The sequence below is a fragment of the Miscanthus floridulus genome, chromosome 12 (assembly GCF_019320115.1).
Source record: "Miscanthus floridulus cultivar M001 chromosome 12, ASM1932011v1, whole genome shotgun sequence".
Taxonomy (NCBI): domain Eukaryota; kingdom Viridiplantae; phylum Streptophyta; class Magnoliopsida; order Poales; family Poaceae; genus Miscanthus; species Miscanthus floridulus.
In genome coordinates, this window is record NC_089591.1 from 1,422,946 (window position 1) to 1,493,494 (window position 70,549).

The 70,549-nt window shown below is 42.4% G+C and overlaps 4 protein-coding genes, 1 long non-coding RNA gene and 1 pseudogene across 16 annotated transcripts; 3 read left to right on the forward strand and 3 right to left on the reverse strand.

The window, feature by feature from the left end:
- The first annotated feature begins 3,818 nt into the window (after positions 1-3,818).
- On the forward strand, positions 3,819-4,248 carry LOC136496829 (uncharacterized). The gene is made up of 3 exons (XR_010769138.1): positions 3,819-3,899; positions 3,982-4,074; positions 4,156-4,248. It is a non-coding gene; the product is annotated as an uncharacterized lncRNA (long non-coding RNA).
- A 4,193-nt stretch (positions 4,249-8,441) lies between these two features.
- Positions 8,442-14,477, forward strand: LOC136497161 (phosphoglycerate mutase-like protein 1; annotated as a pseudogene).
- A 2,569-nt stretch (positions 14,478-17,046) lies between these two features.
- LOC136497160 (phosphoglycerate mutase-like protein 1) lies at positions 17,047-18,047 on the forward strand. The gene is made up of 4 exons (XM_066492953.1): positions 17,047-17,130; positions 17,329-17,448; positions 17,584-17,628; positions 17,739-18,047. Exons 1-4 carry the CDS (start codon positions 17,114-17,116, stop codon positions 17,839-17,841), a joined length of 285 nt encoding a protein of 94 aa, XP_066349050.1. The 5' UTR covers positions 17,047-17,113; the 3' UTR covers positions 17,842-18,047.
- A 7,724-nt stretch (positions 18,048-25,771) lies between these two features.
- Positions 25,772-30,073, reverse strand: LOC136496387 (mitochondrial ATP-independent inner membrane protease subunit 2-like). The gene is made up of 5 exons (XM_066492047.1): positions 29,711-30,073; positions 29,035-29,210; positions 26,454-26,637; positions 26,139-26,245; positions 25,772-26,042 (listed from the first exon to the last, which is right to left on the reverse strand). Exons 1-5 carry the CDS (start codon positions 29,780-29,782, stop codon positions 25,961-25,963), a joined length of 621 nt encoding a protein of 206 aa, XP_066348144.1. The 5' UTR covers positions 29,783-30,073; the 3' UTR covers positions 25,772-25,960.
- Positions 30,074-30,561: 488 nt separating this feature from the next.
- LOC136496941 (uncharacterized) lies at positions 30,562-35,134 on the reverse strand. 4 transcript variants are annotated; one of them, XM_066492721.1, is made up of 5 exons: positions 34,819-35,134; positions 34,158-34,315; positions 32,103-33,871; positions 31,040-31,608; positions 30,562-30,942 (listed from the first exon to the last, which is right to left on the reverse strand). In XM_066492721.1, exons 3-4 carry the CDS (start codon positions 33,867-33,869, stop codon positions 31,231-31,233), a joined length of 2,145 nt encoding a protein of 714 aa, XP_066348818.1. In that variant the 5' UTR covers positions 33,870-33,871; positions 34,158-34,315; positions 34,819-35,134; the 3' UTR covers positions 30,562-30,942; positions 31,040-31,230. The 4 variants fall into 4 exon arrangements, with proteins under 4 accessions (XP_066348818.1, XP_066348817.1, XP_066348819.1 ...); XM_066492720.1 differs by having other exon boundaries at positions 31,035-31,608; XM_066492722.1 differs by lacking the exon at positions 30,562-30,942 and adding an exon at positions 31,939-31,987 and having other exon boundaries at positions 31,469-31,608.
- A 2,201-nt stretch (positions 35,135-37,335) lies between these two features.
- On the reverse strand, positions 37,336-49,849 carry LOC136496448 (fatty acid amide hydrolase-like). Of its 9 annotated transcripts, none has more exons than XM_066492122.1 (14): positions 49,259-49,849; positions 48,828-48,908; positions 48,598-48,745; positions 47,996-48,108; positions 47,842-47,917; positions 47,472-47,543; positions 47,240-47,291; positions 46,452-46,538; positions 46,277-46,357; positions 46,122-46,205; positions 45,624-45,727; positions 45,049-45,117; positions 38,715-38,892; positions 37,373-38,054 (listed from the first exon to the last, which is right to left on the reverse strand). In XM_066492122.1, the coding sequence occupies exons 3-14, from the start codon at positions 48,642-48,644 to the stop codon at positions 37,995-37,997; spliced, it is 1,023 nt and encodes a 340-aa protein (XP_066348219.1). In that variant the 5' UTR covers positions 48,645-48,745; positions 48,828-48,908; positions 49,259-49,849; the 3' UTR covers positions 37,373-37,994. The 9 variants fall into 9 exon arrangements, 8 of the variants coding, with proteins under 8 accessions (XP_066348218.1, XP_066348219.1, XP_066348220.1 ...); XM_066492123.1 differs by having other exon boundaries at positions 49,072-49,849; XM_066492118.1 differs by having other exon boundaries at positions 37,374-38,054; positions 48,828-49,849.
- Between the last annotated feature and the right edge of the window lie 20,700 nt (positions 49,850-70,549).

The following is a 70,549-nucleotide window of genomic DNA, read 5'->3' on the forward strand; positions in this document are numbered from 1 at the left end:
CGATACTACTACCACTCTACTGCTACACTTACTCTACTCTACTACTTTCTACTTACTACTACTACTTGCTACTTCTAGCTACTAACTGTTGGCTGCTGTTGCTTTTTTTCCCAAATCTCCCATGACTCGCCTAGGACTTGCTGTCCTGTCTTTTGCCATCAGCTGCTGCTCTATGTTTGCTAACCAGCTGTTGGTTTTTTTGCCAAATCTTCCCTCTCCTCTCCTTTGTTTGCCGATGATGAAATTGTCCAAGACCATACATTATATGGAATATGAGCTGATGATCAAGAACTTGTGAGGAACTTGGCATCATTAGCAGCCGCCCCTACATTACCTTCTCTCTTCTCTATTATGATGCCTTGATGCTCCAAGTTCAAGATCAGATGATGATTGACATGTTTCTGAGGCCTCTACTACTGCTACTACTTATTTTTTATATATTGTTGTTTGATAGGACTACTTTGGTTTATAGACCTTTTTGATTTCTTATATCTTCTCGCGTATCTAAAGCACACTTTCTTGCATCTATTAGAACAAATCGCGAAATAATGTCGTGGACACCAGACAGTGCAACCCGATGCCCCGAGCATGATGAGCAGCCAACCTATGAGGAGCAAGCACTAGAGGACCAGCTTACTCAGGAGCAGTTCGATAATGAGTTAGAAAAGGATCTAGAAGTGATGCTTACTCAGGAGCAGTGTGACGAGGAGGAAGGGGGAGCAAAAGGAAGAGCGGGAGAGGCTGCTGAAGGCGAAGAAGAAGAGAATGATGTTGATGATGACTCAGAAGAGGGATATATAAGTCCCGAGGATCCTTTCCCATGTGAAGCCAGAAGGAGGCCAACGGAGGAAGATTTGGACAAGGATTTTGACCCGAACGAGGAGGTAGGGAAAAAGCCTTAGCTTGTAAATTTTGCTAAAGCTTTGTCTGTGTTACCTCTGCTAACACTTTGACCTATCGTATATATAGGTCCCTCCTGAAACTCAGAAAAGACGACGTCGACGTCTGCGACATCTCGCTGGACAAGACAGAGTAGAGGAAAGGAGAGCAGAGGCAACAGCCACAGAGACGGATAACGATGCCTCTGCTCCGCAACCTCAAGAGACAACCACGACTATCAAGCCTAAGAGGAAACGAGGGGATAGAAATGGAAATCTATATCCAGATAAGGCATGCTATGTGATAACGGAGGTCGGGCCAGCAGGAGAGATCCTTGAGCCGAAGGAATTAAGAGGACAATTCTGTAATGCCATCGGGGCCCTAGTAAGAGATAAATTGAACCCAGTAATCCTTAACTGGAAAGAGGTACCAGAGAACAAAAAGAATGAACTATGGGATAGGCAGCTGAAGCTCAATTTTAGATTTCCGGAGGGTATGCACGAACTAGTAAAAATGCTTTTAGGATGATGGGAGAGTCATTCCGACATTGGAGATCGGAGCTCAACACGAAGTATATTCAAAAGGGGTTAACTCCCTTCAACGAGTTCGGCAAAATAACTCCTAGTCAATGGGGGGAGCTCGTGGCTCAGAAGACTTCACCGGAGGCATTGGAGTTTAGTGCCCGTAACACCGAGCTAGCGAAGAGGAACAAACACCACCATCATCTAGGCCCCGGTGGCTACTATGCCAAGGAAGAGCAGTTTAGGAAGATGGACAAAGAGGCCATAGCTACTGGGAATATCGATGTGATGAATTTGAAGGTACGCTCAAGGAATTGGATATATGCGAGGAGTACAAAATCATCCGGCATTAATCTTAAGTTTGATAAGTCAGAGACCCAAGAGGCAGTATCAAGGATACTGAAATATGCTGAAGACAAGGAGAAGGGCTCATTCAATCCTTCCAGAGAGAGGGACGAGCTTAGCCTTGGCTTGGGAAACAAGGAGCACACAGGCCGCACCAGGGGGCTAGGGAAAAGGACGACCTGAAAGCAAGGATTCGAAGAGGACAGGCACATGTACAAGAAACATGGCAGAGACCAGGAGACTAGTCTTGAGCTCCAAGTGAAGGCTCTAGTTGCGAAGGCGCTGGAGGAGCAAGGATTGTCTATGGAGCCACGAATATTAGTGACGTCGCTGGGAGAACTGGCATTAGTTGACAGCCCTCCGAAAGTTCCTAGCAGTCAAGGTTCCACTGCAGCTACAACCCCCGTTGATCGCATACGGGAACCAACTAGTTGCACCTTGGTGTTTCTCAGCGACCGACAGAACACTGTGATGGAGGTGGCAACGGGTGTGGCACATCCTCCCGGTGGCTTACACCACAATAATAAGATACCGCTGGACTACACTAGGGGCGAGGTGCATACCGTGAAGCCCGAGTTCATGTAGTGGAGGATAGACTACGCAACTCCCGAGGGGCTGGAGTTACTCGAAGACGTTATTGGGCAGTTCATCCTCTGGCGCAAATGGGATATTATATTGACTGCTTCTTCGCCGCCTCCCCCTCTCCCAAATTTGGAGCGAGTTGTTGAGGTCGGGGAGATATTTTCACCGTCTCGTGACCACCACATTCCTGAGATGCCACATTCTTCCCCGCCTCCTAGCGAGCATGTGCCTGATGAGATGCCACAACCTTCTCCGGCTCATACCGAGCAAGTGCATGATGAGATGCCAGTCTTCTCAACAAGCACAGCCGATACATGAACAACGAGTGCCTCCTGAAGAAGGTGATGCACAAGAAGATGAGGATGGGCCTGAATGGGAACTTCAAAAGAAGCATCCAATCACCATAAGATCAGTTTATGTTCCGATGAAAGATGTCTCATCGGTGTCCAAGTGGTATTCCCATGACTAGTTCAAGCCTGAGAACCAAGTTAAAAAGGTCCCATCACAGGGTTCTGAGGACGCCGTCACTAGCAAACTCCACCAAATTACAAAGCAGTATCCAAATGTTGATGCCATCAAATGGTCAAAGGATTGCCCAAAAACATATGAAAGAGGCAAGCCCTTCCTACCAAACCGGGACATCCAGCGCCTACCACTTGGAATGAGAAGGTTTCATGATTGGTACTTGCGTGTTCTCCCAACGAGCATAGATCTCATACAAGCATGCTTTCCCACCGGCACATTTGGAAGCCCAGCCGGGAAAATTGTCTTTGACTTCAATGACATGCACACATGCTTTCACCTGGGAGAAATGGAGATGAATCTAATTCGCATGTGGTGCCTGTAAGTCCTTGTCCTTTCGATATGATATGAATGTAATCTTTGAATTTTGTTGTAACTAACCCACGCCGTGATTTGTAGAATGCAAATGCACATTATCAAACAAATGTCAAGTGTAAAAGCCGGGTATCTAGACCCTCAAGCTATAGCCCAAACAAATTTTAATTACCCTAAACAGTGGACACTGGATGCTAAAGAGCTAGCTGATGTAAAGGCTCTTCGGGAGAAAGAGCGCATCCGTACGGCGAAACTAAGGGAAGAGTCCCTTAAGGTTGCGGCATATATTGCTCTGGCTTTCAAAACTCTCCAATAACACTCTACTATATGGCTACCATACAACTTCGAGTAAGTTCAACTCTATACTTAAAGCTTTGTTCGATATATTTTATTCGATGCAAAAGAGCTTATCTAGTTCTATGATTAAATCTATGCAGCAACCACTGGATTTGTATAGCCATCGATGTCGGGAGGAGCATGGCATGGGTCTTTGATTCAATAGATAGGGACCCAATGACATACAAAGACTTCATATCGATTCTCAAGACGTATATATATCGACAATCCTCATTAGCTTATATGTTTGTATACATACTTGTAACGTTCACTTTTGGATACTAACAAGTTGTATTTGCTAAAATAATTCGAACAGGGCATTTAGGTTCTATGTCACTAATCATCATGAAAGGCATGATCCAGCAAGGAAGGAAAAGTTGGCTATAAAAACACTGTGCGGTAAGTGTAACTTACTTCTTCAGTACTCCGTTACATGGCTGTCAAAAGCATTACTTAACATTTTCATATGAAAAACACACAGTGCCCCAAGCAGAAGCCTGGGAGTGTACATTGTGGATACTATATATGTTCTATCACGAGTAACACCAGTGCCTACAGGAGACACCCCTTAAGGGTAAGTTTGAACCTCTTCACCCGTAGTATAAAAACTCCGTATATGGTATAAAATACTAAACCAAAACTTGTTCTCTTGTAGTGGAGAGAAGAGAAAGGAATGAAAAGAGACCCATACAAGGATGACCAACTCTTAGAGCTCATCGGCGACCTTTCCAACTTCATATTGGACCAGATTGTACACGTCAAAGGCTCCTACCATGACCGAGAGTCTGACTTAGGTAGAAATCCTCAGTACCAACACCTTAGTGAGACTGAAAGGCTAGCTCTAGGATGTTGATAACAATGTGTATGTAATTTATATATTTAATGATGGATTGTATATATTCTTGTGAATTGGACTTGTAATTGTAGTTTATATAATACTATTGTGCTTGTAGTCGCGGTCGGAACGTTGGTCGCGGGGCGTTCGGCAACGCGAACGCGGTTCGGAACGTTGGTCGCAGGGCGTTCGGCAATGCGAACGCGGTTTGGAACGTTGGTCGCCGGGCGTTCGGCAACGTGAACGCTGGATGGAATACGCGGAAACAAACAGTGTTCTGGTCGAATTTGAATTGTAAATTTAAATTTTTTTTTTGCAGAAAAACGTACCGTAGGGGCGGTTCTAGATTGAACCGCCCCTACAAACAGGTATTATAGAGGCGGCTGTAGTACCAGCCGCCCCTACAAATGCATGATTTGTAGATACGGTTCGGTAGGGGCGGCTGGCCAAATCGCCCCTACAAAGGGTTACGAACCGCCCCTAAAAATCAATTCTGTAGTAGTGCCACCCCAGCCGCGTGGTTTTTCTTGGCCATGGCCGGCCACCCATGCCCACGCAGCGTCCATGCACCGGCAAAGTCTTCTGGCGGCAGCGAAGACCCGACCGACGAGGCTGCTGCTTTTGTGGATCAAAAACAAAAAGGGTAGATGATGTTGCAGTTATGAATATGGCAAATGAGAAATATACAAAGGCTTTTGGAGTTCTCATGTTTTTTAGGAAATTTTATTTTAGAGAATGGCTAAATCATAGATATTTTAGAATCTACTTTTGGCTAATCTTTTCTAATTGATCTTAGCAGTGTAGCAATATTTTCAGCATCTATATATACCTTTATTTTTAAAGAAAAAGATCAATTACAAAGTTTCCATTGAGATCTACAACTTTCATACATAAATTGTCTTCATATAAGTTTATATTAAGAAATTATAAATTTTCAAAGACGTTTCATAGTGGATTTACATGTCTCCAGTCGGTTGGACAACATTTAGAAAGGCCGTTCAACCACCAATAAACAAAATAACATAAAGGCTAGAATTGTGGATCCCATCTTGTCACCAATTACTATGTGGTTTCTAAAATGTCATCCAATGCATTGACTTTGGGGTTAGCCATCATGTCTATTCATAATCATATCTTCACTTGGCAGAAATGTCTATATTGAAGATAGCAATGGCTAATCCAGGATTGAAAACCTATGGGGTCAAAGCTTATTTATTTTAGAATAATTAGCACCATCAACATATATAATTGCAAAATTTATAAGAGATAGAAACCTACTTTAGCAAAAAGATGTGGGGCTAGGTGGACCCACAACTGAAGGCTAGATCCGCCACTGGAAGAGAGCCTATGGAGAGTTGGGAAAATGATTGTTTTCTCCGACCTCCTCTATATATGAAGCCCACATGACAAAGGCAAGGAAATGATTCTGCCAAATTCACTAAACTAAAACCCTAGTTAACCATTCCTCTCTTGTTTTGGGCCTAAACCCAACATGGACTATTTGTGGTACAATATGCTTTGAAGAATGCCCGTGGACTTCTCCAAAAGTAATGTAATGTGCCTAAGCTATGTTTAAAGGCTGTACAATGGTATGGAGACATCAGACATACATTATTTTTTGAATTAATTAAATAAGAGGCTAGTGTATAAAATTAATTAATATAGAAATCAATCAAAACCTTAAATTGAGGGAGTATTTCAGAGCTACGGTGGATCAGTTTAAAGAGGTATGGCGACGGTTATCCACTGGATCTTTTATTGCTTGCGTTTTATTTCCTCAAGAAGCTTAGGTTGTGTCTGCTAGCTTTGGTTTGGGCCCAGCCAAGTTAGGTCCTAGGTAGCTCGAATCTAGCTATATGAAGCTATTTATTTTGAGTGTTTCGCCGGGTCAGCCCATCTTTCAGAGTGTATGTTTTTCCTTACGAAAAACTCGTTTTGACCCTCCCAAACTCCTTTTAAAGTTCTAATTTACCATCCTTAACTGAAAAAACAGATTTCTGACCTTCTTCTATTTTTGAAACCGTTCAAGATTGCCCCCTAGATGGGCTCGATAGTTGTCGGCCACGAGAGATGTAAATCAAATTATACTAGTGACTAGTGAGTCAAATAGACTTTCTACAAAAAAAACTTAATATTGAAATACTTTTTCCTGTAAAAAGTTATGGAATTAAAAATCTAAAGTCTTATTTAATCTTATAACATCAATAGAAAATTTGTTTGGCTCCAAAAAAAAAGTAAAAGCGACTTCAATTTTTTTTCTAAAAATCATGATCTATCCTATGCATAGTTATTAGAACCGAACCGAACAAACCGGTGAGGTCTTCGGTTTGCTGGTTCACTGGTCCAACCATTAAGAACCGGTTGAACCGTCAGTTCGATTGTTTCGGACCGGATGAATTGAACCGCCCACAAATACTTTGAACCGGTGCAATTTAATAATATGCAACAAATAATTAGCAACATATATTTGGTCAATGCACAAATAAGAGCATAAAAATCACAATTATATAACCAACTATAGAGTTGTTTTAAAAGAGATGTAGAAAATATGCATGAAACAAGAATATACGGAACACTTACAAATTGGTGCAAAAAGGACTTGAATAGTCATTTAAATATTCATCTTTATAATACAATCTTAGATGCTGAAATAGATTGCACTATTGTAAGGAGCTCGTTAAAATAACTAAGATGGATATATTATTTGTCTAGTTTAAAGCTCATATGTATAAGCTTTTAAAATTTTAAATTTAAAAGAAAGCGCTGACGTCAGCTGCTATATGTTGGAGGTGCCATCTTCTTGTTTATCCAGATCAACATTCATCTTGTTTCGATTAGACGCCAGAATCCCCAGGGCTATCTTCAGCATGGTGTTAACCCCTTCGTCGAGAGCCTCCTGTCCATCTCTGCAAAAAGACCTGTTCAAAATTTCATTAAAGCCCCAGCATGGCAGACAATTTCCACCGGTTTCTTGATCAGCTTTTTATCAAAACAAGCCTTGTTTCTTGCTTTCCACATAGCCCAGCATATAGCAGCCACACCCCACACATGAACTTCCCTTTGTTGAGGGAGCCATTTATTCAGGCACAACCAACATTGATCAATATTAACAGGGATGTCATTGGCTCCAAAACATTGGGCAACACAGGCCAAAACAACTCTGGCCACCGGACATGTGAAGAAAAGGTGGTCAATTGATTCATGACAATTACAAAAAATAACAATGGGGATCACCAATCCAGTTCCTCTTTATCATGTTATCCTTAGTTAATATCGCATTGTTTTCGATCAGCCATATTAAAAAATTTAATCTTAGCAGGGATCTTCCCTTTCCAAATATGTTTAAAGTGTTGTCCAGAATCTTCATTAGTTAGAGCATTATATACTGACTTGATAGTAAATATGCCATTCTTGCCAAATTTCCAGCCAATTCTGTCAAGAACTTTAGATAATTGGAATTCCTCGACTTTGGCCCAAATCATATTCCATATGTACTGTAAATCAGCAAGTAACCATCTCCTAAAAGTGATTCTAACAACTCCATTTTTAATCTCAGCCACACTAACATCCTTTTGTTCACATAGAGCATATAGAACAGGAATTAGGAATGCATAAAGGGCTATCAGAAAGCCAACTATCTTCCCAAAATAACCATTCTTAATTATGATATTTCTACCCTGCATATAAATGGATTTAACTTTAAGCAAATCATGCCAACTGGGTGAGTCACCCAGCTTTGTGAGAGACACTGTGAATGCTTGATTTAGAAAGCTTTAACTAGCTTCTGCCAAAGGTCATCTTCATGTTCTAGCTTCCACCACCATTTGCGCAATAAACTGATGTTCACTTTTGTTAGGTCTTTAATACCCACCCCACCTTTCATTTTACTTTTGCACAACTTTCCAACTGAGCAAATGGTATTTTCTTTTAGTCCCACCCCTTGCACAATAAAATGAGAGTATATGAATACATGTGTCGCCTGTATACACATGCTCATATATTATTATTATTATTATTAGGGCATTTTATTTTATTTTATTTTGACAGTCCCATTTCTGATTCTGTGGACAGGGCACGTGGTCCGCGCTCGTGGAGTAACCAAGTAAGTTAAGTGATAATAAAAAATAATCCTACGATGAGATGATCTACGGCAGCCGTGTCATCCACCTCCTCTGCTCTACCACCACCACCGCCGCCACCGCCGTCCTAGGCCCAGCAGCAGCAGGAGCTCCCCCGTCTTCCTCCTCCTCGGTCAGGGTCCGGGCTGCCGCGCCAAATCCCGTCTCGCTCCTCCGCTTCGCTGCGCATCCTCAGGTACCGCCCGCCCGCCTCCCTCCGATCCCCCTCTTCCTCTCCTCTTCGAATCAACTATATATACCAGTAGTAGGGGAGGAGACATGTGCCCGCCTTTTCCATTTTCATATATAGCGAAAACAATCCGGCCGCTAAATCACTGGATCCAGTTCGTTTCCTCCTTGGGATGGAACGGATCCCACCCTGGATCCCGTTAGTTTAGGTAGCATTGCGATCTGCAGATGGCATCAGTCGCTCCCGTTCCCGCCGTTCCCTTTCTCGCCTTTCTCCGGCCGGGACCCCATCTGCAACGGGCAACGACATCCACATCTTCTCACCCTCCTCCACAGGTTTAGCAGTGATGTCACTGATGATGTTGATGATAGGATTTGTCGTCCTCTCATTCGCCCCTTGGGATCTACTAGTAGTACACATCCCTTTCTCTTCTCTCCATTTATTAATCTTCCATATCCTACTTGGGGGTTATCTACCACTAATCCACCACTCTTCTCTGCCTCACACTCCTCCCATGTCCAACCCATGTGCAGGAATGGAACTCGGCGCCAGCACTGCCCTGTACCCTCTGCACCGCTGCAAAACCATTTACCTGGTACTTCCTACTTTCTCATCCATACTGCTGAATTGCAGAACAGGGAAGGGAGGGGATACAACAACAGGGAAAAAAATGTTGGGTATGTATGTATGACTGCTCTTTCAAATGTGCAGGTCAGGCATGCCCACAATGTCGCAGGCGAAAAGGACTTCGGCGCCTACATGTCACATGACCTGTTCGATGCTCAGCTCACTCCTTTGGGTTGAAACCAAGTAAGATTCTGCTCTTTCTTCTCTTCTCCATGAATGAAATTACTAGTTCTCAAGTGCTTGAATAGTAACTGCTCATAGGGTCTTAGTTTCTACTAACAAAAGATGTTTCACAAATGGAGTTGTGCTTCTACTAACAAATTTTACTTGGGCCTAAACCTAACAAGGTTGGTCCAAATTGCATGTGTTTACTCCAATAATAAATGCTGTCTAAGCAGTAATAAATTTAGAATTAACCATAGAGATTCTTCTGTATGTTATCCTTTTCAAATCAGCACATTTGTGACAATTATAGATTAACCATGGAAATGATTCAAGTGCAAAATATAAAAGTACCATCATATCTCGATGCTTTACTGATTTGTTTTCCCAATTTAGTTACAAACAATATGGTACTTTGTCAACTACTGTCACCTCACTTCATATACGATATACCACTGTCATCAATAATCATGTCTCTTCTTTTACAAACCTGCATTTGGATAGAAGGCTTCATAATAGTCCTAAGAAAGGTGTGGGTGGGGGGTTCAATTTTAATGAATAAGGAAGAGGAATAGAATCTCATTCGTGTGTTCATGCTAACAGAAGAGCGGATCCAATACACATACATAAGGCATTGATTCTTCTTAACAGCGATGGCTATCCATTTAAATCTTCAGGTAGCACCACCAGATCTTCAACAAGGTGGAAATTCTCGTATAGTATAATAGTAGTACGTGGCAGTAGATCCTACAACATTAAGGTTTTCAACGGCAACTTCGATTGCGCGCTCCATCTCTACTTTGAGAAAACTCAGATTCGCAATAGCAGAAAAGAAAAAGGAAGGGCTGGTCCGATTAGACGATCGCTTTAGAAAAATGCAGCTGTGGAAGTTACACATTGCCATACGAATATTAAATATGTATATTTATGTTTAAAGTTTTCCATCATGCTTGGCTGTCTTCTCTATTAATTTCCTTGGCCAAAGCATGGAGAGATTACCTCCTGTATGCCATGAACTATATGCTGGCACCTGGCACCAACATAAGGAATTTCTAATGCTTGTGCTGTTGGCACCAAGTTTTGATGGAATTTATTTCCTCTTCCCCAGTCTCCAATAATAACATCTTTTTTACACTCCCATGAGCAAGGTCTTGTGCGTTGATAAATTGAGATGCTTCTAGTGAACCTTTTGTAGCTGATGGTGTTTCATGATTCTTCAAGACAATTTTGATGTTAAATTCCAAGTCTCATGTCTAATTCTGTACGTTAGCTGAGGAGCCATCACGCAATTGTTTCCATATGACATTTTCAAGTTTCATGAATTATTGACTTACCTCCAATTTGTAGGTCGATGGTCTGCGGGAGCACGTGAAGAAAAGTGGGCTTGCAGAGAAGATTGAATTGGTTATTTCTTCCCCTTTACTGAGGTATAGTCTGGTCTTAATATATTTCTGTGCACTTACTGTTATGGATCCTCTGGTAGTCTTCCTAGTATTTGAGAAATAGTTCTCTTTAGTTTTGGCATTGCTAACTTTTGGGAACACATTTTCTCAACTTCTAAGATAACTTGTAGCTCTGCTTACAATTGACTAGGTTTTTCGTGCTAAGATATTTTCCTTTTTCTTGAACTGAACATGGTATTTGGATGGTCTTTAGATCTGTCCATATCCAGTGGGCCATAGACCCTAGGGCCTAGCCTCTTTGACTTGTATGTCCATGGTTTCCGCAGTGAAATAAACAGTTGTACAATAAGCTACACACAATTGGCATTAGTAATGCATACAAATACATGATTTTAACTAGAAGTGCCAATTTATACTTGGCTCTTTTCGGATAGAGTCAAAACTGTGCTGTGCCGCATCAGGACTGATGTCTAAGTAAACTTCTGTGATGTGGACTTGCATTCTTGTGTACAAGGTTGGATTTTGTATAATGAGTAAACATAGCATTTGGGATTTCATTTTTTGATTTATGAACTAAAACTATGAAAACAATTTCAGTAGTTTGATTATTATATTTGCATATGGAATGTCTACACATTAAGCAACATTTCTGTATTACCCTGCTGCATGGTTTGCATGCTCGACTACTACAGATAAAATTATGAAATAACTGTTCATGAAAATAGTTTGACAACTTCGATTAGTAATGTGCATATGGAATGTCTACAAATAATGAAATAAAACATGTCTGTATAATCCTGCTGCTTGGTTTGCATGTCTCATGTATCTAAGATCTTTTTACTATATTCTAGTACAGTTAAATGGCATATTTTTTCCTTTCATGTGAATACTTATTCAATCTGCTATCAGTTATATATTTTCAGTAATCAGACCTCCAATTGGGGGCATAGATACTGTGAGGTTATTTTGCAGTTGTATGAACTACTGAATGACCTTCATCGTATTTCACTTGAATCTGACAGGACTATGCAAACTGCAGTTGGGGTCTTTGGTGGTGAAAAGTATACTGATGGTGTAAATGCACCTCCACTAATGGTTGAAAATGCTGGACACAGTGGACGTCCGGCAGTTTCAAGTTTGAACTGCCCCCCATTTATTGCAGTTGAAACCTGCAGAGAGCACTTGGTACATGCTTTGCTTTGTTAAGAACACATGTGAACCTATGACCTGGTTATGATGTTGTTGTAGACCTGTGGTTAGCACTTCATCTACATTGGTTTCTGACAACATAAATGATTTGATTTGTTTCTGTTAGTTCTTCATTTTAGTAATGTATTTATGATTTTTTTCGATATACTATTTTACTATTTCATGTTTTGTTTGTTTTCTGTTAAATCAGGGTGTCCATCCCTGTGACAAGAGGAGCATAACAGAATACCGGCCTCTCTTTCCGGCCATTGATTTTTCGTTGGCAAGTCTCTCCTATTGTCCATTCATGAGCCATTTCTTGGGCATTGCATTTCTTCTGTTGTCTCCAACTTCCAATAGTGTATCATTCAGATATGCATTTGCTTTATTTACAGATAGAGAATGATGAAGATGTTCTTTGGGAACCAGATGTGAGAGAAGCAAATGAGGCTGTCGCATTGAGGGGTATGAAGTTCATGGACTGGTAAATTTCTTTTCTAAGATCAATTAAGCTTTTTAATATATGACCATGAAACAACCTGTCTGATGTTACTCGTGTTTTGCATGTAACATCAAAGAAACAATTTGTTTACGCTTTTCTATGAATATACACTTGTATTTTGCATGTAATAAGTCACTTGTGGTATTATTTGTAGCATTGTTATAGCTTGACCTTGAACCTTGACTTTTCATTCTGTGTGTAGCGTAGGTGTCTGCTGTTTCGGTTGCCTCACTGGCTGAGCCCTGTGTGCTCAGTTTGGTGAGCAATAGTTAGTTTTTGCGTCTCAAACTTATCAGATGGCATGAAACCTCTGTCATTTCGTTGCTTATGAGTAATGAAATTCAGTTCGTCCGTGATGGAAAAAAAATCAAAGAAACAATTTGTAAACTCTAGTGGCATTCAGTGATGGCATGCTTAGCATTCTGGTTACGAACATCTTGGTTAGGAATAAGTCAAATCATTTTCTTTTCATGGAAAGATTTTTTTTGTTCATCTTCGCTTTCAAGTTACGGCCTGGCATCATCATATAAGTTTATGCCTATCTCATAAATTAGACAATGTTTACACTAGTTAAGACTGATGTGAGTGATGCGAGTGTTGAATTTCTTGGAGTGGATATAGTGCTGCTTGAGGCTGCTTCCACTATGCTTTATACTAATTATTTTGTGCTAGTTTCCATGTACCGATGAACTCTCACAGAGTTGAATACTAATGCAGGAAACAGCGGAACCTATTGCATGTAGGCCGGGGCAAAGGCAGTTTAGCTTGGTCCATGAGTGGACTAGTTACTCCATCATTATAGCTGGATTCATTTTCCCATTATTTGAACATACTTTCAGGTTGTGGACAAGAGAAGAGAGAGAGATAGCTATTGTCAGTCACAGTGGTTTCTTGTTTCACACCTTAAGCATGTACAGCAAGGAGTGCCATCCAACCATATGAGACGAAGTTAGCAAGCAGTAAGTGTCTTGACATTGACTTCTTTTTTCCTTGGTAGCTGTTAACTAACCCACTATCACACATTCACACCAGTGGCAATGTTCAAAGCGACAAAGATATAGTACTACACCTCATATTAGTATATCCACAGGTTCTTATTGGTCGTTACATTCTAATATGTTCAATAGGTTAACTTTTTTAGTTCCCTGTTTTTTTCTCTGTGCCTCACTGTAGTGATCCTTGCGCTACAACTTTAAATATTTAGCCATGTTTAGATGTAGTAGAAGGATGTGTGGCTAACTTCCAGTTGGTGTTCTGCAGCTTTGCAAACTGCGAGCTACGGTCGATGGTGTTGGTTGACAGGTCAGTTTTGCCACCTCATTTGTGGATATGGCGTGCGCTGCTTTTCTTTTGTGATTATTTTGCAAATATATATGTAATTTGGCCTTCTTTTGTTATCCTAATAATAATACTTTCCACGATGCAGCATGCTTGGGTCATATTCCCCAAGACTGAACTACCCTATCAAGATTCCAGCCGGACTAGATCTGCCTAGTGATATTGCAGATAAGAAGCACCTTGAGGAAGCTCAGAAGAACTGAGGCGACCTTGATATGACTTGATTATCAAGCCATTCTGACCTTTACGAGGCTTGCTTTGAAGAGGACAAGCTAAAAGGGCATCTACAGATATGGCTTACACATACCATTTTGTTAATCGAGATGAATTACGCAGCAATGTATTAGCATGTCAGCTCTGTTGTCTCAGCCTATATTGAGATTCAGGGTATTGGACAAGGATCATCTATTTATGGTAATAATAACTGGATCACCTACATTCACCAGGTGATACATGGCAAAATTCTCTTGTCTAGTCTAGGATCATCTATTTATCCTAGTTGTCTAGTCTAGGATAAAACCTACGGGTTGCTCTACTCTTGACCACGCTATTCTGGTTTCTGATGGATGGTGATAAAACCGATTGATGTATGGTTTTGGTTTGTGCAGATTAAATTTGATGGATGGGTTCGTTGTATTATGGCTTGCTAGTTTTTACTAATTTGCCGTTGTTATACATTAGTATTGAAACGCAGCGACGATGGAGGTGAGCCAGCTGGACTTACATTAGTATTATGGATTTGTGAGTGTATATAAGAAGATAATATCACTATAAGAAGTTCATACCAGGATGTCATAAATTCTTATTTGAAGTGTTGAACAATTAAAAAATATGTGAAAAATGATACTACAAATTACAGCTTAGATGGGCCGTTTTTGTCTGGGACATACTAGCCTGTACTGTACATGTGACATTTTTTTTATTAAAAAAGGGGAGGGTCGCGGTATTGGGAGAAGTGACGATGACTCGGGATGGAGATGCATGCATGGATGTGTTAATCTAAATGATGATTACTGGCAGAAGCAAACAAGATTGTTTGGCGTGTTGTGTGGGTCACTGCGGCTGGGGCGCTGGGCTGGCCAAATATAATCCGTATAGACTATAGACTGATTACTGCCGCCGCAGTGAGCATAATTAGGCATCATTGTCCGCAGTGCAACAAGCATTTAAAAATTTGTGTAACAAAAAATAAGGAATTTTTTAGAGGATAGAAATACATCTTCGTTCTCTTCCTTCACAAATCCATCCCTTGTCAGCGACCATGCATACTGAGTGCTTCTTATCGGAATTCTGCTTATTATTATTATTATTAATTCCCTCGCTGCTCCTCCTTCCGACTCCAAGGAGTCGTACGTCCTGCCCAGAATGCTCTGCTCCGGCTAAAGGACAATCTTTATTTCCTTCCCTTCCTTAGAAGCTGCCGTAAAAATACAACCCAAATGACCTGCAAGTACAAAAGTTTGCTACAGTACGCTCCTTGTTCAGTGCAAAACCTGTGCCTCAAACCTGCACAAATAATGCCTCTTGTATGTATGTCACCAACAAAGTGCCAAGATGTCAGTCTATACTCATTTACTTAGGCCGGTGCAGGCCATTTTTGCTGTAAATGCATGATTCGTGAGGACCCATTTTGCGTTGCTGCCATTCACACTTGCTAAATGTGCTAGTCCTTCCCCTGGCCTGGCACCATCAAGATGGAACGACATTGTCCATCTTTGGATCAATCAATCAATGTTACCTTCTGTGGTTGTAAACCAATTTTAGTTCCTATTTAATTTAATTGTAGTATAAGTATTCAAATCAAACAATTCATGTGTTGTAGTAATTCTATACATTGGTTCATTTTCTAGGCCTGCAGGTAATTAATTTTGACCAAAATGTCAGCCAGATGTATTTCTATGATTTTTTTTTCCACTTCCATGTTTCGTTGGTAAGATTTACTTATTAAATAATGAACTTATAGGGATTTTTTTTGGGAACAAATAATGAACTTATAGGTTGACCACCTGCGAGAGCATGTGAAAAAATGTGGACTTGCAGAAAAGATTGAGCTGGTTATTTCCTCTCCTTTATTGAGATACAGTTTTGCATGACCTTTTTTATTTGTTGTCCTGCGTCCTCTTGTAATAATAACCTTTCTAATGTTTCAGAAATCATTATAAAAAAATGTTCAAAAATGGTGTTCTTCAGTGTTAGAGTTGTTTTTATTCCTTCTTACAAAAAGGGGAACATATTAGCTACTAGGATAAATTGTACCTCTGCTTAGAAAAGCAGATTAGATCGATTGAAACCAAATTTCATTCTCCTTGAACCACTTCTCCGCTGTGTATGTCAGTTTTTCCTTAGTGAGTTTGGTAATTTCACCATATCATTGTACATGTTCAGCTTAAGGTACTATGTCCTGCAGGTTTTCCGAAGTGCAGGCTCTTATTGTTGTTAAGTCAAAACTTTGCATTTCTAATTCTGGTTCTACAAGTTGGAGTAAAATTATGAGATTTACAAGTGCATTCTTGCGTGTGCTTGTGCCCTCTCTAGCCCAACATGAATTCACTCCTGGTTGAGGCATAGTACATACTTTGATTGAGGGTGCATTGCAGCTGTACGATCAAAATAACTAAAGGGACCTCACTATAATTTCATTATGTTCTAAAGGACTATTCAGACTGCAGTGGGAGTTTTTGGTGGTGAAAGCTATAGTAACGGTGTGAGTGTGCCTCCACTGATGGTGGAGAATGCTGCAGACAGTGGACGCCCGGCAGTTTCAAGTCTGAATTGCCCCCCATTCCTTGCTGTTGAGGTCTGCAGGGAGCGCTTGGTACGTACCTACTTCCTTTTTTTTTCTGAAGAACACACTCCTACAACATGTCAACATGAACATACTTGTTACATGCATGTATCTTGCTGAACGAGGTTATGATAATCCAGTGCCTCAGTTGCATTGTTTTTTGTTGTTAACAGAGTGCTGTAGTTCCAAGTTCTTTTTGTTTGATCATCATCACCGTTAAGTGCAGGGTGTCCATCCTTGCGACAAGAGGAGGAGCATAACAGAGTACCGTACTCTCTTCCCTGCCATTGATTTTTCGCTGGCAAGTATCTCTTCTTATTCGCTGTGGTGTTTCAAGTTTCTAGTGGTTCACTGCTATAAGATATATATGTATGTACTCCCTTTGTTTTACAGATAGAGAGCGATGAAGATGTTCTTTGGGTACCTGATGTCAGAGAGACCTTTGAGTCGCTCGCAGAAAGGGGTATGAAGTTCATTGACTGGTAATTTGTTTTTCCCTCCAGTATCAGTTCAGTTCATTTCTTTTCTGTGAATACATATCTCACCATGCAACATTATGAGCGCCTAGTGTTGCCTATGTCATTTCGAAACAGCTTCTCATTAATTTGGTATTATGAATAATCACACAATCAACATCTTGTTCAAGGATCTGGAACTGAAGACATGCAAATTACTTGCAGGTTATGGACAAGAGAAGAGAGGGAGATAGCCATCGTCACCCATAGCGGTCTATTATGCCATACCTTACGTATGTACAGCAAGGAGTGTCATCCAACCGTAAGACAAGAAGTGAGCAAGTAGTAAGTGTCTTTGATATTTTTCTCATTATTTTGCCTGCAGCTGCAGGTTTTTTTTTTCATTTAATGAATTACCCACATCAGGGGCATATATATACTATGTGTTTTGCTGACTTTGCTTGGTTGTTTTATATGCAGCTTTGCAAACTGCGAGCTCTGGTACTTGGTACTGGTTGACAGGAGGTCAGTACTGCACTGCACGCACCCTTGTGTTTTGCTTCCAACTTAGTATATGAGAACACATTGTAAGAGTACTCACAATGATTTGATTCGATCTTGCTTGTATGATGCAGTATGCTTGGTTCAGATCGCCCCAGTTACAACTACCCTGGCAAAATCCCATCCGGACTTGATCTGCCCAGTGATGACGTCGCTGCTGACAAGAAGCAGCCTTGAATTGAGGAAGCTCAAGACAGAACCTGAGCCTGCCTGAGGCTTGTTTGGTGTTCACCACTGATTCCTTGGTTCTTTTTGTCATCCCATTCTGAAACTTCCAGAGCTGCATTCGGTCGAAGCTAAATATCTACAGATGGACGACTTATCATGTACAGAGAGTACGATCATTGTTTCATCTATTATTCTATTTCCTCTGAACTCTCCGTTTGGGGCTATGAGGGTTTTGATACTCTTTTTGTTTATTAGAGAGGATCAGCACTGAAATTAAATGCTAATATGTGCACTGTACCTGTACGCCTTCAATTCACACTAGCTAGCGTCGTGATTCGTGAACACCAGGCCCTTGCATTGCACCGTGAGTATAGATATATAGAGAAAGCCCGCAGCCCGCTAGCCTAGCACGAAGCCTGCCTTTTTTTTGGTCCGGCCCAAGCACTACACATCTCAATGGTGGGCTTGGGGCGCTCTCCAGGGGTCCAGGCACGTCAAGCGACACGCCGACACGGCATGGTCCATTTTTCCCTGCGAATCCGGCAATTAAAGGCCCGCTATCTCAAGCAACTATATATAGCATATATATTGGCCACTCCCGACCCTAATCTCCAACTCACAATCTTTAGAGTTGCTCGTTTGATTTCTCTCGACTCCTATCCCATAGCCACTCCTCAGTCCTCACTCGTCACTGTCTCCCCGTTCTCAGGCCGCCTCCCCACTTTCGCACCTCGGCACCTCTTGATATCCCAAGGGACTTACTAGTGTCCGGAGGTCTGGAGCAGATGAGTGCGTCTGGACGCCCCGTGCATGCTACTGTCCCAGCCCGTCCGTCCGCGCCTGCCGCTGCGCCATATCGCTGCCTCACCCCGCTCCTGTCCACCTCGCCCTGCCTCGCACACGCACCCTCGCTGCGCCCGCCGCTCCTTCCCCCTGACCCCTCCTCTCTCAGTGTGGGAGGGACTAGGGAGCCTGGATGAGGATGAGCACGCCCCGTTCGCAGGATCTTAGGCGCATCATGCGCCCCATCTACTGGTCCTCGACTCTCCGCGCCCCTTCCCCCAGCGCCTAGGCCGTGCCCCCATGACTCTCTAAACATACCTCTGAACACATGAAACACTTGAATGCAATATAAGTCTAAAACAGATGAAACATTTGAAACACACACTTGCAACATATGTGTAAAACATATGCAACATCCAGATAAACACACTTGCAACATAAAAATACTTACTACAACATAAAAATAAAATAGTTGAACAATTTGAAACATACTCTTACAACATGTGTGTGAAACATATGCAACATCCAGACCAAAATGCTTGCAATATACGTCTAAAACAGATGAAACACTTTGAACAAACGCTTGCAACATGCCTATGAAACACTTGCAGCATATGCAACATTCTGATCTACTTTTGCAACATCCATATGAAACACTTGCAACACACCTCTGAAACATTTGAAACACTACATACATTTGTAACATGCGCTTTCAGTGCAACATCTCCTTGCTATTTGGGAATGGAAGTTCACCGGTGCAGAGCTCGCCGGTGGCACGGAGCTCGCTGCTCTGGTGGAGAAGGCCATGGCAGGTCCCGTGGAGAAGGCTGCGATGAGTCCGTGCACCGGAGAAGTTCGCGGCGGGCGGGAGGCATAGTGGAGAGGGAGGAAGACGGGCTGTCGTGCTTTGGCGCGGAGGAGATGCCGGCCGACGGAGCAGAGGCACGATGGAGAGGGAGGCATGGTGGAGAGCACCGTTGCAAAGAGCTGGCATGACGCTGCGGTGAGGTGAGTTTTTTCTTCTCTTTAGAACGAGTTGGATGAGCAGATAAGATACGATTGTTGGACTGCATCGCGGCCAATCATACATATCGTTCGGATGGACGAACACCTATACCCAGCTTACCCGTGTTCCAAACGTCACCGCCTCAGCCCTTGCCTGATGCCCGAATCACGCTAGCCCTCATAGCGGCTTGACCACTTGTCTTCCACCCCACGGCACCATAGCTCCACGACCCCCGCCCTACCAATGTCGTCGTCCCGTCCTTGCCTCACTGGACGCCCCCTACTTAGCTCCTTTCTATCCCGTTAGCCACTTGCTCGGGCTCTGAGAGCTAGTCTGGCCTATACCTGGCCATGCAGCCCGAGGCCCGGCAACCCGGCCCGAAGCCCGGCCTTTTGGCCTGACACGAGCATGGCCCGGCCCGCAGGCCACCGGGCTCAGGCTGGCTCAGCACGCAACGCCAGGCCGTGCCTGGGCTGGCAGTTGAGCCCGCAGGCTAGCACGGCCCGACATGGGGTTTTGGAGGAGGCCCGGCAGCGGCCCGAGAGGGAGGCGGCCTAGCTCGCCAACGGCTCCCCCCACGCCGCCACCCTAGACCCCACCTATAAAAGGCGGCCGATGCGGCGCCCCCCTCCTGGCCTCCCCTCAGTCCCGCACTCCCGCTCGTAACCTAACCCTAATCCTCAATTCCCTATTCGCCCATTCGCATCCCACCACCACCAGCCACCGCGCCGCTCTCAAACGCAGTGACCAGTGACGCCTCACCGTCTCCGACGCCGACTCCGGTGACCATGATCCGCCTCCCGCCGGCGTCCTCCCCTCCGTCCCTGCCTCTCTCTTCTCCCTCTCCCTATCTCCCCTCTAGATCTCGTTGATTATGTGAGTTGGTTGTCTCTGTTTGTCCCTCCGCCGCCGTCCACCGTCGTTGCTGACTGAGTGTCGTCTTCTCTAGACTTTGGGTGCTCGTCGTCTTCTCCGGCACCGGGCTCCGGCTGCGCAGGTGAAACCCTAACCCTAACCCCTAACCATGTTCTAATTTCTTCTTTTTCTTTCAATGTATGCTTCTGATTTCTTCTTCTTCCATTGTTTCGCAGGTCGGTAGCCGATGCATCGTCTTCTAGCTGTGGCTTAGAGCGAGCAAGGCGGCCACCCGCACCGTCGAGGAACGAGGCCAGAGAGGCGGCCATGGCTGACGAGGATGGCCTCCTGCCAGTTGGCCTAGCCCCAGAGGGTGAGAACGACGACGACACTCGAGCCGACGCTGCTGCGTTGTTCGGTATTGATCTTGGGGACGACTCTGCTGCTCCGATCATTGTGGACGCGGACGGTGGCGAAGGGGCGACGGCAACTGCGAACTCCAACGGCTTTGCTCCTTCGGTTGCTGGTATAGGTAACACTAGTAATCGCAAATCGCCTGTGTGGGTTGATTTTGAGGAGATCTATGAGGTTATTAATGGTTCTAGAATTTGCACCAAGGCTGTTTGTAAGATGTGCAAATCTACCTTGTCTGCTAGATCTGCTGCTGGCACTGGTCACTTAAAAAGGCACCAAAAATCATGTAGGATTAAAACTGATCAACGTGCTAGGGTTCAATCTAGGCTTTCATACAATCCTGATGGTTCTGTTTATAACTGGGATTATAAACCTGAAGTTGCTAGATCTGAATTATGTCGTTTGATTGCTAAGCTTGATCTGCCTTTAGGAATTGGTGAGACTGATGCTTGGGAAGAATACATTGTTAGAGCTCATAATCCTAGGTTTGTTAAGGTCTCTAGATAGACCACCACTAGAGATCTTAGCAAACTTTTTAATGAACGACGTAATATAATTAAGAATTGTGTGTTGTCTGGTGCTTCTTCTGTTGGTCTGACATCAGACATTTGGTCTGGTAATGTAAAGAAAGACTATATCAGTGTTGTTGCTCATTATGTGACTACTGACTAGGAGTTGCAGAAAAAGGTAATTGGTCTCCGCTTGATTGAGGTAAAACATACTGGTGAGAATATTGCAGAAAAAGTTGCTTGTGTGATTGAAGAATTTGGTTTGCTTGACAAGGTGTTCTCTGTTACTCTTGACAATGCTTCTTCCAATGCTAAGGCTATGGAAACATTGACACATATGTTTGCTGGTTATCTGGGTTCTAAACCTGCACCTACACCTTCAGATCCTAATAAGGTTAAGTATCATCTTGTGCATCAACGTTGTGCTTGCCATATTATTAATCTGATAGTAAAATCTGGCTTAAAAAGGTTCAAACCTTACACTGTGGATTTTAGAACTGCTATTAACTTTTTGAATTCATCTAATCAAAGGATTGCTTTGTTCAAGAACTTTTGCATTGCTAAGGGTGTTAGACCTAGAAAGTTTGGTTTGGATATGGATGTTAGATGGAATGCTACATATCTTATGCTTAAACACCTGCTTCCATATAAGGATGTTTTTTCTGTGTTCATTAATTCCAACTATGGCTCAACGTTATTAACTGCAAGTCACTGGTATATTGCTGATAAAATACTTGAATTCCTGGAAATTTTTTATGACTCCACAGTCACTCTTTCTGGTGTTTACTATCCAACTAGTCCACTTATTCTGCACCATCTGCTAGATATTATAACTCATTTGCATGAAAGTTCAAAGGATCGGAATCTATTTTCTATTATCTATCCTATGAAGCTTAAATACCTAAAATACTGGAAGGACATACCTCTGCTGTATTCATTTGCATTCATTCTTGATCTTAGAGGTAAAATGAGAGGTTTATTTAATGTTCTTACCATAATGCAACAAAAAAACTGGTTTTGACTACAGTTCTTATTATGGTATTGTGAAAACTGAAATTTTCAAGTTGTTTAACAAGTATGAAGAAAAGTTTGGTGCAGCTAGGTCTCAAAGGAGGGCTGCACATCCTGCAAGCATCACAGGTAAGAGGAAGCAGGCATGGGGAAGAATTTTTGGAGGCCTTGGAGCATCTGGTGTTGTTGGACCTTCCCCTGCCTCTGCTCCCAGTCCTTCTTTATCTACTTCTACTGCTGCTTGTGAGCTATCTGCTTATCTGGATAGTGACAATGTCACTGCATATGAGGATGACTTTGATCTACTTCTCTGGTGGCGTGACCATAAGCTAACATATCCAGTGCTTTTTATCATGGCCAGAGACATTATGTCAGTTCCTGTTTCAATAGTGTCTTCAGAATCTTGTTTCAGCTTGACAGGAAGAATACTTGAGGAGCGGCGCCGTTGACTATTGCCTGAACATGTGGAGATGCTTGCTTGCATAAAAGATTGGGAGCTGGGTGAAAGAAGACTGCAGCATGATGTTGACAACCAAGAACTGGTAGACTCCCTCAAGCATCTCTATCTTGATGAAGATGCATCTACTTCTAGGGCTCCTTCTGCTAGCACATCTGTATCTGTGGCTTCTGCATCTGGTGGTTCTTGAGTTGAGAGTTGAGATTGAGACAGTGAGAGTGTGAGACTTGAGAGGTGAGCTGAGAGCCTAAGACTTGATTATGATCTGTATCTGTGATGTATCATGTAAACCTTTGAACATGTTTAAGACTTATAACCAGAGCTGTGCTACACTCTTTTTCCCTTTCTGGGGTTTCTCACAAGGGTGAGTTTTACCCAGAAAGGTTTTTAATGAGGCAGCATTGCACATAGCTCAGTTATCCTTTTAATTTCCTCTTGTTCTCTGTGTGTATGGTTTTGGTTTTGGTTTGAAGCTCTTCTGGGAAAAAATACTTCAAATTTGAATACTTCTTGTTGAGATGAATTTTTTGATATGTTTTGAACCCTACAGGCCTCGGGCTGGCACGGCCTGGTGATTTGGCCGTGCCTAGCAGGCCGGCACGGCACGGATTTAGGCCCACAGGCCCGTGCTTGGGCTGATGGCAAGGCACGAGGCCCGCAGCGACACGGCACGGCGTGCCGTGCTGGCCCGACATCCTCCGGGCCGTGCCTGGCCCGTGCCCGGGCCGTGCCTGGCCCGTGCCCGGGCCGTGCCGAGCCGGGCCGGCCCGATGGCAAGTATAGTCTGGCCTGTGGAATGTCTTGTGTTTATTGGGCCAACCTGGTATGAAAAAGAGTACAACGTGTCATATCTAGGCCAAAGGCCAGGACCATGGGCCTAATCGGCATAGTGTGCCATGCCTGGCCTGGTGTCTATGGGCCATGTTTTCTTTGGACCCGTACCGTGTCGGACCGGGCAGCCCATTTGGCCATCTATAACTGTTGAGTTGTGCGTGCCCAGTCCAAACCGGCTGGCGGCAGCCCAAGCTTCTGGCCTTCCTCTAACCCATAGACAATTGCTATAAAAAAAACCCATAGACAAAGTCCACATCAGCAGGCTTTCGCAAAATTGTACATGTACTTTTACCGTTCACCCCCTTGTGTAACAGTTTTTGTAACAAGCTCCTGGCTAATCAAGTATTATTAATAGTCTTTCGATTATCTTTTCCCTTAGCTTATTCTAAAAAAATATTTCTGTAGAAATCCAATCGAAACTCTGAAAAAAATATTTCTGTAAAAGTTATTCCTGAATGGTCTTTGGAATTTTCTGAATAGTTGCTTTCTTCTTTATTGCAAAACCGTAGAAATCCAATCAAAACTTCGGAGTAAAGTGTGGCTTAACAAAATACGTTCCAATATTTAGCACCCTATATGTAGGATCCACCAGAAAAAATACCTCTATCCCAAAATAATGCAACTATATTTTGACTAAGTTTTATAGAAAATTTCATTATTCGTGCCATGGCCATGATAGGCCGGAGTAAGAATTTAGCCCAATGCCTAGATCTATATCTAATTGGGCCAGAAATTCACATATACTTTAAGAAGTATTTTGGGTCATGCCTAGAGTCATGGCCTATGCCCATATCCACCCCTGCTCCTGGTTAAGAAAATATATTTCAGAATTAATACAATAATACTTATTTTTTATCATAGATATTTGTAATTCTTTACAAATGTACAACAACAACAACAACAACAACAAAGCCTTTAAGTCCCAAACAAGTTGGGTAGGCTAGAGTTGAAACCCAACAGAAGCAATCAAGGTTCAGGCACGTGAATAGCTGTCTTCCAAGCACTCCTATCTAAGGCTAATTCTTTACAAATGTAATTAAAACTAAAATATTTTCTTTTTGCGATTACATAGTACAACATAGACACTCGTAACGCACGCACACTCACCCCTATAAACACATGCACCCAAACCCTACCCCTATTAGCATCTTCAAAGATGGCCAATAAATTCTCGAGGTTGACGAAGGCACCATAGACGTCTAAGCTGTCGACAATAACGTCGTCTACCACCAAAAACACAATGCCATTAAATTGTAGAAAATCGCTCCTTTGGGGAGGCTCTTGTAACCACTAGGCTACAGGTCCTTTCGCAAAACTAAAATAATTTGGCTTAGTATAGAATTATTTTTTTTTTTTTTTGGGATGGAGAGTAAACACAAGTTACATTGTCTTCTACGAAGACAGAAGGGTTCATGCTGTGTCCTCCGGGTGCGTCATCTAGCGCAACAATGCTTAAACTTAAAACATGCTAATCTTTATCAGGATTTCCTTTTGCCAACTTTTCACTTGGTAGTTTTACAAATTGTGCTCGGACGACCAATGGTGCTGTTTGATAGCAGGTCCGTACTTCTCTATGCCGCCTTGTCCCTGTAAATTTTTTGATCGAGAAATGACAGCCGCTCTGCCGTTACATTAAAGTAGAGAGCTTGTGTCTACAAATGGCGTGCTCTGGATTTCTTTAAAGTTGTTTTTGCAGATAATTGTCTATGTTTTATGATGTTAGCAGTCCTTTCCATTCTGCATTCTAACGGGTCAAGGGAGAAAGTAAGAATTCATGCTGTCATGTATGTAGCAGCATACAATTTACAGCCATTTTTATCCTATGTCCAATTCAAATCAATCGTCACAACGAACTTCAGCACAATAAATTGATGGTATTAGCGTTCTCATTCCTTTCAGGCCTAAACAATCTTGCCACTTTATAAAGTAGATATGCTATAAGACGCAACAGCTTACCCGTGGGCCGTGGCTCCATGAACACACGCAGATACAAAATACACGGCAACTTAATAAATAATAAGACACCCTAAACACAGCCATTACAATCACACAATGGATAGCACTGGATACTGACACAACTGTGAGTGATCACGATCCAGCAGCCTCTGGATTATTTGTCAAGACCATTATTGACTGCTCCACAGGCAAACAGTGAAAAAACCATTCCAACGCAGTTCTACTTGAAGCAACAGATCATAAATAACAAAAATCCATTGTGACGGTGAGTTACAGCCGCATGTCGAAAACATCAAGTATCTACTACGCCTTATTATTCTTTGCCATCTCTTCCACATCAAGCTCCACTGCGAGTACTGGGCCATCCTGTTTCATGGCCATGCCGCTGTTGCACAGACAGTAGGAACAAACATTTAGCTTATGCGCGTTGTAGGTCTCAAATGAGATGAGATGCACAGATGGATATAGCACAGGAACAAACCTGTTCTCGACTGGACCGTGATCAACAGCCGTTCTTAAAGAGTATATCACTCTGCCAAGGATGTCAGTCATTGGGACAGGTCCAAACAAGCGGCTATCTCTAGCTTCCTGTCACCAAACCAATCATGAAAATCTTTATTAACAAAAAGGCCTTTGTTGAAATGCAATATACTTATTCACCAAAAGTACACATGCATCTACAATGAGTACGTGACAATATCTCCGTTTTACACAACAAAATCATGTACGACACCAACTAGCATAATTACACATGCTACTGCTACAAGCATTATTATTAGCTCAATAACATACATACCTTTGGCTTAAGGGCTAGGTTGTCTGCCACAACCCAGCATTGGTCCTTGTCAAGAACAAACGGCTCATCCTTCTCATCATTAGAGACCATCTCATAGCCTTCCAGGGCAGCCAGTCGTCGAATAATTAAATCATCAGATTTCCCTGGGTCTTTTAACAAGACAACGTCCCCAACAAACACTTGTCTGTGAAGATAATTTGATACATAACAGACTATTAAAAACATCTCAAGCAATAAATGATGCCAAATGGTCTTTGGCTATCAGCTGAAGTGGCTTTACAAACCAGCCAACCAGGTTTCCTTCATGTTGACATTTTATGAGTTTTTACAAAAATGCAAAAATAATAGCTATTCCATGAGATCCAACAGTTGATCTAAAAGGAGGTATCAGGTATCAGGGAGTTCAGTACATACACACAGAACCTTGAGAATTAACTAAACGTCACAAGTTCACATAGTCAACAGTTTGAAAATAATGTTGCTTTATACAAATACATGGACTGTGATTGACAGCTGTTCTTAAAGAGTATTACAAGAAAGGAATGTAGTAACATTGGAATCCATTATGCATTGACTGCATTAGTTGATTATCAAATATGCAAATGAGCTTTTGTGTATGCATGGTGTATCAAGTATGTGTTAGGCCTGAGCTGGATCATACTCTGGGCAAGTGGGCATCATATAAATCTGCACCAAAGCCCATTTCTGGACAAGTGAGAAAACCATCACCCATCTATTGCGTTGGTCCTCATCTCCACAACAGCTCCAAGCAGTGAATAAATTCACCACATGAGTTGCAGCCATCAACAGCAAGAAAATGACAGAAATCCAGTACTTGTAACTGTTTATAGACCATTTTCTTTTGTTTACAGAAGTACTTTCTTAAGTTATTTTCCCAGTAATATGACATTTTTCAACACAAACGTTGGCTAAATTTCAAAATCACATTGTTGACCTGTGATCAGGTTCGTTTGAAGGGCAGTCTGGTACAAGAATCTAATTAAGAATTGTAGCTAGGGGCATCTTTAGTCTTTACCATGCTGTGCAATATAGTTAGCCTAGTTAGTTAGATGGATATTAACAAACTTTGCTGCTTAGTTCATTATTTCTGTTTTAGGCTTAGTCTTTACCATGCTGTGCAATATTATTAAACATTGGCTAAGCGGTTCCTGGGTTAGTTTAATAATAGTTTTTGCAGTAGGAAACAGATTAAGAAGGAATTGACATGGCAAGACAATATTAGTTTACTATGATTTAATTCTTTGCAAAACAAGTAGTTTCACTCATGCATTCTTTGCTGAACAAGACAAGATAGCATTCGAGGGAACAGTGACCCAAGCCCGAACTAGGAAACTACAAAACAGGGTGTCAAAAAAAAGAAAGCCCTTACTGCGAATTGCTTACCCAGATGGAAATACATTGCTATTGCATGTTCTCAGGTACGGATACAGAGCCCAAGCAAAGGGAGGTCAAGCCAAAAGACGTACAGAACAAGTTGCAATCAACGGTTTGGTGCCCACATTTTGTCCATGAACTTCAGGACGAACTCTGTACTAATCAAGGCTCCAAGATGAGTATTGTATATGGATGGAAACCTTGTCAAGTCTATTTTCAAATGTGCAGGACTGACCCTCATTTGGATTGTGCAGAAAGAATTGTGCATATTTTGGTGTAAGCTGTACCAGGCCCACAAAACAAGACTGGACTAAGCGAACCCAACCAGCTCAAATAGGAAGCATACGAAGGCAAGCACTCTTGTTCTTTTCCATAGTTGCCCCCTTGAGAATCGGGACTTGGGAGTAATTCTTTACCTCTTGTGTTCTTGGGCATCCTTGTGACTGCAGTAGCTTGTCTACTTTGCCTGGTTCAGTAGACATTGATCGAGTGTATACTTAGGACAAATTCCTTTTATCACAGATTGTTGTCCAGACAGATGTAGCCTGTTCGTGTCCTCGACTCGCTATGTTACATGGATCAAGTGCTCTCCACAATCGTAAGACGAGAAGATCGGGCAAGCACCCGCACCACAATTAATGTATTTGAGGCTCTACATCATATAGATAAGTCACCCTGATTTTGTGTGCAGACTAAAGGTGAGCACTGAGCAATACCAATGAAAATCTCGGGTAACATCTCAGTACAAGGAAAAACAATATATAAATTTACACACACAAAACTATGGTTTCGGATACATTACAGTTGAGGAACAAACACTGTCAAATTTCACTGGTTCCAACTTATTGCAGACAAGTTCAGTGATTTTTAGATGCTATAATAGGGCCAGGAAAGAAATAAATATGTGATACAGGGGATGTAAATAAAAAGTATAGGAGCAAATATTTAAAATATGGTACTTACAAGATTTCAATTGAATTTACTGAATGAACTAGTTTGCTTTTTTTTAAAATGTCATCTAAAGTGTTCCCTGTTATTGAACTTTTGAAGTAGGGTGCAGATATTTAATTTCAGCCACAAAATAAACCTTGGGCACAGGCATACATTGCTGACTAAGGAATAGCATGTCAGTGACAGGCAACATAAAAAAGAAGAGGGCAGAGGAGAAAGGAAATTAAGTGCTTACGTGGGGCTCAAATTTGCGAGCTTTCTGACAAGGAGGGTTCCTCCAGTTGGAGATACGATGGGAGCCATGGCTTCTCCCCCTTTGGTCCAATGCGTGTAGGTGAGCTTGCCTTGGAAGAAGTTTTTCCATATCGCATCAGTTAGCTCCGTGCTGTTGATCTGGCCCACATTATATTTCTGCTTGGATACAGATGCAGAGAAGAGAAATGCATGGATAAGAAAAGAGTTGTGAAGGAAAAAATATTATAAAATGACGAGGTGAAACGAAGAAAAAATGTGATGTTGTGCTTGCGGTCTCGATCAATGGGTACAATCGACATCCTATCACTGAGCAGACGATATTAAATCAAAGTACAAATGTAAGGTAATGAAGTCCATGTTATGCTACTATTCCTTAGTTGCGGCTGCTGCACGCACAACACGCCGTCATTTGATTGATGAATTGTCCTCTGAGCTAAAGTGTACATCAGTGTTCTGATCAAGGGCAAATGGATTGAACAGTGTGGTAGAATCGACGAGTGTACAGACACAAAGGTAGATAGGGGCAACTAATTACAGGGCAAGATGTGCTGCTACTAGGATGCTTGGATCTAGAGAGAGGGTGGAGTAGGATTTAAGTAGAAGAAACATGGGGATGGGGAATTGGGGATAGATGGATTCATGGATAGGTGCAGTACCTTCCACGAGAGGGAGATGGAGTACTCGAACTTGTGAGCGGCATAGCGGAACCAAGTCGACAGCGAAACCATCCTCCCCAACCCCTTCTCGTCGGCTGCCCAGCTCTTCCACGTCCTCCTCGAGGAGCGCACGCACTGATCCCCACCCCTCTGCTTGGGGAGCGGGCTCCTCCTGCTCGGTGGCGGCGGCCGCTGATGCTCCCCGCAGTCCGCAGTCAGAGGATGGAACGGGGGTTGACCCTAGCAGGGGTGCTCTGGCGGCGGCGGAGGCGGTGGAATGGAAGGAAGCGGCGGCCGCCGCGTCGCGTCGCGCAGGAGGGGCGAGCTGGGATTTTCCCCTTCCGCACAGTCCGTGCACTGCAGCAGCACAGGGGAAGGGGGCGGGCTTCTTTAACCTAACCAATTCATTGTGGGCTGGGCCTCTTGCATTCGGACTCAAGAAAAAAAGAACAAAGCTTTGGCCTGCGAAATTATCAAATTACTTAGAATATACTGTAATTTCTCAAAAAAAAAAACTTAGAATATACTGTAGCTTTGTATTTTCTGACTCGAACAGCTAGTGTCTGTCAGTCACGTAAATTCTTGTACGACTTTGATAAAAAAAATCTTGTACGACTCCACGGAACACGTGATTCTGCTTTTCTTTGAGCAAGAAAACTAAAACAGGTAAATCGCCACGAGTCTATAACAACACAACTTGCTCATCCAGATTTTTGCATCTTTTATATCGACTTCCAAGATGCCAACGTCCTGCTAAAGCCTACATGCACAAAGAAGGTGTGCGTAACGATGAGGAAAATATTGTCAACACAAAAAAGATGCATGTCAACAAGGAAAGGAACACCATGAACTCGTTAAAGTGAAACCACAATCTCTGTTGAATACCATATATATTTCTCATGGTTAAACAACTATGTATATTATACAAAATAAAAATTGCATATTTTACACTGGCGGTTTGCCTAATCACTGCGTCAGACACAAAACACCCACAGAGGGGGGAAAAGATCAGTCAAGGGCGATCGGCTGGGCTTATACGATCGTATACGATCGTGGATTATAAGCTGGAATAATATTTTTCTCTCACACCAAACCAGCCAAACCAGCCAGCAGTAAATAATCCACGATCGTTTCAGCCAAAACGAAGAGGCCAGGTGTGGTCCTGACACGCTGCATCATCATTGCGCCATCAGCCTGAGCCTTTTAATCAACATCCAACGACGATCATGACCCTGATCATGAATGGAAGATATATAAGCCATAACACAGCCATTCAAGTAAACATGTCACCCCTACACACACAGACATAGCCAACCAGACTCACCTTACCATAAACTGCTGAATGGAGAGTCCAAAGTTAATCTTGATGCATGTGGTGCTGTTATGAACGAATGCCAGTACTTTAATTACTATGTTCATCTACATATAACTATATTTACTCTTTTTTTAAGTCATCGATCCTCAGTTTTTTTCCTGGACTGACAGAGAGGCCATTTCAAATGAAAATTGTGCAAACTCATCTAAACCAAGTTTCCACAATTTTCACTCATGGGATTATTTTCAGTAATGGGGCTATTTCCACTTGCAGGTTTATCTTCACCAAGGTTGTCGGTGCCCCTGAAGACCCCAGAGTAGTACTTGAAGTGGTGTGCCAGCAATGACACAATGGTAATGAACTCGCAGCCATTACTGAGCTGCCTGGCATGGGACTCTTGGCTGCAATGATCCGCAGCATACAATGACATCTCCACCCACACCCCCAGGATCAGTTCCAAAGTGTCACGCTGATCTTGCCACTGCAACTCTATGCTCAGAAGTTCGTTGGCGAGCAAGATTGCATACATATTAGCATTGTCGCGGATGGAGTCCCCGTGTGGATTTGGTGCCCTTACTGATCCCTGAGACAAAGAAGGACAATTACATAAAACTACTGCACCCTGAACTTTAGTATGTACTTTGTTAGAGTAAGGTCTATCTAAAAATAAAAAACAGAGATTGGCTTCTTTGAATTTCATTGTACAATAGTCAAACAAAGTCAAGAAATAAAATTCAGATGATCGCTATGCCTTTTCAGAGAGAGAGCAATATGAATAAAATTTCACTCGACGAAAATCAATTTGGAACTACCATTTTGGTGCAGCTCTGAATATAGGCATGTGCTGGTTCTGTTAGTAAAATCAGAAAGTATGAAAACAAAAAGTTGTTTAAGATGTTCTATATCTTCATACATATTTACCCACGAAATGTGTTTCAGTTGGATGGTCAGGGAAGCTATACCTGCAAATTGAGAGATGCAAACAGTTAAGTGAGGCACAATTTGGGCCATTGTTCCAAGAAAAAAGAAACAGATTTTCAAACAAATGAATGTACTTGAGGCCCACTCAGCCCATACCAGTGCAAATTGGGAGAAACTCCACGCCACCTCTGCAAGCTTCTCCCTCCGTGGGATCCTGGAGCAACTGGGGCCATCATGGTGGAACAATTCCTTAAGAATATAGTACGGGTTCCAGCTTACAGGGGATGGCGCCACTGGGTTGTCCTTATCACCAAATCGCATTCGGCACTGTCCTTCTAGTTGTTCGCAGGAGGTGAGATGTATGTTGTGCCGTGCAGCACCAGGCAGCATGTTGGGTTTCACCACCAACAAGAACATCAAGTAGTTGGATAGTACCTCAGTAGCCTCAAGGAGCTCTTTTGCATGTTTGGCCTTGGATTTCCTGATGTACACCTCGGTTGCAATGTGCCAAACAAGGATGCTCTCGTCAAAGTCAATGTTGACACTCCAGCGAGCAAAGTCCTTGTAGGCCTCCATACGTTTCAGTATAAAGCTGCCTCTTGAGTTCAAATCAGTATCTTGGTGTTGCAGTGCTTGCTCTTTGCTTCGCAATGCTTCCAGAACCAATTTCTTGATATTTTGTATTGACAAAGACGAGTTTGCGTGCGGGAAAGTGCCTGAGAAGTGCATCTTGTTCCACCAGTCCTCGAGGCCCAATTTCATTGCTAGTCTGCTCCCTATCTCGTTGGTGTTGCGGGTGCACAGGTGGAACAAGTTGTACTGCCCAATGGAGCCCGACCAGAGTCTCCTACTTGCTGGATGGACACGCTGACCAAGGGAAGTGACAATGTGGAGAGGCCACTCCCATCCCCTGCCCCTGCGGTGCAGCAAAGAACATGTCCAGGTGGACAGTACAGCCCTGCACACTGATATGATTTCCAGGACCAAAGCCCCAACCAGTAAAACATAACTGATAGCCACATCCACTCTGCTGTACCGATTTCCACTGCTGTTGATGCTGAGCTGAAACAACAGGAATGTGGTGGCTGTGCCAAACAGCGAAATGAAATGGATGCAGAAGCCATACCATGTGTGGATCACTGCTGCCTTGGTGTACAGGAAGTCATACATCAGAGACAGCTCCATCTCGACCAACTTGTATAGATCCTCTCCCAGATAAGATATCACAGAACGTGGTTTAGATTGCGAGCGGACTGAGGGATTTGGTAGCATTATGATATCGGCGAAGACACCTTTGCAGATATCGAACTGGGAGTGGGCTCCAAGCAGCAAATCCTCTTCGCTAGTACCCAAAGCCAATAACTGATAAGGGTCAGTCTTAACCTTCCGGATGCTGATGCTGCTACGGATGCTGCTGATGTTGCCACACTTGAGAGCCCATATCCTCTCACCATACTTGAGAAGGCCGGCAACGAACATGGACATGGAGGCCAGCAAAAGCAGTGCCCCGCTGCTAGAGATGTACTCGTATATCACATAAGCAGCTCCCAGGACCTGCACAGCAAGAGTTTGCAGGTGGCGTAGCCAGAGCGCGTTGTCCTCAAGCGCATACGCTGTGATGTTGTCTGGGCCACCCAGGTGCAGCAGTAGAAAAGGCGCCCAGAATGCCACCAGCTGGTGCTCGTCGTCTGACCTACTGTCCACAGATAGGTGGCCCAGGGTGTATATCGCCGTGGAATCGGCCAGCAGGTATGCCGACCAGAGGAAGAACATCAGGGCGGTGGAGTTGCTATGCCGGCGGACTCCTCCGAAAACGAGGAGGAATACTTGTAACCCAAAGCTTACAAGGACCAGGATTTGTATCCCCCATTCATTCCACAGGTTCACTAGCTTTCCAGCCTCAATTACTTCGCTCCTCATCATGTCTACATACAGTCATAACATGGCAAAGAAACAACAATATTAGCAACTAGATGTTTGTACATGTGTTGTGTGCATGAAATGTATGCAAAGGACCGAATGGGTAACAGAATGGACCATGTATATGATCATAAGACAGTAATAATGGATGCTGATATCCGTTGCATGAGAAATGAGCTGAGAATATTAGCTCGAGGCATCATAATCTAACTGGCAATAATATAAAGAAGGGCAGGAATGGAAAAAAAAAAGGGAGAAGAAAAGAGACGGGCAAAGAACATAGGTGATTACTTGCGTGGGAGTTAAATTGGCGAACTTTCTGACAAGAAGGTTTCCTCCAGCTGCAGCTACGATGACGGCCATGGCTTCAACCTCCTTTGGTTCGACTTCGACACCTGAAGGCGAGCTTGCCGTGGAAGCAGTGGTTCCATATCGCATCAGTCAGCCCTCTACAGTTGATATGGCACCATTATTATACTTGTGCCCATGGAGACAGATGCAAAGCAGAGTATAAACGAAGAAGAGTTTCTTTTTCTCTCTCTTTAAAACAGTTGAATTACTCCACAGGAATGAAGCATGATGTGCAATGCTTTCCTATGGATTAGCACATGATGATGCAGGAAAAAAAGAAAAAGGTTGCAGGGAATGGATGCGTGCGCCCATTGAACTGCTAAAAAGTTAGTACTTGTGCCACCTGAATCGATCCAAGCATGAACAAATCACAGCAGTAAATCCATTTTGATGCACCAATTGGTCTACAATGTACACTGAGTAATTGAGTAAAGCAAGCAGAAGTTTGTGGCGTGACGCCATGTAAGTTGTCAGGTCATGTATACTCATCAGTCAGTACGTACAAATCCACGATGACATTAATTAGCAATCCATTTCACCATGCATCCATGAAGCAACCAGAGGAATGGAATCTGTTAATCCAGGTCGGGTGGATGCTTACTTGTTGTTGTTGGGACGGTGGTTGGTCAGAGGAGGGATGCCGCTTCGGAAGGCGTCCCGGGTGATTGCCCTCGCGCGCGTCGGACGAGGACGAGAGGGCTCGGTCGGTGGACGGCCTGGACACCAGGCCTGATCTGCGGCGCCGCCACCGCCGATGCGGCACCGGCAGCGGACTGAGGAATGGGAGAGGGCCTGCCTGGGATGGTGGAAGGAAGTGGAGGCGGCGGGCGACAGGAGCAGGGGTGGAGGCGACGAAGCGAGGAAAAGGTGGGAGCCTGGGAGGTGGCAGCCGCACGCGCACAACGGGAACGCCCTTCTTTCTTCTTTTTTTCAACCAAATTATTATTATTATTACTATATTCCCTTAGTTTTCAATTTTTCATTAATCTATATACTACAAAAACATTAAAGGCTGCTCCTGTACTTACTGTACTATTATTCGCCACGTGGTTCTCCCTCCGCCTACCATTTTATCACCAAACTAGGACCTGGACTGGCAACCATGTCATCTTCAGATCTTCAGCCTCTATGAATGAATCATAGGATTATAGAAACGTAAGAAAGTATATAAGAATAAATGTTACAGCACCATGAATGATGTGGACTGAGAAAGAGATAGGAAACAATAAAGGCTCCTTTACAAAGCATGAATTTTACATGAATCAATATATTTTCTCGGAAAAAACGCAAGAAACATGAAATTTTTCTCCATTTCAAAGGGCTATGAGGTTGAATGTTTGGATGGAGCGAAAAAAATACAGGAATTCGATGAGAGTGAGTGAACAAAAAAAAAATTTCCATGAGTTTCAACCTCTTAGTAGAATTATTCTTGAATTAAGTCATTTCATAGGATCTGTATGAACTCAGATCTTTTGTTCCAAAGAGGTTTATAGGAAGGTTTTCTATAGAATTTCAATCCTTTAGAATTCTTCTGTTTTTCCTTTGTTCGAAAGGGAACCTTACTCTTTTTTCATACGTGAGGCAAATTAGTTCACACCAAGAGATGTAAAATAGTACATTGGTTTTAATTTGCCTTCATCAAAAGTAATCTCTTGTGTGGGAAAGAATACAATTCTAGCACGATATTGAGTCAAAACGTCTCAAATTAAAAAAAAAATATACAAAAACGTAAGAAAGTATATAAGAATAAATGTCACAGCATCATGAATGATGTGGACTGAGAAAGAGATAGGAAACAATAAAGGCTCCTTTACAAAGCATGAATTTTACATGAATCAATTTATTTTCTCGGAAAAAAAAACGCAAGAAACATGAAAATTTTCTCCATTTCAAAGGGCTATGAGGTTGAATGTTTGGATGGAGCGTAAGAAAAATACAGGAATTCGATGAGAGTGAGTGAACAAAAAAAACTTTCCATGAGTTTCAACCTCTTAGTAGAATTATTCTTCAATTAAGTCACTTCATAGGACCTGTATGAACGCGGATCTTTTGTTACAAAGGGGTTTATAGGAAGTTTTTCTATAGAATTTCAATCCTTTAGAATTCTTCTGTTTTTCCTTTGTTCGAAAGGGAACCATACTTTTTTTCATATGTGAGGCAAATTAGTTCACACCAACAGATGTAAAATAGTACATTGGTTTTAATTTGCCTTCATCAAAAGTAATCTCTTGTGTGGGAAAGAATACAATTCTAGCACGATATTGAGTCAAAACGTCTCAAATTTTTTTAAAAAAATATACAAAAACGTAAGAAAGTATATAAGAATAAATGTCAGCATCATGAATGATGTGGGCTGAGAAAGAGATAGGAAACAATAAAGGCTCCTTTACAAAGCATGAATTTTACATGAATCAATTTATTTTCTCGAAAAAAACGCAAGAAGCATGAAATTTTTCTCCATTTCAAAGGGCTATGAGGTTGAATGTTTGGACGGAGCGTAAGAAAAATACAGGAATTCGATGAGAGTGAGTGAACAAAAAAAACTCTCCATGAGTTTCAACCTCTTAGTAGAATTATTCTTGAATTAAGTCACTTCATAGGACGTGTATGAACTCAGATCTTTTGTTCCAAAGAGGTTTATAGGAAGTTTTTATATAGAATTTCAATCCTTTAGAATTCTTCTGTTTTTCCTTTGTTCGAAAGGGAACCTTACTTTTTTTCATATGTGAGGCAAATTAGTTCACACCAAGAGATGTAAAATAGTACATTGGTTTTAATTTGCCTTCATCAAAAGTAATCTCTTGTGTGGGAAAGAATACAATTCTAGCACGATATTGAGTCAAAACATCTCAAATTTTTAAAAAAATTATACAAAAATGTATCAATATTTATGAAACTAGATAAGTATAATTGGATTCAACATGTAATATATTTTCAAAATGTAATTGGATTCAATATGTATCAATATTTCGGATACCAAATAAGTATCGTTGTATTCCACATGTAATATATTTTCATGATATATCTAATTGTATCATAAATAATGATATTTTTCATGTACATTTGACCAAACTCTGGATACATTAACTAAGAACAGAACGAGAATTACATCTATTTTAAGATGGAGAAATTAGTTCAAGAATAACTTATACATTTTCTCTTAACAAAGTACGTGCTAAGTCAATTTCACAAACTAAAGGAATGATATCTACTTGGAACTATTGGCACACATTTATCAGAATCTTGCGGCGAACACAAAAGAAATAAACATTTAATCTCTTTGACTTTGCAGCTGCGACATATATCAATCAGTGAGGTGAGCCTTTAGGAAAATGGAACGAATAGTCTCGTGGCCATCGATGGTGGAAGTGGAGGTGGCACCAGCTAGCCGCCGCAGTATGCTCTGTGGAATGGGACGGTGGCCACGCCGCCCGTACGAATCCAGAGCCTGGACAAGTGGCTGATTCGCATTTGGACATGTCCATCACCCGTCGATTTTAACTAGTACCGGAAATGCCCCTCCGTAGGCCGTAGTGATATGATCAGAAGAGGATCAGCATCAACATTTTTTAATTTTTTTTTTTAAAAAGATTGAGAGCAGGTAGGAAGAAGGGTCACAACAACATTTACGCCTACGGAGGGTAAATGGTGACGATGACAGTGTTTGTAATACAGACACAACTTGAGAAGATGAAACTCTTCTCAGCCACTCTCACTCACCCACCCTTCCTCACACCCATGCCATCACAAAACACCGGAATTATATACAACGACGTTTCAGGCCTTCAAAATGTCATAGAATGCAGAGGGCCGCTTCCGTTTCTTCAGACACAGCTCCTGCAATCAGAGGGAACTATTTTCATCCACATGTTTAATTGTTGTTAATTTCCCAGAGTTCTACAAGCACAAGATACTCCAGAGTAAAAGCTTCAGCAAAAACATGATTTATTCCCTTGGCATTCATGCTTAAATTTAAAGTTCCCTTTTCATAAACAAGTTGTGTAGCTTTTTTTATGTATCTACACTGTAATACTAAATACTTCTCTACCGTGTAAATCAACTTTTTCATGTTACCATGTATGTACCCAAGGTAGAGAACGGGTCATTTGGTGCTCTTCAAGCAACGTTAAACGACAAGTGGCAGCAAGCAAACTTAAACTTAGTGGATATGACTATATGACCAGATTCTCTGCTGCAACCACAACTACAGAAAGCAAACTTAAACTTAGTGGACATGACTATATGACCAGTACCTCCACTTAGGGAACATAGATATATACTTGTAGATCATATATGTCACTTATTCCTGTCTATTTGAAAAGCGCATTGACAAAGATCAGTTCAGGGATATTGTCTAGAATTATGTGCTTCGCTTAGGCTACAACTACATACTCTGTATCTAACTATTTCTATACTATGTTAGAAATTCAAAGTGGACCTCTAGACCATAGATTCGGGGTGGAGCCTCTACTAGATGGGAAAAAACAGTTAGTGTACCTTCGTATGGGTCACCCTTTGGTACATGGTCACTGGTGTCGTGGCAGCTCCGGCGTAGACGCTGGTACTGCGGTGTTGTAGGCGTCGTGGTGGCGATGTCGTGGATGTCCAGTGGCGACGGTGGTGACCCTGCAGAGGCGACGGCGGTGTGGTGGGGCATCCCGTCGCTGGCAGCACACTGTAGATCGAATTAGGGTTTCTATCGGTGGGATCATGGCGGTTCAGACCAACCTCGTGACTCGAGCCGTGATCCCCACCTATCTTTATATGTGCTGTGCGACAAGGGCCCACCAACCTATTAGGGTTGGGCGCCCCCGATCAGGGCGCAGAGGCAAGGGCCCAATAGGCCTAGTGGAGATCAACTAACATTCTCCCCTTTGATCTCATTCCATCTTTTAATTTCATATCATTTACTTTTGTTCATTCCATTACGGATTAGCGCATAGAGCATGTCTCATCGTCACGGTCCATTGCCGATAGATTTAACAGCTACAACACACTACTCTGTTCTGAAATAGATACTTATCTTTGGGCCTTCTTTTGTCCAGGAATTTTAGGTTTTCCCTTAAACCCATGCTAGCTACATGTTCTCTGAACACGTTGGGTGGTAAGCCTTTTGTAAGCGGATCCGCGAGCATCTTTTCTGTACTTATATGCTCAAGACTTATGACTTGATCCTGGACTTTATCTATCACAACATAATACTCTATGTCAATGTGTTTGGCAGCATCACTTGACTTATGTTGTGAGCATACTGTATTGCCAGATTATAATCGCAGTATAACTTAAGTGGTCTATAGATGTCGTCAACCACCTTTAAATCAGGTATGAACTTCTTTAGTTAGTTCACCTGCCCCGTTGCCTCATATCATGCTACAAACTGTCATACATTGTGGACGATGTAGTGACGGTTTGCATTTGAGCTTTTCTATGAAATAGCTCCCCTTTTCGAGAGTGAATACTATAACGTCGTGGATTTTCTATCATCTCTCGCATAATCAGAATCTGAATTTTCCACTATGTGGAGTGAATCAGATCTTCTATACGTCATCATGAGGTCTTTCGTTCCTTACAAATAATGCAAGACTTTCTTTACTAATTTCATTGTTCTGTTCTAGAATTGCTCTGGAATCTGCCAAGTAACCCAACAACAAATACCAAGTCAGGGCACGTACATACTTGAGCATATTGTAAGCTTCCGACAGCTGAAGCATATGGAACCACTTTCATTTGATTGAGCTCATATTGGTTCCTGGGGCATTTAAAATCCCCATATCTATCGCCCTTGACTATAGAAGCAGGTGAGGGACTATATTTGTGCATACTGAATTTCTTTAAGATTCTTTCAATGTATGCTTTTTGTGACAGTCCTAATACCCCTTTTCTTCTATCTCGGTGAATCTCGATCCCTAGAACGAACGAAACTTCACCAAAATCTTTCATATCAAGTTTTAAGAACAAAACTTCTTTGTCTTTGTAGTAGACTGACATCACTACTATCAAGTAAGATATCATCCACATACAGGACAAGGAAGATAAACTTCCCATTCTTAAACTTTGCATAGACATAATTGTCCTCTACATTCTCTTTAAAACCCAAAATCATTTATTGTCTGATCAAACTTCAAGTACCACTGTCTTAAAGCTTGTTTTAATCCATAAATGAATTTCTTTAGGCGGCATCTTATTCATTCTTTTCCTTCCATGATAAAACCTTTCGGTTGTGCCACGTAAACATTTTCCTCCAAGTTTCCGTTGAGAAATGCCGTCTTTACATCCATCTGATATAATTCTAAATCATAATGTGCCATTAATGCCATTATTATTCTGAAAGAAACTTTACATGAGACTAGAGAAAAGGTCTCATTGTAATCAATTCCTTCTCTTTGCATAAAGCCTTTTGCCATAAGTCACGCTTTATATCTCTCTATATTTCCTTGAGAGTCAAGTTTTTGTTCTGTAGACCCATTTACAACCTACTGTTTTGGCTCCTTTAGGAATTATTTTCAAGTCCCAAACTTTATTGGCATTCATTGATTTCATTTCATCTTCCATGGCCTCAAGCCACTTTGACGAATGATCACTTCTCATGGCTTCTTCAAATGAGGTGGGATCATCCTCTATTTGAAATTCCTTAGTGTTGTACACTTCATAATCAGCAGGAATAGCTGATTTTCTAACTCTTTGAGACCTTCTAGGGGCCTTCACATTTGGCACATCTTCTGTTTGAGGTTGTTGTTGCTCCCCCTCGTGTGGCAATAGGTTCTATAGGATCCTGAAGAACAGGTTCCTCATCGTCATTCATTATTGCCACAGGTAGGATAACAACAGGTGCTGGCACCATAGTATCTAGCACTATCGGTGCAGCGACAGTAGGTAGTGAGAAAAATAGCTCATGAATCATTGGAGTGGGCGCATACACCTGCTTCACTTCAAGGTCAATTTCTCGAGCTACCATGCTCCCCCTCATCAATTCATCCTCTAGGAAGACAGCATGTTTCGTTTTCACAAACTTTGTATGTCGCTCTGGACAGTAGAAAACGAAAAACTTTTGACTTTTCTGGGTAGTCAAACAAATGTCAACTTACTGTTTTGGGATCTAACTTTCTAATGTTTGGGTTAAATACTTTAGCCTTAGCAGGGCTCTCCCCACACACGCAAGTGGTTTAGTGAAGGTACTCTTTTTGTCCACAACTCATACGGTGTTTTTGGCACCGACTTTCTTGATACTCTATTGAGAATATGAATGGCGGTTTTTAACGCCTCTATCCATAGGCTTAACTGTAAGGTGGAGTAACTTATCATACTACCCACCATATCTATCAGGGTACGATTGATTCTTTTAGCTACTCTATTCTGCTGAGGTTTGCTTGGTATAGAATACTGGGCTACTATGCCATTCTTTTAGGGTATGTTGACCGTAGTACTTCCCCATGGTCAGACCTGACTATCTTAATCTTTAATATCTTAAATTTATCCAATGCTTCTGTTCTTTCTTTGATTGGATAAATCTAGCCACAATGGGAGTAATCATTTGTGAATGTTATGAACGAATCATAACCATCCACACTCTTTACAGAAAAATAATCACAGATATCTGTGTGAATAATCTATAAAATTTCTGCGCTTCGTTTATCATCTTTCTTTACATACTTTCCTTTTTATGCATTCTGAGAGCTCTAATGGAGGAAGAATATTATTCTTACCTAGTCTTTCTATTCTCTCCCTCGAAATATGGCCTAAACAACAGTGCCATAATTTCGACGACGCATCGTGAGCTCTCTTATGCCATCATTATCAGAGTAACACTCTATCACCAGCTGCTTTATCAGCTGGGTAGCATATGTCTTTGAAGAGCCAATGAACTGACTCTTTATTCTATTGAGGTACTCGGTGACCGTGTCACACTCTAGAATTGAGCCCACAATTGCAGGCTCAATCGTGTTCTTTATCACAGCCAAACATTTCTTATTGGCAGTGACACACTTCCTATGCTTAAGGGCATATAACATCTTTCGGGATTCAAAATCCCTCTCTTTAGTTACCCAAACGGCATCAGCCTCGTTTGTCTCCCTCACCGGTGCCACAGACTCAGTGGAACACGGTGAGATGACTACCCAGTTCACCTTAGATAAGATGAAAACCAGGACAAACCTTTTCTTAACATAAAAATAACACCATTTGCATGCCTTTATTCCAACGTTGGTCAAAATTAAAATATACAACTGTTCGTATACACTAATTCTACATCACCGTTGGTCAGAAATAGAATTAATGCATAAATCATTAACTTTTACAACTGTTCTCAACTTCTCATACACTAATTCTACATCACCGTTGGGCATAAGTAAAATTAATGCATAAATCATTAAAATTATGATATTGTTATTAACAACGTTGGTCAGAAAATAACATCATAATCATGTCAAAACACTTTTTCTCCAATTAAATATCACATTGGTACAAATTAACCGGAGAATAAACAATTTCTTTAGCAGCGAAAAAACTTTCTTTTTCTTTAATTTTACCCACAGGGAAAAATTACTTTTTCTATTTACTTTAAGCCATTAATCAATTTTCAGGAAATAAACATTTACTGGAAAAAGGAAAAGTATGAAAAAATTCATTATCTATTTTTCATAAGCTTTTTGGGTTCATATCTACTTTATGGAAAAATAACACGTTGGTGTAATTTTATCAGAAATTTTAAATCATTGAAATTCATTCGAATCAGCTTCTAAAATTAAATAATACCTTTCTATACTCTTCTATTTATTTTGGCCCGGCCTGTAGGAACAGTACATAGCCCATCAGCTATAGTACACGACCCGGCCTGCTGGAACAATGCACTCGCACGCGCTCGCGGCACTTCCTCCCGCGCCCAGGCCGTAACCTGGGCCTGGGCCAGGAAAGTGGCCTAGCGCTCGCGCCCGCCTGGGCTGAAAACCAGCCCGTGCATCTGGCGCCGTTAGATCCGATCGGATGGCTGTGCGGCGTCTTTGGGCGAACAAAAATGCCCCCCCCCCGGCCACGTCGTCATGAACCCTAATTTCATTCGGCGCCTTCCCTTTCTCTCTCTTCGCTCGCTTCTGACTCAGCGCATCGCAACCATGAGCGACCGAGAGCGAGCGAAGGCGGTGGAGCGGGCAGCCATGGCGCCGTCGCTGGCCCCCTCGCCGGCACGCGTGCTCCCCAACGGGTGAGCATGCCGCCGTCGAGCGGCCTGGCCACGGCACCCCCTTGGCCGAAGCCCGACGAGCAGCACCCCGGCTCAGCCTTCTTCTCCCTGCGCGCCGGCGAGGCCAATAGCGCTGCGCAGCGGGAGCGAGGTAGGCCACCCCTTCCCCCTTCTTCCCCTTTCCCCTTCTTTTGGGATTAACCCAATTTGGGATGGGGTTAAAATTAGGGTTAGGGTTTCGGGATTTGCACTTTTCTTTTGATTTCTTTTTCTTTTTGGAGTTCATCTGAATCGGTTCCCTTCCCCTTCTTCAGCGAGTTAGGGTTAGGGTTCAGTTGAACCTTTTCTTTTGATTTCTTTCACGGTTTTGATTCCGATTGGGATGAGGATGGGTTAGTTCATCTGAATTGGGTTCACTGTTGTTCTTCCCCACGGTCTGTTCTTCTTCCTCACGGTTTTTCGTGGGTTAGGGTTCGGCTTCGTGAGCCGAGGGCCCTTCCTCTTCACCCAATTAGGGTTAGGGTTGGGGAACCTTCTATGTTCTCAGATCTGTACTGGATTAGTTCTTTACTGTTCTTTGCTTGCCGTGCGCCTGCGAGGACGGCGGTGCAGCACTTTTCCCCGCGCGGTGGCGGTGGTGACCGGGTTTCCAGTGACGTCCGTCACCCCTGGTCTCTTTTCAGTTTCTTTTACCCGGTTAGGGTTAGAGTTTCAATCCGAAATGGATTTAACACATGTTCTTTCTTTTCTATGCTCTACCCGATACCGTCCTTGGCTCTGGTACCATTGTTAGAAATTCACAGTGGACCTCTAGACCATAGATTCAGGGTAGAGCCTCTACTAGATGGGGAAAACAATTGGTGTACCTTCGTATGGATCACCCTTTGGTACATGGCCACCGGTGTCGTGGCAGCTCCGGCGTAGACGCCGGTACTGCGGTGTTGTAGGCGTCATGGTGGCGATGCCGTGAATGTCCAGTGGCGATGGTGGTGACCCTACAGAGGCGACGGCGGTGTGGTGGGGCATCCCGTCGCTGGCAGCACACTGTAGATCGGATTAGGGTTTCTATCGGTGGGATCATGGCGGTTCAGACCAACCTCATGACTCGAGCCGTGATCCCCACCTATCTTTATATGTGCTGTGCGACAGGGGCCCACCAACCTATTAGGGTTGGGCGCCCCTGATTAGGACGCAGAGGCAAGGGCCCAATAAGCCGTTGGGCCTATTAGTGGAGGTCAACTAACATACCACACTGACAGTGGCGGAAATTAACTAAAGGAACAAAGAGGGAAGGCGGAGGGGCGCAGTCTATATAATTCAGCATTAACCACCTACGAATAGTACCAAAGTTACTGTTTAGATAAGATAGTGGAGAACACATTGGGAAGGAGGGACATGGGCCAGCTTGGTCTAACCAAGCTCCACCCCTGCACACTGATTTATTTCCAGATAAGATATAACTCCAAAGATCTCTTTTACATTATAATCCATTGCTGAGAGATCAAACTTCCTCAGGTTTGACTACTAATATGTATAAAAAAACATTATATAGATTTGTCATGTGAAAAAATAGCATTAGATTTTTTTAGGGTACTTCGAGAAACGTTTAAAATGTAAAATTTTTCATGTGATAAAGAAAACTTCTGCATTTATTACCCAGTTGTAGGAGTTGCTATGACATCGACCTTCTTGAAAGCTTCCATGTGATAGTGCATTATCCTCCTCCTATATAAGCCCCATCAACAGGTACATTAAGCGCATGTTTAGCACAATACAGGAAAAAGAAACAAACAGCTGAACACATGTTGCAGGAGCCTCCAGTCGTTATTGCGATAGTACGTCATTAACAGATACTTGAAAGTTTAGGTTCAATTGCACAAATCAAGATAAGCTTAAAACGTAAACTGAATTCATAACCTCTAAGCATGCTCATGTTCAACTTATACTTTGAGATGCCACATAATCAGTTGCAGTGAACGACCCAAAAAGTGCCAAACTTGTTCGAGTATCCAGCGTAAACTCAGTTTTCCTTCTGGAAGAGACAAGGAGAATGAGAACAATAGTACAGCACAGAAAATATTTTGCTTAAGATAGCCCATTTTAACAAATAACTTAAATTTTCAGCATGTTGCAGACCAATAATTTCAAGAAGTGTTTCCCCTTGGAAGGAAATGTCATAACTACGCTGGGGATAACATTATGGAAATGGTATCCATCAAACAGATAGGTACCCTGCTTTGTAATGAAGATTCAGGTCACAGAATGACTCTGAGCCAATTGAGACAACATGGGCAGTACGCATCTCTTCAAGCTCTGGTAATGTTATCTCTTCTATCTTCAAAGAAGCAAATCAGGACTTGTTAGTTGAGATGTTAGAAGAGATGAATGTGCATATACAACAGATACCATGTGGTCAGCTCAATCAGTTATGAATTAGAGGAACTGCAAACACAATGAACATATACATTTCATAGTCCGAACTTTGTCACAGCCACTAGGTTGAAGTTGATGGCATTGATTTATCTAAACATAACTTACTTATATACATCAAAAGCCACATCATAACACAGATGCTTCTATTCTGAGAAGAGTTTGTCCATCTTAAGTCAAATGATCTTTTTTTTTATATAAGGCGGTGAATGATCTATTGTAAGTTCTATATCTATAACTAAGAGACACATTAATCCTGCATTGTTATCGTCTAAGTCATTGAGATAGAATGGGCTTACTTCACATCCGAAAGCGCTGCAGAGAAGTTTAAGTGCATCGTCACATGTACTCGATATCTCATGATCAGAAACATCATTAAACCACTACAAAAGCAAATTTCTTTTGAGAATAGGTAGGGACATACCAAACTAACGTTTGAAGTGCACAAACATACCTCTGTATATTTTCCTATTTTAACTGATCCCAGGATATTGCTGTTTTCTGGAGACAATAAATTTGGGACACATAGTGGCGACTGCAAAGAGGAAAGAAACTGATAGGATTACGGATCCTACCGCGTAGATCACGGAGTCTGTAGGGATGAGAGGGAGGTGGAGCAGGCTGGGAACCTCGCTGCCGGCGGCTGGACGCCGTGGTGGAGGATGGGCGGCTGCGGCTGTAGCCCTAACCCTCGTGCAGCTACAGTAACAGCGGCACTGTTCATGCGTGAACAGTAGAGACGGCTAGGGTTAGGAACTCCCGGCTCCCAGGGGAAGCCGGAAACAATATATTTGTTTCTGCTTAATTATCCAAATGTCTTACAAGCCATATATATAGCTCTCACAAATAAGGGATATATCTAATAAATAGGCTAAATAATAGATAATATGGGCTGTTAGCCCCCTAATGCCGGCGCACAAGCTCAGCCACTAATGGGCCACCGCCTGGTATATGTGACGCCAGTCATAACAGAAACAGAAATGCAGATGCTGTGAGCTCAATCAAATGTGCTGCATTCAGCAAAAAAAAAAATTGTTATTTAGTTATAAGTCATGCTGGATTTCTGGGGAACAATAGAGAAGGTTATCTAGCAAAAAAAGAAGTTACCAAGCTATGGAAAACAACAACAAAAATTCAATCTGATATCATTTCAAAGCCAACTGCCTAAGGCTGACTGGTATAATCTGACAGCATACACGGCACATGAAAGGCATACCAGCATTCTTGATATTTAAAAGGCAGGAAATATTAGAATGTATTCCCTCTGTTCTAAATTATAAGACGTTTTGGCTTTTCTAGATACATAGCTTTTGTATATGCACTTAGATATAACACTAGTCTCGATACATAATAAAAGTAATGTATCTAGAAAAGTTAAAACGTCTTATAATTTGAAACGGATGGAGTAGTATCTTACTGGTCTAAGGGTAAGCTTTTCCATAGGTCTTGAGCCTGCTATTGCAGAATACCTGAAATTCCATATGATACAGTTAACAAATATCCAGTTTTATCAACAGGATCATCAAACATCACCCAGTATCACAAAAAGAAGCATTGGCAAAACTTCTAACTTTCTCAATGAGAAAGCTAAACTTAACGGGCTTATGCAAGGGATCTCATGGTATCATATAGCACACCAAGTAGCTTACACTAGTATAGCATCCTCAACTGATGATACAAGAGGAGAAGCAACTTCAACAGTCCCAGAGTCACAAAGTACCCTGCAAACAAGATATATAATCATACAACAAGAAATTGCAAGACTTTGAAGGATTTTTAATGAGATTCAGTATAACATAATTGCATATAGCAACTACATAGTCTAACTTGGTTGATTTTTGGACAATACTATGCAAAATAAAACAATAAGTTGTTTCAGACCACAGCGGATGCTAGCTTGTGACTAGAGCAGCTTATTTTAGTAATCTTGGAAGGTAGTCCAATGCATATATAACAAATATGACAGATAAAAGGATAACTCTTGTAAATAATCAATTCAATGTAACTTGTTTTTATTACCCAGTCATATCTGTCCTCCCATATGTTGTCTTGAAACCAACTATACCACAAAGTGCAGATGGAATTCTAACTGAACCTGTTGTAGATAAAAGGTACCAATCAGAGACAGATAAGAATCTGTGACAATTAATATCGGGCTTCTATATGTACAAACCTCCACTATATGTTCCAATTGCTACTGAGCATAATCCTGATGATACTAATGCAGCAGGACCAGATGAAGATCCACCAGTATATCTATCAACCGAATGTGGATGTCTTGCTGTTCTGCAAGAGAAGTTAAGGAAAAGTGAAGATTAAGTGACAAACATAACAGAAGAACTGAAGAACAAAACGGCAGATGAAAATATCTGATCATTCTGATAAATGGCAATTGTGGATTGCCCTTTTTCTTTTGTGACTTTATAGAGTAAGGTTCTTTAATCGATGACACTGCTGAATATCATATTTATGTGCATTCCATAATTCTGATTTTAACTAAGCTCTACTCGAGGTCATGGAGTTTGCATCCAGGAAGTAGTAAGGAAACACTTTTTGAGCAATTTTTAAGAAAAGCGAGATAATATAAGAAAAGATGTCATATTCTCTTGTATTCTGAATGTCTAGAAAAAAGGAAGAATATTTATTTTATCCATGTATAATATAACTTGACAAAGTGGCCATATATCCTTTGGCTTCAACAAGAAAAACAACTACATTGTACATAAGGGTGAACATTTTTAACAGACTGAGCAGTTGTGCAACAATTGATCATACCCATAATTTGGATTGTTTTCAGTTACTCCAAGGCCTAGCTCATGCATGTTTGCTTTACCGATAAAGATGACTCCACATTTCCGCAACCGAGCCACGCAGACTGCATCTTTCTCCACAGTGTGGATTTGGTCAAAGAATGTTGTAGCACCTGCCATCCAATGAAAAATGATATGGATTGTACCTCTTGAACAGTGACACAGAAAAACATGGAAGCTGTCAATTAAACTAACCCTTTGTTGGATACGGGAAGCAGTCAATGTTGTCATCCTTAATGGCAACAAAGACCCCATCTAAAATGGATATCGGATTTCCTGGGCACAAGTAGCAACACATATCAGATGCAATTTTAAAAATGGAATTTCTACTTGAAGCCATTTGAATTCAAAGAAAAGAAGATTTGTACAATCATAAAGTGATTTAAAAAATGGAATTCTACTTGAAGCCATTTGAATTCAAAGAAAAGAAGATCTATACAATCATAAAGTGTCAACTATTAACAAATAGCGACTTCCCCCTGTGATCCCCTGCCGCTCGCCCCGCAATCACGGCAATCTCCGTCGGTCTGCCTTCCCCCCTGCACTCCTCACGCGGTGGCCCAAATCACGCATGCGATCCGTGGACGGGGAGGGAAGAGAGGTGGCTGCACCGTGAAGGCGTTCACCTCCATCCACGGCAGCAGGAGCTCCTCATTGCGGCGGTAGCGTAGGAACGGCGGCAGGTCCACCGTGCAGTAGCTGCCGGCATCGCTGTGGTTGAGGGGGAAGGTGGACGGTGCCGCATCCACGTCCTCCTCGCCACACGTGCCCCATGCAGCAGTAAGGAGGCAGCAGTAAGGAGGACGGCGCCGTATCCATGTCCTCCCGCCTGCAGTAAGGAGGACGGCGCCGCCCGGATCCGCCGGAACCCGAAAGTGACCGACGCAGCCCGATTCTTCCCTCTCCCCGGCTGCTTCCCCTCCTAGGCGGCACCTGGATCTGCTCGCGACGGGTGTCATCCTCCGTCATCGTGCTCGGCAGCAGCAGCAGCAACATCTCTGCTCACAGAGCCCGGTGCCGCATCTCTGCTCGCGAGCGGACCCGCCATCCCCGTCCGCACGCTCGGCAGCAGTAGCACCACCAGCAGTACGTGCTTCCCCTAGATATGCATTGGATTGGTTGGACAGTCTACAACTCCAGATCAGGCCGGCGGCAGCGGGTTCCTCCACCAGCATGAATTAGGGGCTGTTTGTTTTGTTCTCAAGCAGATCGTCCTACACTTTTCTTTACGTCAGCACGAAAGAAATACAATATTTCTGTATTGGGATCTAAGGAACATGACCTTTTCTTTTTGTTACTTCATATAGATCTATACAATAGTGATGGAGGCAGCATGTTCATATTAGGCTAGCTATATTTACCATGCTTATAGACCTTGAGAAAATTACAATTATGGGACACCAAACAATACGCTTCGCAATTATAGCAATCGTCGACTTCGTTCCTTAAAATGTTGGCTTCTTATTTTAGATGACATTTGGCGTATTTCTTCACTTTGTTAATCAAAATACATATATTTTGGCCCTCTTGTGACCCTTCTGCCCTACTCTCCTCAGCTCCATCCCTTGCCGCACCGGCGCTTTGCTGCCGTCGTCTGCTCCTTCCGTGGAGGCGGCTGCTGCGGGCGACCGGGGCCATGGCGGGATTTTTAGGGTGTTACAAATTGTTATCATTTGAGGACAGCAAGTGTAACTGCTAACTCAATAAGGCACCATTTGTTTCCGCTTATAAGCGGCTTGTCGGTGGAAATAAGCGAGAATCCCGCCAAACGCTTCGCTTATTTTCACCGATTCTCGCTTATGTGGTAAGCCGCTTCAGAGATTTGAACTACGAGAAGCAAAAAGCGAGAAGCGAGAAAATCTTCGCTTAGATTATAATCCAAGCGTGGCCAGGAGAAGTGAAAACAAACGGGCCCTAAGATACATTTCATTCGGCTTATCCTATTTTGCATATGGTTCTGTGACTGAATTAATGTCATTTCTAAGAATTCGAAGAGCACAAATGGATGGTACAACATGCACATTGCCATAGACTAGTACTTAGCATTAGCATTTACAGAAGAGGTGCACCAATGTCGATGTTTTACCACCGATAGCCTGCCACGAGGGTACCTGGGATAGTTGTTCGGGCTTCGATGAATAGTGGAACTCGGCGGTCACGCAAAGAGACTCACGATTTATACTGGTTCGGGCCCTCGACTTGGTCGAGTAATAACCTTACGTCCAATTTGGCGTTAGCCTGTTTGCGTCGTGTTGCTTTGAGTATTGGGTGTGTTCAGTCGTTTACAAGGAATATCCTCACCAACCCTTTATAGTCCAGGCACTGAGAGGAGTTGTTTGTGTTCTACTCAGATACAAGGTCAGAGTCCTAAGCTATGCTTCGGGCGTCTTTCCTTGTATAGTCCGAATTGGAGTTTTGGTCTTGCACGTTGCTTTGCTCCGTGTTCTTCTTGGCGATTGGGCTGTGGGCCTTGTTACCAAGGTCCACTTCCCTATAGTACAGTCTATGGGGGGTCCATAGGGTTCTCCATCGACAAGCCCCCAAGCATTTCATGATTGAGCTTCAAGGGCCAAGTTGTTGTAGACTTGATCCGGGTTCTTCTTGAAGTGAAATCTTGAGATGGTCTTCTTTGATTCTTCTTCTGATTGATGTGCACTTTTGCTGAAAAAAGTGCACTCAGTGAGTGCAGCCCCTGAGCCTCAGCTGTTTGGCACAAAAAGCTAGAGGGTCTCTCTGTCTTGATGTCCTCCGAGTTCTTTTCCTTTGAGTGCAGTGAGTGCAATTTTTGCAAAAAATTGCACTCATTGAGTGTAGCCCCCGTGCCTCTTGTTTTTTGGTACAAAAAGCTGGAGGGTCAAAAAATTAAAAATGTACTTTTCTATGGTGGGTACTTGCAGCCCCCGAGCCTTCTCCGGGTTCTTCTCAGTTGAGAAGAAGCCGATAGAAGGTTCTTGATTTGTACTCCTTTGGTCTTTGTCGTTTGCTGGTCATGGATGGGTTCTGTATACCCATTATTGAGCATCTTCTTTTACTCTTTTTTTATCAGTAATCTTGCTTTTGAGCACTATTCGCCTTTGTTGCTTTGCTTTTTTGTTCTTTTCCTCTTTCTTTCTTGTGATCTTTAGCCTTGCTTGCCTCTGGCTTGCTATAAATATCTTCTTTGTTGGTTGTGGTTCCGCCTTGAGTAGGAAATTATTTCTTCAATTCTTTCCTCATTCGTAGATATGCTGTTGTGTGAGGTTGAGCAGCCCCTGGGCTTTTGTATACTTGATAACTTTCGCGTTGGCAGTTAGAAGAGTTCTTGTGATGTGGCTTCCATGCTTGCTCTATCTTCCTGTGGAGGGTTGCAACCTCGAATTCCACTGGGTTCTTTGCTGCCACTCTAAAATGATCTCCTTTGCTTTCTTTGTTGAATTTATTAGATCTTGTACTCCGTTGTAATCTCAATGTTCTTCGAGTCAAAGAAATAATGAATAAGATGGTTTCTGCAGGAGGCCGAGTTGTCTATTACTGTATCCAAGTTCTTCTCTATATCTGCATGCTTTGGCTGTAGTGTAGTATTGTTGCCGACTTGTTGTATCCTTTTTCTGTGTTGCTTCCTTGTGAACGGTTTTGGCATCTAACCGTTGAGATCTGAATGGACCATTGCTTTCTTTTTTCGTTGTGCATGTCATTGATTGCGGAACGGTAATTTTTGGTGACCGTTTTCACTTGGGTCACGTGGGCCGAGTATTTTTCCCTTTATAAAAATGACTGCCCTGTTACTGTTGCTCCACTTGCCTTTGCGGTGAAAAATTCCTCAATCCTCGTTGCTGAGAAATCCCTAGCATTGCATCCGTCGCCTCAAATCTCTTGCTATTGCTGCTACTGCATCTGGCCCTTGCTTTCGATTGATGGTGAAGAAGAACAAGGGCAAGGGTGAGTTGTGGACGAGGAGAAAACTCTTAAGCAAATTGACAATCCTAAGTTCATGGCCATGAGACGGATGCAAAGGCAGTTCCCGAAGCCATCGACACAGGAGGCGGAGCTAGATCTACTTGTTGTGCATGGGCTCATTCAGGAGAAGTTTCTTTCCAATTACTTGCTGCCTGGTGAGCATGTGATTCCGTCTCCTTCTCCTGATCAATCTGTTTTGTTCATTCCTTTTGTGCGAGCGGGGCTCTATTTTCCTCCGTCCGATTTCTTGTTAGAATTTCTTGGATCTTATCAGATTCAGCTTCATCATCTTACCCTGAACGGGGTTCTTGTCCTTTCTGCCTTCGCACATCTTTGCGAAACTTTTATTGGAATCCCGCCTCCTCTTCTCCTTTTTTGTTATTTCTTTCGTATGCGGCTGTCTAATTCTAAAAATCCTCCTTTCTTTGGCTGTTGTTTCCTTCAATGCTGTCAGGGACGTAAAGAAACTTTCCCTTCTCTTACTCTTTCTGATTCTGTAAGAGATTGGGCCAAGAAGTGGTTCTATGTCCCGAAACCGACCCCTTCTTTTTCTTCTGACCTTTCTCTTACTCTGAGTTCTCTTCCTATTTGGAAGGATAAACTTTCTTTGGTTGAGCTCATGGCACTTAAGCCTTTGCTTACTCGAATTAGCCTACTGAAGCAGGCTAGTTTGACTGGCAATGGCATAGTTGCCAGTTTTCTGCGTCGCCGGGTGCAACCTCTCATGCAGAGGGTGCACTTTGGTTTTGAGTACACTGGTTCCCCAGATCCTTCTCAGCATATTCTGAACGCCGAGTTGTCTGAAGAAATCGTCCTTGAACGGTTGGGGTGGATTCTTAGTGGTGTCTCGGTGATGCCCGCCCGTGTGGACGAGTGTGATGCTGCTCATCCTCCTCCTAAGGTATGCGTATGCCTTTCCGAGTTCTTTTGTATCGGGTCTTTTTTATCTTATACTGATTTTGTCTCTTTTATGTAGGACTATGGCTAGGCTTTTAAGCTCGTTGTCCCTACTGCTGCTGATGATGATGTGGCCGAGGAGGAGGCTGAAGAAGATGAAGATGATGTTGTCGCTGCTGCTGGCAACATGGCTGAAGCCGTTGTTTCAAGGCCGGGTTCTTCTTCTGCCAGGTTGTCTAGTGGCTTATTTGAAGGTCAACACTCCTATGTTGAGTATGTTCCTGATCCTCAGATTGCTCGATATATCCTGTTATCTAGGAAGCGGTGGACTGAGGCTGCTTCTAAGCAGTCTTTGCCCAAGAGGCAACGTTCAGCTCGTCAACACCCTCCAACAGGTAATATTCTCGTAGGTGAGCTTGTGCTGAGCCTTTCCCGAGTTGTTTTCCTGGCTTTGTCTTGATTTGACCTGCTTTTGTGTATTCATCCGAGTTCTTCTTGTCTTCTGATAGATGGTCAGTCTGTCACTGTTGATGAGGAGGTGACTGATGATGAAGTCCCCCTTAATCTTCATTCATAAGTTTTTACTTCTCGAGTGTCCTTGTATTTTGTAAGATTTGCTCTGACTGAGTTCTTTTTTCTGTAGTCGTGCATGGGCTCCTTGTGTCCCAAATGTAACAATTGCTTCTGCTTCTGTCCTGGAGGCCATCCCAATCCCCTTCTTTGAGGTGGTTGAGGATGATTTGTTTTCTGTGCCACTTCCTGACTTCATTTTCTCGGAGGTGGCTGGTGATTTTAAGAAGGTCATCAAGTAAGTTTTTCCCCTGGTTGTTCTGATTTTGATATCTTATTCTATTTTTGATAGACCTGAGTTCTTTTTCATTGTAGGCCTTCTGAGGATGCCTCGTCTTCTCTAGCCCTTGGGGCTAAAAAAGCTTTACAAGAATCTTCTGTTGGTGAGCTCTTATTCTGCCTTGCCTTTCTGTCTCTTGTATAATTTATGTATTCTATATCCTTGTAGACTTATAATTCTGCTTTTTGTAGCTTCTCCTCCTCATGTTGCTCCTCTTGAGCCACATGTTGAGGAATAGAATGTTGGGGCCCTGGTGTCCTCTTAGGAGGAGCACGGGGTTGTGGATAGTCCCTCGGGCATTTTTGCTGCTGCTCGTCTGCCACTTGGGTCATCTCTATTGTACTCCATCAAGGCTGCTTCTCGAGTTGATGAGGTAGTGGGTGAGGGTTCTTATAACTACCCTCCCCCTGCTTCTGCTGCTGATGCTGGTCGGCCATCAACATCTAGGCCGAATACTCTTCTGCTAACTCATTCAGGAGAGGAAATGGCTCAGCTTGGCCGAGTTGAACGGTTGGCCAAGTTGGTTTCTTCTTGGGAAACCTTTTCTGGTGCTTATGGCGCTGAGCTCAAGGTATCTGAGTTCTTTTTTGACTTTTGATATTGGTTTCTTCTGCTTCTGTCTCACATATTTTTGTTTTGAAGTCTTTACTTCAAGATCAGGATGTCTTGTTCGGTCCTCATGAGGCGCAATTTACTGCCATTGCTAAGGCCAATTTGAAAAGAAAGGAAGATGAGCTGGCTCAGGCTCAAGTTGTCCTGACTTATGAGAAGGAGCAGCGTGCTCTGATGGAGGCCGCCCTTAATGCCAAGGTGCTTGATGCTGAGAAGGCACGTGATACCGCTCAGGCTAAGAATTCTGACTTGAAGGAGAGGCTGGCTGGTAAGTTAATCTTTTGTTGATCGACTGCTTTCCCTTGGTTTTGCTCTTTTTTCTTTTCTGAGTTGTTGATTTGCTTTCTTTCAGCTCTTGCTCGTGAAAAAGAAAACTGGTTGAAAGATAGGGAGGCGATGACTGACACCCTCCATACTTCACAAAATCAGGCTGAGTCTATAAGTATCCTTGCTAATTTAAAACTGAAAGAAACCTAAGATATTCTTGCTCAGGCAAAATTGATACGATCTGGCACTGACCGAGATCTTGTTCAGGCCATAAAATCTATTCGAGATCTATAGGCAAAGTTGAAGGCTACCCATGAGCAATTCTGGGCTCTTTATGCTACAATCGCTCTAATCGTTGCTTCAGTCTGTCGGTGAGAAGACAGAGATCTAGGCCTTGGAGGCATAATTCTGGTGCTTTCTTCCCGGTTTTATGATTTTGTAAGGGGTGGCTTTCACCGATGCATCAACAATGTGGTTTCATATGTCCAGGTTGTTGCTCCTGATGCCCCTCTTGAGCGAATTACTGAAGCTTCTGTAACGGCTGAGTTTTCAAGATAGTGGGAGGAGGCCAAAGTAGAGCTTAGTGGTCTATCAGACCAAATCTTGGAACAAATGAATGTGCTTCCTGCTGTGCCTCCAGCTCCTTAGACATTTTGTGTAATGAACTTGTGGTTTCTTGTAATATATACTTATTTCTGTGAATATGATCAAGTTTTGCCCTGCTTTTGAATATGTCTTTGACTGCTATGAGCAGGCTTTGACCTGTCTTTCTTTTACTGCATTTGTGTAATTTCTGAGTAGTCCTTCCACTTTGTGTGACTGGTTTTGTCGCTCTTCGGATAACAATAATCGACTACATGTTGATATCTAGTTTGTAGAGTTGTTTTTTGCCACCCTTTTGGGCGTGGGATTTAATCATACTGCTTTCTTGAGTAGATAGCCATCCTTGTAGGGTTGTTTCATGCCACTTTTGGGGCAAGTTGGACGGCCATTCTTGCTAGATTGTACAATTGTTTCGGCTGCTCTTGGGCCGAGGTAGTTGGTCATGCTGTTCTTGGAATATGTAGCCAAGTTGACTTTGATCATGCTGCTTGTTGGGCGAAGTTTGTCGATCGTACCGCTCTTGGGGTAGATGACCGAGTTGTAAATTTGTAGATGCCGCTTGCTGGGCGAAGTAGTCGATCGTATCACTCTTGAGGTAGGCAACCAAGTTGTTGGAGTGATTGTGCCGCTCTTGGGGTGAAGTAGTTGATTGTATCGCTCTTGGGGTAGGCGACCGAGTTGTTGGAGTGATTGTACCGCTCTTGGGGTGAAGTAGTCGATTGTATAGCTCTTGGGGTAGGCGACCGAGTTTTCTTTGTTGATTGTGCCGCTTGTTGGGCGAAGTTGTCCATCATACCGCTCTTGGGGTAGGCGACCGAGTTGTATATTTGTAGATGCCTGCTTGTTGGGCGAGGTAGTCGATCGTACCGCTCTTGGGGTAGGCAACCGAGTTGTTTTTGTAGATAGCACCGCTTGTTGGGCATAGTAAACGATCGTACCAGCTCTTGGGGTAAGCGATCGGACCCATATAGCACAACCGTTTCCGGGTTGGCTGTTTGTAGGGTAAGTAAGCAATCGTACCAGCTCTTGGGGTAAGTGATTGTGCCCGTATAGCAACAACCATTTTCGGGTTGAGCTGTCTATAGGGCTGCCCCTTTTCCCCCAACCTGATTATGGGTTGGTTCTGTCCATTGGACAGGGCTGTCAGTCGTACCATCTCTTTTTATGGTAGAGTGACAAATGCTAGCTTGGGTCTCCTTACCCAAGAAGCTATTTGGCCGTTGGCCGTCAGTCAAACCATCTCCATATGGTTGAGTGATAAAATTGCCCGTGTAGCGCAACCGTTTCTGGGTTGGCTGTTAACAGGGATGCCCCTTTTATCCCCAACCTGATTACGGGTTGGTTTGTCGGTTCGATAGGGCTTATATCTGAAGTCATTCTTCTTGAAGAATTTCTGCTTTATTTCTCTTAAAGCTTGAGTACAATATGTTGTACTAATTGTAGAATCTTTTGAGTTGGATGATATGCCAAGTATTCTTCACTGGTATTTTATCTGGAGTCATCAACTCATATGTGCCGGGTCCTGTTGCGTTTTTCATGATGAAGGGTCCTTCCCATGGACTGAGTAGTTTGTGTCGTCCATCTTTCTTCTAGATTAGTCATAATACTGAGTCCCCTAGCTTTAGTGATCAGGGCTGAGTACTTTTGCCATAATGTCTTCGTAGTCCTTGCTGATATCTTGCATTTTGGATTATTGCACGGTCTCTTATTTCTTCTATTGAATCAATTTCTAACTGCCTTGTTTCTTCAGCTTCGCCTTCTTTGTATTGTTCTATTCTTGGAGATAGCCATATCAAGTCGGCTGGTAGTACTGCTTCTAATCCGTAGACCAGAAAGAAAGGTGAGTAGCCAGTGGCTCTGCTGATCTGGGTTCTTAAACCCCATACTACTTTTGGTAGTTCGTCGATCCATTTTCCACCATAATCTTTCAAATCTTCATATAATCTTGGTTTTAAGCCTTGTAATATGAGTCCATTTGCTCTTTCGACTTGTCCATTGGCCTATGGGTGTGCTACTAATGCAAAGTCGATTTCTATCCCATAATCTTTTGCCCAGTATTGAAATTCTCTTGCTATAAATGGTGAACCAAGATCCATGATTATTCTGTTGGGCATGCCGAACCTATGCATGATGTCTTGTATGAATTCCACTGCCTTTTCTACACTGTATTTGACCAAAGGTTTATATTCAATCCACTTTGTAAATTTGTCGATTGCCACAAATATGTATTCGAAGCCTCCTTTTGCTTTTTTGAGTGGTCCTACTTGATCCAGCCCCCAGCATGAGAACGGCCAAGCTGGTGGTATGCATATCAAATTATGAGCGGGCACATGTGATTGTCTGGCAAACATTTGGCAATTCTTGCATGTTTTGACAAGTTCTTCTGCATCTTTGAGTGCTGTTGGCCAATAGAACCCGGTTCTGAATGCTTTACCGACCAGTGTCCTAGAGGTTGCATGATTTCCACAACATCCTGAGTGGATTTCATCCAAGATTTCCTTTCCTTTATCTGTTGGAACACATTTAAGTAGTACTCCAGATGCTGCTGCTCTTTTGTATAGTTTGTCTCCCACCAGAATGTAGTTTTTGCTTCTTCGTATAACCCGGGTTGCTTCTACTTTGTCTTCGTGTAGTTTCTTCTCTTTGATAAAATCAATGTATGTTTGTCTCCAATCATTTTGTATGACCATGATCTGTCTTGCTTGGTCTGGTTCTTCTGCTTGATCTATTTCCATTGGATCTGTTGTCTCCTTCTTTTTTGTGTTCTCGGGTTGTTTGATAGATGGGGCTGTGAGTTCTTCTACAAATATACTAGGTGGTACTTTTGCTCTATCTGATCCTAGTTTGGCTAGCACATCTGCTGCAACATTGGAATCCCTTAGTACATGATGGATTTCGAGCCCTTGGAAAATTTTCTCCAATTTTCTGACTTCTGCACAGTATGCATCCATATTGCCTTTTGTATAATCCCAATCCTTGTTGACTTGATTGATTACTACAGCTAAATCACCGTAGACAAGTAGCCTTTTGATCCCAAGTGAGCTTGCAACTCTTAGACCATGTATTAATGCTTCATATTCTGCTTCATTGTTAGTTGCCAGCCAAAGTATTTGTAGCACATACTTTAACTGTCTTCCTTCTGGTGATATGAATAGCACTCCTGCTTTGGCTCCTCGTAACTTTAGGGAACCGTCAAAATACATTTTCCAATGATCAAGTATTGGTTCGGGCTCTTTTTGACTGATTTCTATTCATTCAGCAATGAAGTCGGATAATGCTTGAGATTTGATTGCTGTTCTTGGTTTGAAGTCTAGGTTGAGAGCACCGAGTTCTACTGCCCATTTTGATATCCGACCTGTTGCATCTTTGTTGCGTAGAATGTCTTGAAGTGGAAAATTGGTTACCACTATAATCTTGTGTTCATGGAAATAATGTCTCAGCTTTCTTGATGATATCAACACTACATAAAGTAGTTTTTGCACGTGTGGGTATCTCACTTTTGATTCTGTTAGTACTTCGCTTATGTAATAGACTGGTCTCTACACTTTGTATGTGTTTCTGGGTTCTTCTCTCTTAACCACAATTGCTATGCTGGCAACGTTCTTGGTTGCTGTAATGTATAGCATCATGTCCTCTTTGCCTTTTGGTGGTGTCATTACTGGTGATGATGCCAAGTATTATTTTAACTTTTGGAATGCTTCTTCTGCCTCTTCTATCCATTCAAAATTTCTTGCCTTTTTCAATAATTTGAAAAAAGGTAGCCCTTTTTCTCCTAGTCGGGAGATGAATCTGTTGAGTGCTGCCATGCATCCTGTAAGCTTCTGTATGTCTTTAACTTTCTTTAGAGGTTTCATATCCATGATGGATTTAACCTGCTTTGTACTTGCTTCAATTCCTCAGTTACTGACTAGAAATCCGAGTAGTTGTCCTGATGGGACCCCAAAAACACACTTTGTGGGGTTTAGCTTCCACCGCCATGCTTTTAGATTCTTGAAAGTCTCCTCGAGGTCTTCTATCAATGATCCAAGTTCTTTTGTCTTGATTACTACATCATCAATGTATGCTTCTGCGTTCCTTTCGACTTGATTCCCCAAACAAGTTTGAATTGCTCTTTGATATGTTGCCCCTGCATTTTTAGACCAAAAGGCATTGATTTGTAGCAATATGCCCCAAAAGGTGTAATGAACGATGTCTTGCTTTGGTCTTCTTCTCTAAGGGATATTTGATGATAGCCCGAGTAGCAATCCAGAAAGGATAATAGGGCTGATCCTGCTGTTGAGTTGATGATTTGATCAATCCTTGGTGGAACATATGGATCTTTTGAGCAATTTTTGTTGAGGTCTGTGTAGTCAATGCACATGCACCATTCTTTTGAATTCTTCTTCTCAACTAGGACCGGGTTGGCAAGCCAATCTGGGTTGATTATTTCTCTAATGAATCCTGCTGCCATGAGCTTGGTGATCTCTTTTTTGATTGCTGCTTTTCTGTCTAGAGCGAATCTTTGTAGCTTCTGCTTAACGGGTTTGGACCCTTTGTTCACATCAATTATGTGCTCAGCCAACTTTCTTGGGACCCCTGGCATGTCATCCGGCTTCCAAGCGAAGATATCTTTGTTGTCCCAAAGAAAGTTGGTGAGCACGAGTTCTCATTTGGGATCGAGATTTGCACTGATGATTGCCGTCTTCTCTGGGTCACCAGTCAACAAGTCAATAGTCTTGGTAGCGGCTTCTTTTGGTGGTGCAAAGTTGCTTGGCTTCTTAGCCGGTATTTGAATCTCATCCGGGTTCATTTCGTTGGCTAGTATTGCAATCTCCTTTCCTTCCTTTATGTCTTGTAATCTTTCAGATATTTGTATTGCTTGTATGTCTCAATCATGTGCTTTCTTTAGATCTTCTTTCAATGATAATACGCCATTTGTTGTTGGCATCTTGAGTAGTAGGTATGGATAGTGTGTCACTGCCATGTATTTTGTTAAAGCTGGTCTCCCAAGTATTGCGTGGTAGCATGATTCAAAGTCTGCAACTTCGAATTTAATGAATTTCGTCTGGTATTTGACTAGTGTGCCAAAGGTGACTGGTAGGGTTATCTATTTGAGTGGCATAGCTGCTCTGCTGGGTACTATTCCATAGAATGGTGTGCTTGTTGGTGAGAGTATCTGCAAAAATTATGTTGAGCCCGGCTCCTCCGTCGATGAGTACTTTAGTTACTGCCACTCTTGCGATAGTTGGACCTAGTACCAGCGGGTAGCATCCTGCGTTTGCTGCACTGGTCCATTGGTCTTCTCTTGTGAAGTGGATGGGGTACTCTGACCAATCTAGATATCTTGGGGTGGCTGGTTTAGCTGCCATGATGGCTCTGTGAGCTAGTTTTTCTTGCCTTTTGCTTTGTGTGTTAGGAACACCTGAAAATATAACTGCTAATTGGCATTTGGGTTCTTGATAATCTCCTTCAGCTTTCTTTTCCTCCTTCTTGGATTCTTCTTGCTTTTGCTCCGAGTTGTTTTGATTCCTATTTTCTCTCTTCATGAATTGCCGCTGAAAAGTGTTGCATTCAACTAACTTGTGTCTAGTTCCTAGGTGTATGTGACATGGCATGTTCTCTATGTTTTCCGGTGCTCTTCCTTGGTAGTTGTTGCTCCGATAGTTGCTATTACTGTTGTACCCACTGTTGTTACTATTGTTGTTATTGTTGTAGTTGCCATTGTAATTGCCACCGTTGCTATTGTCATTGTATCTTCTCTTGTTGTCTGTGGTTGCCACCATGTTGTCCTGCCTCGACCTTTTGTCTTGCTGTCTGTAATCAGGTCTTCTATTTTCTGGGTTGTCCCTAGCAAATCGATGTCGGGTTCTTTCTTCTGATGAAATCAGCTTTTCAACAACCCTCTTGAAATCTTCATTTGTTCTTGGGTTCTCATTGAAATAGTCTTTGTATTGCCAGTTTGCTAAGATTCCTTCCACAAAGACTTTTATCACTTCTCTGTCGGTAATGTCATGGACTTGAGCCCTGAATTCTCTGAATCTTCTATAGTATTCTCTTAGACTTTCTCCTCTCCTTTGCCTTACTCCTTTCAACTCGGCTGCGGTCATTAGCTGGGTAATAATGCCTACAAAGTTGTTGCAGAAAGCTTCTTGCAAGTCTTCCCAATATCTAATTGATCTTGGCCTCAATTTGTCAAACCATTGTAGTGGCATTGCTTCGAGGGCCATTGGGAAAAATAGAGCCTTGATGTCATCATCTCCTCCGGCTAACTCAATAGATTGGGAATAAACTCTTAGCCATTGTCTTGGTTCTACTTTGCCATCATACTTGGAATGATTTGCTGGTTTAAATTTATGTGGTAGCTTCAATGTTTGTAGTCTTCCTGCGAAACAAGGGAATCTGTCGTATGGTTCTGTTCTTCCGTAGTCTGGCGATCTTGCCCTTCTGTAATAAGACCTGTCTTCTTTTAACTCGGACTCTCCGTAGTCATCTTCTTTGTCAAATCTTCTTGATATTTCTTGGTAGTGTTGGCTCAATTCTGGTTTGCCTCTTTCTTATTGCTTTGAGTAATGTTCTTGCCTTCCATTAACATCAGCACTCTCTACTGGTCCTAGCCTTTGAAAACTTGATTTTTTGGGTGGTTGCTCTCATTGTGGCTCCTGTGGAACTTCTTCGCCGGGTTGTTTTTCTGATCCCCCAACTTCTTTCTTCTGATCTTCCTATGTTTTTCCGTTATTCGTGAGGGTGTGCAACTCCTTTGTTAATTCTTCAATTCTTTCCCTTTTTGAACTTTTTGCGGCTTCTCTTTCCGCCTTCTTTCTGTTGTATTCCGTTAGTTCTGCCTTGTACTTATTCCAGATTTGCTTCCTTTGTTTAGCCATGTTCCTTCTTCCAGCCTTCAATTTATTCTTCTTTAGTCTTGCTAGCCTTTGCTCATCATTTTTGTTGCTGTCGCTTTTCTCATCCAACGAGATGTTGCCTTCTGATTCGTCTGAAGATTTTATATCTGGTATCTGTGGTGGTTCCAAAGGTTGTTCTAACTGCTCCACCATGTATACAGTGTACTTCTTCCAAGCTCTTCTTGTATAGTACTTCATCCTTCGTTTGGTTGAGCCGTCGGTAGTTTCTGAGCTAGATCCGAGTTCTTTTCCCTCTTGATAAGGTAGTTCTTCAATGTACGTGCTAGTCTAGGCTTTGCTTGAGGTGAAAGAACCCGGCCAATGCACCACACAATCTTGTGGGGTAACTGTCATGATCATCCCTTCTTGTGCTCCCTCCAGGAGTATTTTTCTTGCTGAGTTCATCTTGTCTTGGGTAAAGTGTTAGTAGATTGATGCCATGTTGTATAGTCCATACGTTCCTGAGTTCTTTTTGGAGTTGTACAGGTTGTATTCCTTCATGATTGTTGTTGCATCTCCGAGTCCAATTAGGCTTGGCTCTTTCGCTGTGAAGATTGTCTTGGAGTTGGGTTGTATCTCTTTCTCAGAGTCAGTTTTGTATCCGCTTTCTTCTTCATTCCGAGTTGGATCCGAAGTTGAAAGTTTCGTCATCTTCTCGGCGAGTTCATATTCAACTTTGTCGTCGAGTTCTTTTTCTTCTCGGAGACGGGTACGTAGCTTGCCGTTGCCGTCAGGCTCACAGATCTAGAATCCGAAGATGAAGGTTGTTCCCGCCAGAAAAGTCATCTTGAGGTCAAGGTCCGCCGAGCTCTTGAGAAAAAATTCGTTGAAAGCCCCTACCTGGCGCGCCAGCTGTCGATGTTTTACCACCGATAGCCTGCCACAGGGGTACCCGAGACAGTTGTTCGGGCTTCGATGAATAGTGGAACTCGGTGGTCACACAAAGAGACTCACGATTTATACTAGTTCGGGCCCTCGACTTGGTCGAGTAATAACCTTACGTCCAGTTTGGCGTTAGCCTGTTTGTGTCGTGTTGCTTTGAGTATTGGGTGTGTTCAGTCATTTACAAGGGATATCCTCGCCAGCCCTTTATAGTCCAGGTGCTGAGAGGAGTTGTTTGTGTTCTACTCAGATACAAGGTTAGAGTCCTAAGCTATGCTTCGGGCACCTTTCCTTGTATAGTCTAAATTGGAGTTTTGGTCTTACACGTTGCCTTGCTCCGTGTTCTTCTTAGCGATTGGGTTGTGGGCCTTGTTACCAAGGTCCACTTCCCTATAGTACGGTCTATGGGGGACCCGTAGGGTTCCCCATCGACAACCAATCAGTAGTTCTGAAACTGAGTTGGGCACAAACAAAAGAAGCCAACTCGTGGCATTCATCAGTACTGAGTGCTACCTCACTTCATGTAACACCCCAAAATTTGCCACTTTTAAAAATAGAGTTAAAATGATTTATTTGTGAATTTTTGTGCACACGAAAACATAGGAAAATAAAAATTTTCATTAATTTAAAATTTATCATAAGGTAGAAATGTGTTTGTTGCATTTATGCCGGTCACATCTCATGTTTCTATATGCAAAATGTATGTTTTTATACGTTTAGGAGACGAATATCTATCTCTAGGAATTTTCTAGCTTCTTTCTGGAATTTAATTCCTACCTCCTTTACCTTAATCTTTATGTTCCAAGTTCCCAACAATATTTTTATGAGCTCCAAATACTTTATTTGGGTCCATCATGTTCCAAAGTGGCTCTGGGAATTTTCTCCAAATTTTTGTAGGTCTTGGAGTATTTTTCGTGGCTAAAATATCATTCTGGACTTTTCTAGAATTATTTTATTCATGAAATTACTTAATTCCGAAAATAATAAATCTCTCATTTTTCTCGATGCTTAAAGCCCATGTGCAATAATCCTAATAAATCCTAAAGGCCCGTGCATTTATTTACTAATGGGCTTTAATGATTATTTAGGCCCATTAGTAAATGTGGTGGGTGTAACGTCAATTAGTACCATATCACTAGTTGACGTAGACGTGGGGAGTTTTTCTTCCTATATATATCTACTAACCCCTTGGTCAAAGCACAATAAAACTACCGTAAGGGGAGCCCCTAGTTTGGGAAATCCCTCGTGTAGTAAATTATATTTTTCTCCTCTTTCTGTCACCGTCACCGTCCGTGTCCGCCTCCGTTACGTCGCGCGTGCCGTGCAGCCCACGCCTCCATGCACCTTAAATACTGCCCTACGTCTGCTCCACCTCCCCATCTAAGCCGAGCGCAAGGCGCAGCCGTTCCAGAGACCCCAACACCGCCGTCGCCGCCAGAGAGTCCCACACTGCCCCGCCTCGCTCGCTTGCCGTGCGCCCACGCGAAGCGCCCCATATAAGCCGAGCCCTGTCGTCACTACGCCCTCGCCGAATCCTAGCGCAAGCCGTCGCTCTCTCAGTATCCCTGCTCTCCTTTTGGTCAACCGAGGCCCTAGGCCTTTTCTCTTGCTATTGTAGCGAGCTCAGGTCGCCGCCGTTAATGGCGCCACCGGTCGTGAGCCTTGCATGCATGGCCATGATTCAATTTGCTTGTTAGCTTGTTGATATCATGGTGGCATCACTCGCATTTATGGCCGTTTTTCTTTGGAAAAATAAATCTAGAAATACAACTCCAAATACACCATTGTGGACATGGTCCATGGTGGACTGCTCTCACAGCACCTCCACCGGACCCTGTACTTTTCCGTAATTGATCTACTGTTTTGTGAGTCTTGTATATCTTTCAAGCTAGCCCCTGCCATCTACGGTTATTTCTGTTTTAGCCCAGTCAGCAACCATAGTCAGGTTATTTAATTGTTTTAATTCAAGAATAAGTTTAGTTTATTTACAGAAATGCCATCAGATTATTTAATTGTTTTAATTCAAGAATAAGTTTAGTTTATTTACAGAACTGCCATTGCACCTTATTTCATGCGTAACTTCTCCGTTTTAACTCCGATTTGACCCGTTCAACTTGCGTTAGGTTCGTAATTTCATAATCTACATGTTCATACTACTGTTATATATGTTTTCAACTTTTAAAATTCAAGGTTAGATTTAATCTATTACTTTAATAAAGGAAATCTTGTTTAAATCATATCTTCTACGTTTTAACTCCGTTTTAGCCCATTCAAGTTGCGTTAGATTCATAGCGACGAGATCTGCGTGTTAGTAACAGTGGTTACCATGTCGCTATTTCTGGAATTTCATGGTTTAAATCATATCTTGATTAATAATTATGCAACTGGATTTTATAAATAAAATATGACTTGTTTGATTTTAGTTTTATAAATCAAATCTAAATTTGACTTAATTCAATTTATAATACTTATAAAATATCATTTTTATATAGTTAAAATAAATGAAGCCTATAGTTTTGTTTTCCACGTATAAAGCAAATCTTTCGGTAGATGTATCTTTTTCACCATAGCTCTGATTAGTGTGCTCTTCGCGTCTGTGTGTTCGTAGTGAGACGTAGATTCGTTTTATAAACTTTTCTTCTTGATTTTATGATTGGTGTACTATTCTGATTTAAATCTATTGTTTGCTTCATGTATGATTGTATGGATGCTTGTGTGGTGCTTTATGATTACGTCCAGTCGGTGAGATATACGTGGTGATCAAGAAGAAGAAGAACGTTGAAGATTAAAGCTTACCGAAGGATCGGTGTTTTAAGGCAAGTATAGCATGGGATCATCCTTGTTGTCCTATACACCTTTAACCACTTTAATTCATACCACATGTGTCTACCTTGACTACCACTAAGGATTTCCTAGTCTTTTGTACTTGTACCTTGATACCTTTGGGTTATTGCATTGGGTAGCTTTGCTAGTGCTCAACTACAACCATGATCTTGTAACTTGACTAATGGTATATGCAATAAACACTAAAAGATGTTTTTTAGCAACATAGAAAAGGGGGCTAGAGCATTGGGCTATTTTTTATGGTGCTCTAGATTCATCTCCCTAAGGACTTATCTGTAAGTGATCATCCAGGACTTACAGTACAGCTATGAGGGTTATATGGCTCTGGCTTTAGCTCAGTATGAGGACATTTTCTAGCTTGTTAGAGGTTACCTTTATGGCGCAAGAGGGTGCACTTTGGTTTCTTTGTATTTTGTTAGTCACTCCTTGGAGGGGGGGGGGTTCATGCTTACTGATGGGGAAACCTTAGCGGCCCTAACTTGTTAGACGAACCTTTGAAATGCTTCATAGTGAACCCTGCCGACCTTCTTTGGTAGTGGGTCAAGAGGTTGGATGCCTCGGGCGAAAGGGTAAATCACGACTCACAGTGAAAGTGTACAACCTCTACAGAGTGTAAAACTAGTATATCAGCCGTGCTCATGGTCATGAGCTGCCTTGGAACCCTTATAGAATAGAAGATGAACACTAATGATATGGATGACTAAGATGCTCACTAATGGTTAATTGTTTATGCTATTCATTATTCATGTTCACCTGATCATGTGTTTACATGGGCTTGTGGATAAACTATGTTGCCACGCAATTGCTAAAATTGTGACAATTAAAAGCTAATCGCAGTCAACCAGTGTCAGCCTTTTGAGCCTCATGAACCCCATGTTATATTTGTTGAGTATGACATGTACTTATGTTTGTTTTATTTTTCAATTATTTGGATAAAAATCCCGGATGGGTACCAGATTGCTAGAGTTTGGAGGAATTAGGCTTGTGGTCAACCAGTCAGTTGTCCCTGTGGAAGTGGAGTCTTCACCTGAAGATCGGAGTTGTCTTTCCGCTGTCTATACTCTGAGGTTGTATTCTTTATACTAATACGTTATGTAATAAGCAATGTCTTATGATATTACCCTTATTTGTAGCTATATGTGAGATTTGACTTCCTGGGCTCACATATAGCGTGTATCTGGTTTTGTTCTTAAAACCGGATGCTACACTTCATCACATTACACAAGTTCATCAGACTTCATCTAACACTGCATCAGCTGCTACTGCTGCATGAGCAAAAGAGCCAGAAACTTTTAGTTAACAGCTAAGACTATTAGTTAACTACCATGACTACCATACCCAAGTGCCAACCACCTTACCCAACTACTTCATCTAACAGGTAACACAACAAGCTCAGATCTGTCAATTGGTCTTGAAGAAGAAGGCAACCAACAGAAACACGGTGATCCCCAACAGACAGTAGATCAGGTACATGAGCTTGCTCTTGTCGATGGTAGCCACTGCAGCCTTCCTGTGATATTCAAAACAGATGCACTGTGCCACCCTCTTTGTGCGGTTCACTTCTTCCTGAAAATGAATATTAATTGACCAAATGTTGGCTTTAATTCACATTCAGTAATAATAATTGACCAAATAATTGACCAAATGATTATTAATTCACATTCAATAATAATAATTGACCAAATGTTGGCTTTAGTTTCCAAGTAATAGAGGTTATCGTATTTTCATTCAGTCTGTAAATTTGAGAAAAATTCTGAAAATAAATATTTCGAAGCTAATCTAAGTGATCAGTAAAATCAACTGATACTTCAATAAAAGATCAGGCAACTTGCGAACAAATGAGCTCATCTCATAAAACCATGATTGTAGCATAAACAAGTTCATCTCAGAAAGACCATAATTTAGTTCCAAACGAGATCCAAGTCATATGAAATAAAGCATGACAGAGTAGTGCCTCTGTGTTCAATGAGCTCAGCCCGTGCATATGCAGCAGTAGCTGCATTGAAGGATCATCTCTATATTTTTGGTGGTGTGGATGGCAGTTCATGGTATCACACAGGTAAATGTTCTAACATGATCAAGTGTTTTATATAAGTTCCAAGCTGTTGACTATCTGCATTCCTTTTATTGAAGTGGAATGCTACAGTATGGGCAGTAATAAATGGATAACATGCCCCCGCTTGAAACATGCAAAAGGAAGCCTTGCTGGAACTACATTGAATGATAAAATATTTGCTATTGGTGGTGGAGATGGGTCTGTAGTTTTCTCAGAAGTTGAGATGTTTGATCCAGCACTCGGGAGGTGGATAGACAGTGTGTCAATGCGGCAAAAGGTATGGTCTCACAGAAGTTTAAATATTGTCTACTACTATCGTGGTAAAAAAAACAGAAAGCATAAAGGCCAATACCTTTGCACTTCAAGAATAGGAAGGTTGTACTCTACTATTGGAAGAGGAACAGTGGGCAGCAACATTCTGGCTAGGGCTAGAGCACTAGACATGGCGTCGGGAGAGGCCTCCACTGCCGGCGAAACACCTCCATCAGCCGCCGCGGCCGGCGCAGCCAGGCCCTCAGCCGGCGCCGCCGGCGCCGCCAGGCCCTCAGCACGCGCGGCAAGGCCAGAGGCCGCCAGGGCTGCGGCTGCTTGGCCCTCCATGGCAATTGGGTGGCCATCATCATCTTTGGGTGGCGATCCATCCATGGGAGTCGAGGAAGGGAAGGGTACGGCGGCGTCGGGAGGAGGGGAAGGAGGAACGGCGGCGGCAGTGCTTAGGGCGGCGGCGGTCTCGGAGGGAAGGAGGAACATCGGGTAGATGAATTGGTACGATCGATCAACGTTACAAAAGCAGAAGGGCAAAAGGGTCACAAGAGGGCCAAAATACATGTATTTTGATTAACAAAGTGAAGAAATACGCCAAATGTCATCTAAAATAAGAAGCCAACGTTTCAAGGGTCATTTTAATGAAGTCGACGATTGGAGTCCTATAATTGCGAAGCGCATTGTTTGGTGTCCTATAATTGCAATTTTCTCATAGACCTTAGGTAGTGTTTTTTCCCACGTTTTCTCTTGAGCGTGAACTCCTATTCACCAACCTGCTAACCTGTGATTGTTTAGCTTGATCCACCTGTAGGATGTATATTTCAGGTACATCATGTTACTACTAAATTGACCTGACCATGCGTGCTTGGTCATTTCATGAACATGCTTTTACCATCTCAACTATTATATGGAAGAATGAAATGATCAAAGAAAGGACTTGCCCAGGCTTTTGGATTTGTTTTCCTACATGTACTGATTCATGTTAAGTTGTGTGAAGGAATCATGGCTTCAGACTTAGTCATGTGGTCATGTCTATCCTGTTGGAATATCTATTATAAATTTGTTAGATGCAAATCAAGCTTTCTGGAATAATTTAGTACAAATAGGTACTGTCAGTATGCCAACAATCAGTTTCCCTCTTGTGTAAATTGTATTATGTTTTAGTATATTCCATTTTAATCTTTTCAGATTCAGATTCAAACGATTAAAACTTAGATGGGAGGAGGAGGAGGTGTACGACGAGCCGATGCCATGGAGGCCTACCGCTACATCATTAACGAGCTCAAGGCGTCCGTGCCCATCTGGAAGAAGGAGGTTGAAAGGCCCTAATGGCTAGAGGGGGGTGAATAGCCTAATTAAAATTTTCTACAACAACACTTAGCAAACCGGTTAGACAATTATGAGGCGAAGCAAGTGTTGCGCTAGCCTACTAAAATTGCAAGCCACCTACCACAATTCTAGTTTATATAGTTTCTATCCACACAATAGCTATATCACTACACTAAGTTAGTTTGCTCTCAAAGGCTAACTAAAGAGCCACACTAACCAAACTAACAAGCTCTCACAACTAGCTACACTAAAGAGCTTGACAACTAGTTTACGGTAATATAAAGAGAGTGAGCAAGATGGTTATACTACCGAGTCAAGGAGTGAACCAATCAATCATAAGAATCATGAAGACCAATCATCTCAGAATCAAATGATGACACAATGATTTTTTACCGAGGTTCACTTGCTTGCCGGCAAGCTAGTCCTCGTTGTGGCGATTCACTCACTTGGAGGTTCACACGCAAATTGGCATCACACGCCAAACCCTCAATAGGGTGCC

Excerpts from the sequence above, each read along its gene's own strand:
- LOC136497160 (XM_066492953.1), top strand. Across the intron at positions 17,449-17,583 it reads AGACAAGAAGTGAGCAAGTA|CTTTGCAAACTGCGAGCTCT; the intron begins GTAAGTGTCTTT and ends TTTTATATGCAG. Across the intron at positions 17,629-17,738 it reads TTGGTACTGGTTGACAGGAG|TATGCTTGGTTCAGATCGCC; the intron begins GTCAGTACTGCA and ends TGTATGATGCAG.
- LOC136496387 (XM_066492047.1), bottom strand. The coding sequence starts at position 29,782 with ATGGTTTCGCTGTCGACTTGGTTCCGCTATGCCGCTCACAAGTTCGAG. Across the intron at positions 26,246-26,453 it reads ACCTAGCCCTTAAGCCAAAG|GAAGCTAGAGATAGCCGCTT; the intron begins GTATGTATGTTA and ends GTTTGGTGACAG. Across the intron at positions 26,043-26,138 it reads CACGGTCCAGTCGAGAACAG|CGGCATGGCCATGAAACAGG; the intron begins GTTTGTTCCTGT and ends TCTGTGCAACAG.
- LOC136496941 (XM_066492721.1), bottom strand. The coding sequence starts at position 33,869 with ATGATGAGGAGCGAAGTAATTGAGGCTGGAAAGCTAGTGAACCTGTGG. Across the intron at positions 31,609-32,102 it reads GTTTCTCCCAATTTGCACTG|GGATCAGTAAGGGCACCAAA; the intron begins GTATGGGCTGAG and ends TCTTTGTCTCAG.
- LOC136496448 (XM_066492118.1), bottom strand. The coding sequence starts at position 48,972 with ATGGCTTCAAGTAGAAATTCCATTTTTAAAATTGCATCTGATATGTGT. Across the intron at positions 48,746-48,827 it reads CTTCCCGTATCCAACAAAGG|GTGCTACAACATTCTTTGAC; the intron begins GTTAGTTTAATT and ends ATTGGATGGCAG. Across the intron at positions 45,118-45,623 it reads AATCTTCATTACAAAGCAGG|GAGGAGGATAATGCACTATC; the intron begins GTACCTATCTGT and ends GGGCTTATATAG.